Genomic DNA, 72,089 nt, shown 5'->3' on the forward strand with positions numbered 1-72,089 from the left:
TTCCTCCTTGCCCTGTCATTCCTGTGAACTGGCCAAAGCTGCACATGACAATCACACACAAGATGCTGGAGGAACTCAGCAGGTCAGGCAGCATCTTTGGAGTCGACGTCTCGGACCGAGCCCCTGTGTGTGTTGGACAAGATTTCTGGCATCTGCAGAATCCCTTGTGTTCCCCTTGTACATGTTCACCACTGGGGTCAATTAACCTTAGAACATACTGCACAACATAGAACGCTACAGCACAGTCAAGGCCTTTGACCCATGATGTTGTGCTGACCTTTTAACCTACTCTAAGATCAATCTAGCACTTCCATCCCACAGAACCTCCATTTTTCTAACACCCTTTTGCCTATCTAAGCATCTCTTAAAAGTCCCTGATATATCTGCCTCCACTACCACCACTGGCAGGGTGTTCTACACACTCATCCCCCTCTGTAAAAAAAAAAATTACCTCTGACATCCCCCCCAATCTTTCCTCCAATCACCTCAAAATTATGCCCCAATGCTGGGGAAAAGATTCCAGATGTCTACCCGCCCTATGCCCTTATACACATCTATCAAATCACCTCGCATCGTCCTCCACTCCGAAGAGAAGAGCCCCAGCTTACTTAACCTATCCTCATAAGATATGCTCCCTAATCCGGGCAGCACCCTGGTAAATCTGCTCCAAACCCTCCCTAAAACTTACACATCGTTCCTGGAGTGAGGTGACCAGGAAGAACCAGTGTGGTTTCTGTTGTGGGGTAGAACCAGGGTTTTACAGAGCTGCAACGTTAAGTTTGTGATCCTATTTCTTAATGAACCTTAATGCAATCATAACCAGGAAGCGGCAAGGAGGAGTCAAAGGAGACTACAGCAGCTGGAACCTGAGTTAACAAACTACTTGCTGGAGGAACTCTGCAGGTGGAGGCAGTATCACTGAGAGGAAAGAAACCGCATCGCCCCCCCCCCCCCCCACCCCACCATTGGACAGAAGGTACAAAAGCCTGAAAGCACCAGGCCTGAGGACAGCTTCTATCTGCTGTAATAACCTATTGAATGATTCCCTAGAACAATAAACACAAGAGGTTCTGCAGATGCTGGAAATCCAGAGTAACAGAGTGACATACTCAATGTACCGGGGGAACTCAGCAGGTCAGGCAGCATCTGTGGAAAGGAATAAAGAATTAACATTTCAGGCCTAGACATAATCAGAACACAGAAATCTACAGCACATTACAGACCCTTTGGCCCACAATGTTCACCCTATCGTATCCACCTCTACCACCATCACTGGTAGCCCATTCCACGTACTCACCACTCCCTGCGTAAAAAACTTACCCCTGACATCTCTGTACCTGCTTCCAAGCACCTTAAAACTATGCCCCCTCATGTTAGCCACTTCAGCCCTGGGAAAAAGCCTCTGACTATCTACACAATCAATCTCTCTCATCAGCTTATACACCTCTATCAGGTCACCTCTCATCCTCTGTCGCTCCAAGGAGAAAAGGCTGAGTTCACTCAACCTATTCTCATAAGGCATGCTCCCCAATCCAGGCAGCATCCTTGTAAAAATCCTCTGCACCTTTTCTGTAGTTCCCACAACCTTTCTGTAGAGAGGTGACCAGAACTGAGCACAGTACTCCAAGTCAGGACTCTAGTATGATAAGATGGACTCTTCACCTTGTTGTGACCTTGCACCTTATTGTCTACTTGTACTGCACTCTTTCCTGTAACTGTAACACTTTATTCTGCATTCTGTTATTGTTTACCCTCAATGCCCTGTTGTAATGAAATGATCTGTGTGGATGGCATGTAAATGAGATTTTCACTGTACATGTGACAATAATATATCAATTTTACCACTTATTATACTTCAGTGAGGGGACTGTTACGCCCTTTACCCGATCCAGCCCCTACCTCACTCTGATGAAGGGTCTGAGTCCTGGTGAAGAGGCTCAGCCCAAAATGTTGACCATTCATTCTTTCCCATAGATTCCACCAGCATTCTGTCTGTGTTCCTACCTTAGTCAATAGACAATAGACAATAGGTGCAGGAGTAGGCCATTCAGCCCTTCTAGCCAGCACCGCCATTCACTGTGATCATGGCTGATCATACACAATCAGTACCCCGTTCCTGCCCTCTCCCCATATCCCTTGACCCCGCTATCTATAAGAGCTCTATCTAACTCTCTCTTGAATGCATCCAGAGACTTGGCCTCCACTGCCTTCTGGGGCAGAACATTCCACATATCCACCACTCTCTGGGTGAAAAAGTTTTTCCGCATCTCTGTTCTAAATGGCATACCCCTTATTCTTAAACTGTGGCCTTTAGTTCTGGACTCACCCATCAGCGGGAACATGCTTCCTGCCTCCAGCGTGTCCAATCCCTTAATAATCTTATATGTTTCAATCAGATCCCCTCTCATCCTTCTAAATTCCAGTGTATACAAGCCCCGTCACTCCAATCTTTCAACATATGACAGTTCTGACTGCTTCCTCATTCCTGTTCTTCTCAGAACAGTAACAGCCATGTAAACATTCCATTGGGAACTTAAAATTTAGCAATTGTAGACTTGATGTCAACCTATCAAACTGCAGGCCATACCATTTGTGCTAATGCTATTTTGTGACTGTATGTGCCGGGTCGTAATTGTATGTGCTGTGTGTGACTACTGTAAACGTACTGTGTTTTACACCTTGGCCCAGAGGCACTGTCCTGATGAAAGGTCCAGGCCCAAAATGTCGACTGTTTACTCTTTTCCATGGATGCTGTCTGGCCTGCTGAGTTCCTCCAGCATTTTGTGTGTGTTGCTTTGATTTCCAGCTGCTGCCGATTTTCTCTTGTTTGAGGTTGGAAGGTTAATTGTTTACACGTGGTAATTGGGCGGTACGGGCTAGTTGGGCCAGAAGGGCCTGTTACTGTGATGTATGGGTGTCCAGGAAGGGGCAGTGCCTCTAGTGAAAGGGCTTTTCATGTCCATTCTGGGGGTTCACTCACCTTTGCTCCCCACTGGGCACTCAGCTTTCATCTGTGGCTCCAAGTTGCTTTTTGCTTGTAACGGGCCACACTCCAGTACACAGAGTCAACAGGCAGGGTAAACCAGGTGAGGGTAGGTAGCAGCCTCATACCCAGTGAGAGAGGGACGTGCCTGTCCCAGCATGCAACGTCAGCTTCAGCAGACGGGGCGGATGAGACCCACAGTGAGACCCAACAGCCAGGAAGGCGGTACTGCAACGCTGCATGGAGAGCGAAGGGCACGACAAGACACAGAAGATGACCTGGTCATTCACTGCAACCAAGGAAGACCACATCGTGTGATGCTTGTCTGTACCACTGAACCCAGACTTCTGAAGTCAAGAGTAGGGTTGCCCCTGTGCAATGGCTTTTCCACTTTAAAAGCTCTCTTGTCTGTTTTCTCTTATTGTTCGACATGATGGACAACCATCATCTCTAAATAAAATTTTTCAAAAAAAAATAAAGTCTTGTATTTGCAGAGCTGGCTCTTGGGATATTTTCCAGCATGTGAGACCTGTATTCCATCACAGTGCCAGTGAGATTATGATGCAGGAACCACCACGAGCCTAAGAAACAGATGTATAAGTGAACAAGTAGGCCAGGGAATTAGACCAGAGTGAGATGTTCCAGAGTAACCCATTATGAAGGGTTCAAGTTCAAAGCACTTATCTGGACAGGGACAGCATTTTTCAAAGTATTAGGACTATTTGCAAACATTGGCAGGAATCCACAATGCAATCCACAAGCAAGATAGTTTACATGAATTTCAGTTCAATGACTGCATTGTTGGAAGAATCTGCAAATAAGGTGATATGCAAAAAGCTCAGCGTTAATGCCATGAGTGAGGTCAGTGTGGATGGCATCGATGTGTGAGGCTGCACAGTTTCTGGGGGGAGCGGTTGATCTTTACAATAGTTCTGTTGTGGCTGAATGGCCTGAAGTGCTTGGTTTTGGGAGGACTTCACTGCAAAGCAAAGGTGATCTAGCTGCTCTGAAGGTTCCATGGGGCAAGTGTTATTATCACAGATAAAGTGGGGCAAACCAGACTGAAAACAGTATTGTGAACCTTAGAGACAATGAACCTTGGAGCCTGGAATGTCCTCTTCTCTTTAAGGACTCCCACCACCCAGGACATGCCCTCTTCTCATTGCGGCCACCAGGAAGGAGGCACACACTCAACAATTCAGAAATACCTTCTTCCCCTCTGCCATCAGATTTCTGAATGGACATCAGACCCATGTACATTGCCTCATTACTTTCTTTGCACTACTCATTTAATTTAACTTCTCGGTGCATATTTCTATATTCTTACCGTATTTCACGGATTTTATTATTCTGTATTGCAATGTACTGCTGTCGCATAACAACAATATTTCACAATGTATATTAAACCTGACTCTGATTCTGAAAACAGCTAAACATTTAAAGTTTGTAGATAAAATGCCAGGAATACGGTCAGAAAGTTCAAAATAACTTTATTATCAAAGTACATATACGTCACCCTATACCTTGAGATTCATTTTCTTGCATGCATTTACAGGCAAATAAAGAAATACAACAGAATTTATGAAAAACTGTACGTAACACAGACTGACAAACTTCCAATGAGCAAAAGAGGACAAATCGTAGCAATAATAAATGAAAAGGTAATTTTTTCAAGTTCTGTTTATTTCTGTATATGACGCAGAACAAGCTCTTCTGAATGAACCGCACTGCCCAGTAGCCCACTGATTTAGCCCCTAGCCTAATCCCAGGACAATTTACAATGATCAATTAACCTACCAACCTTTGGACTGTGGGAGGAAACTGGAGCACCCGGAGGAAACCCACACACTCTCAGGGAGAATGTACAGATTCCTTACAGAGAGTGCTGGAATTAAACTCCGAGTTCCGGAAAGCCCCCAGCTGTAGTAGCATCACACTAACCACTAGCTACTGTGGCACCCATCTGTGATTTCAGTAAATCATTCTGAAAGGAATGGTTAGGTTTCTAACTGTGCCTATATCTCCCTGCAGAAAACTATTGTACAGATTCTTTTGTCAATAATTTTATGTATTTAAATATTTGTTGATTTGCATGGGTTAGGTTTCAGAGTGCAAGCATTCTGGTGTTCTTAAAGTGTACCTTTAACAGAACAGTGTACCCTGTGCTATGACTTTAGGGTTATAGTCATAGAAAACTACAGCACAGGAACATGCCCTTCAGCCCATCTAGTCTGTGCCAAACATTTAAACTGTCTAGTCCCCTCGACCTGCACCTGGACCATAGACCACCATACTACTCCCTTCCGCGTACCTATCCAAGCTTCTCTTAAACGTTGAGATCGAGCTCACATGCTCCACTTGCACTGACAGCTTGTTCCACACTCTCACCACTCTCTGGGTGAAGAAGTTTCCCCTCACGCTCCCCTTAAACGCTTCACCTTTCACCCCAACCCATGACCTCTAGTTGTCGTGTCACCCAACCTCAGTGGAAAAAGCCTGCTTGCATTTACCCTATCTATATCCCTCATAATTTTGTATACTTCTATCAAACCTCCTCTCAATCTTCTATATTCTAGGGATGAAGTTTTAAATCTATTCAACCTTATAACTCAGGTCCCTCAGTCCTGGCAACATACTCTTTCAATCTTAGTTATGTATTTCTTGTAGGTAGTTGACGAAAACTGCACACAATACTCCAAATTAGGCCTCACCAATGTCTTGTACAACTTCAACATAACATCCCACCTTCTGTACTCAATACTTTGATTTATGAAGACTTACTTCCCTATCCTTCTGTCAGATCACCAGCAGGTGGTAAGAGTGAGCTCCCTCACCTCTGCCCCTCTGACCCTCAACACAGGTGCCCCTCAGGGCTGTGTCCTAAACCCCTCCTTTACTCTCTGTATACACATGACTGTGTTGCCCCCCACAACTCCAATCTGCTAATTAAACTTGTTGACGATACTACATTGATTGGCCTTAACTCAAATAAAAACGAGGCAGCCTACAGAGAAGAAGTCATCACCCTGACATAGTGGTGTCAAGAAAACAACCTCTCCCTGAATGTCGCATAAACAAAGGAGCTGGTTGTGGACTACAGGAGGAATGGAGACAGGCTCACCCCTATTGACATCAATGGATCTGGGGTTGAGAAGGTGAACAGCTTTAAGTTCCTCGGCATCCACATCACTGAGGATCTCACGTGGTCTGTACATACCGGTTGTGTGGTGAAGAAAACAGCGCATCTTTCACCTCTGGTATGAGTTTGGTATGGGTCCCCAAATCCTTTCTACAGGGAAACAATTGAGAGCACCCCACCCTGACTGGCTGCATCACTGCCTGGTATGGGAACTGTACCTCCCTTAATCACAGGACTCTGCAGAGAGTGGTGCGGACAGCCCAGCACATCTGTAGATGTGAACTTCCCACTATTCAGGACATTTACAAAGACAGGTGCATACAAAGGGCCTGAAGGATCATTGGGGACCCGAGTCACCCCAACCACAAACTGTTCCGGCTGCTACCATCCGGGAAACAGTACCACAGCATAAAAGCCAGGATCAACAGGCTCTGGGACAGCTTCTTCCACCAGGCCATCAGACTGATTAACTCACGCTGATACAATTGTATTTCTGTGCTATATTGACTGTCCTGTTGTACATACTATTTATTAAAAATTACTATAAATTGCACATTGCACATTTAGACAGAGATATAATGTAAGGATTTTTATTCCTCATGTATGTGAAGAATGTAAGAAATAAAGTTCAATTCACTTCAATTAAACCTGTTATGCCACTTTCAATGAATTGTGGACCTGCATTCCTATATCCCTTTGTTCTACCACACTCATCAGTGCCCCACCATTCACTGTGTAACACCTACCAGGTTGGGCTTCCCAAAGTGCACCACCTCACCCTTGTCTGCACTAAATCCTGTCAGCTATTTTTCAGCCCATTTTTCCACTGGTCCAGATCCCTCAGCAAGCTTTGATAGTCTTCCTTGTTGTCCATTACACACAGCCCCCAATCCGCAATCTGCTGATCCAGTTAACCTCACTATCATCCAGATTATTGACACAGATGACAAACAATTCCACTAATCACAGGCCTTCAGTCAGAGAAGCAACCATCTATTTCTATATCACTCTCTGGCTTCTCCCACAAAGCCAATGTCTAATCCAATGTGCTACTTCATCTTGAATGCCTAAACCTTCTTGATCAACCTCCCATGCGGGACCTTGTCAAATGCCTTGCTGAAGTCCATGTAGACAACACTCACTGCCTTGCTTTCATTAACTTTCCCGGTAACTTCCTCAAAGACACTATAAGATTGGTTAGACATGACCTAACTTTGTTCTTTGATTGCATTGTTCTGACAGACAGCAGCTTTAATTGATGTTCTTCAATTAGGCATTGGTATTGATGGAAAAAGTGAGCAGCAGTGGTCTTGTGGGCTGAATGGCCCACTTCTGGGCTCTGCTATTCATTATCTCAGTGACTCTGAATGACATTTCACTTCTGTTATTTGCTTCAATGTGCATCAATACGAATGAACAACTCTAGGAAGAATTTCAAATCTTCCTGGATGGGACACAGTGATATCAGGACTTCTTTTCCCTAGAATTTATAACACAGCAACTTTGATCCATCTGCCAGAACAGATGCGATTTCCTGGTGGCCAACCGTTTCAATTTGACTTCTCATTCTCACTCCAACATGTGGGTCCACGGCCTCCTCTACTCAGCAGGTCAAAGAGCATCTACGGAGGGGAGTAAATGATGAAGTGTCTTGACCCAAGTCGTCAACTGTTCATTCCCCTCCATAGATGGTGTCTGACTTGTTGAGTTCCTCTAGCATTTCGTGTGTCGCTGTTGATGGCATGAGCATCAATTTCTCAAACTTCGGGTAATTTTACCCCCCTCCCTTCTCTTGTTCTCCATTCCCCATTCTGACTCCCTTCCTCTTCTCCTCATCTACCCATCACCTCCCTCTGGTGCTCCTCCCTCTTCCCTTTCTTCCATGGTCCGCTTTCATCTCCGACCAGATTCCTTCTTCTTTCTGACCGTTCACCTCCGAACTTCTTACTTCATTGTCTGTCTGACCCATACACCTTGCCCCTCATCTGGTTTCAGCTATCATCTGTCAGCTTGTAGCTCTTCCCCTCCCCTCACTTTCTTATTCTGGCTCTTCCCCCTTCCTTTCCGGTCCTGATGAAGGGTGTTGGCTCACAATGCTGTCCATTTGTTCCTTCCACAGATGCTGAACAGTTCATGAGCCCATGAATAATATCTCACTATTCTGCTCTCTTATTCCACTATCTATTTACTTTTTATATTTATTACTGTAACTTTTTTCTACTATGATTAGGTAGTGTACTGTTCCACTACCACAAAAGCAACCAATTTCACAACATACTCTATGTTGGTGATAATAAACCTGACTTTGATTCTGACTTCGATTCCAATTCTGCCTGAATTGGTGAGCTCCCCCGACACTTGGTGTGTGTTGCTCAAGGCTTCGAGCAGCTGCAAAATCTCTTGTTCTTAACTCAATTTATTTTTCATAGCCAAAGCTGCTCATTGTAGAAGGATAAATACAAACTACACAAATGCAAAATTATAGATACAAGTCTGTGAGAAGGAAGGAAAAATTAGTTGATATGGCTCAGTCCATCACAGGTAAAGCCCTCCCCACCATTGAGCCCATCTCCAGAAAACGCTGTTGCAGGGAAGAAGCATCCGTCATCAGGGACCCCCACCATACAGGACACGCTCTCTTCTCACTGAAGAAGGTACAGGAGCCTCAGGACTCTCACCACCAGGTTCAGGAACAGTAATTACCCCTCAACCATCAGACTCCAGAACCAAAAGGGATAACTTCACTCACCTTCACTTGCCCCATCACTGAAATGTTCCCACAACCACATCAACTTGGGCGTTAAACCAGTGCACAAAAGGCAAGTCGTGAAAATGGAAAACAAAAGAAATAATAATTTTTTTAAAAAGCAGTAAATATCGAGAACATGAGATGAAGAGCTCTTGAAAGTGAATCCATAGCTCCACCTCTGATTCTCCAATGAGGACTGGCTCATAGACCTCTGATTGCTTTCTCCTGAAGTCAATAATCAGTTCCTTAGTCTTGCTGACATTGATAAAGAAGAACATCAGGAGTTTGAGGGGATTTGGTAAGTCATCAAAGGCTCTAACAATTTTTATAGATGTACCACGGAGAGCATTCTGACTGGTTGCATCACGTCTACTATGGAGACATCAACGTGGAAAGCGGCCAGTGAGTGAGTGGCCAGCGAAGGAGTGGAGATCTGAGGCTTTGACTTGAGAGGCTTCGATGAGAAGAGGCGGAGGACGAGCTTGTTCCCAGTTAGTCTTTACAATGCCTCCTGAGACGGTGATGTGCCTCTCCTGTGAGATGTGGCAGTCTTGGGGGAATTCCCCTCTCCCGCAGAGTCACATCTGCCAGAAGTGCTTGTGGCTGGGCGATCTGGAAGACCGTGTGAGGAATCTGGAGCAGCAGCTGGATGACCTTTGACTCATAAGGGAGAATGAGGCAGTCATAGATGAGAGCTACAGGGAGGTAGTCACACCTAGGCTGCCGGAAGCAGGTCGTTGGGTGACAGTCCGAGGGGGGAAGGCGAAGGAGAGTAGACAGGTAGTGCAGAGCAGCCCTGTAGCTATTCCCCTGAATAATAAGTTTACCGTCCTGGATGCTGTTGGCGAGGATGACCAACCAGGTGTGAGCCACGATGGCAGGGCCTCTGGCACTGAGTCTGACCCTGTGGTGCAGAAGGATGGGACAGAGAAGAGGAGAGCTGTCATCATTGGAGACTCTATAGTCAGGGGAGCAGACAGGAGATTTTGTGGACGTGAGAAGGAAACCCACATGGTTTGTTGCCTCCTGGGTGCCAGGGTCCGGGATGTCTCTGACCGGGTGCATGACATCCTGGTACGAGAGGGAAAGCAACCAGAAGTCGTGATACATGTTGGTACCAACGACATAGGCAGGAACAGGGATGAGGTCCTGAAGTGTGAGTTTCGGGAACTAGGCAGAAGGCTGAAGAACAGGACCTCAAGGGTGGCATTCTCAGGATTGCTGCCAGTACTACGTGATAGTGATGGTAAGAATTGGAGGAGGTGGCAGTTGAATGCGTGGCTGAGGAGTTGGTGCAGGGGGCAGGGTTTTAGATTTTTGGACCATTGGGATCTCTTCTGGGGAAGGTGGGACCTGTACAGATTGGATGGATTGCACCTGAACTCGAGGGGGAGCAATATCCTTGCTGGTAGGTTTGCTAGCACGGTTCGGGAGGGTTTAAACTAATTTGCAAGGGGGGTGGGACCCGGAGCGATAGAGCAGTGAAAGAAGTGCATGGAGTAAAGCCAGATCTAACATATAGAGAGGCTTTGAGGAAAGAGCATCAGAATAAAGGGTGTAAAGGTAGTAAGGTAGAAGGGCTAAAGTGTGTGTACTTCAATGCAAGAAGCATCAGGAACAAAGGTGATGAACTGGGAGCTTGGATACATAAATGGAATTATGATGTAGTGGCCATTACGGAGACTTGGCTGGCACCAGGGCAGGAATGGATTCTCAATATTCCTGGATTTCAGTGCTTTAAAAGGGATAGAGTGTGGGGAAAAGGGGAGGAGGGGTGGCATTACTGGTCAGGGATACTATTACAGCTGCAGAAAGGGTGGGTAATGTAGCAGGATCCTCTTTTGAGTCAGTATGGGTGGAAGTCAGGAACAGGAAGGGAGCAGTTACTCTACTGGGGGTATTCTATAGGCCCACTGGTAGCAGCAGAGATACCGAGGAGCAGATTGGGAGGCATTTTGGAAAGGTGCAAAAATAACAGGGTTGTTATCAAGGGTGACTTTAACTTCCCTAATATTGATTGGCACTTGATTAGTTCCAAGGGTTTAGATGGGGCAGAGTTTGTTAAGTGTGTCCAGGATGGATTCCTGTCACAGTATGTTGGCAGGCCGACTAGGGGGAATGCCATACTAGATCTAGTATTAGGTAACGAACCGGGTCAGGTCACAGATCTGTCAGTGGGTGAGCATCTGGGGGACAGTGACCACTGCTCCCTGGCCTTTAGCATTATCATGGAAAAGGATAGAATCAGAGAGGACAGGAAAATTTTTAATTGGGGAAGGGCATATTATGAGGCTATAAGGCTAGAACTTGCGGGTGTGAATTGGGATGATGTTTTTGCAGGGAAATGTACTATGGACATGTGGTCAATGTTTAAGGATCTCTTGCAGGATGTTAGGGATAAATTTGTCCCGGTGAGGAAGATAAAGAATGGTAGGGTGAAGGAACCATGGGTGACAAGTGAAGTGGAAAATCTAGTCAGATGGAAGAAGGCAGCATAAATGAGGTTTAGGAAGCAAGGATCAGATGAGTCTATTGAGGAATACAGGGTAGCAAGAAAGGAGCTTAAGAAGGGGCTGAGAAGATCAAGAAGGTGTCATGAGAAGGCCTTGGCGAGTAGGGTAAAGGAAAACCCCAAGGCATTCTTCAATTATGTGAAGAACAAAAGGATGACAGGAGTGAAGGTAGGACTGATTAGAGATAAAAGTGGGAAGATGTGCCTGGAGGCTGTGGAAGTGAGCAAGGTCCTCAATGAATACTTCTCTTCGGTATTCACCACTGAGAGGAAACTTGATGATGGTGAGGACAATATGAGTGAGGTTGATGTTCTGGAGCATGTTGATATTAAGGGAGAGGAGGTGCTGGAGTTGTTAAAATACATTAGGACGGATAAGTCCCCGGGGCCTGACAGAATATTCCCCAGGCTGCTCCACGAGGCGAGGGAAGAGATTGCTGAACCTCTGGCTAGGATCTTTATGTCCTCGTTATCCATGGGAATGGTACCGGAGGATTGGAGGGAGGCGAATGTTGTCCCCTTGTTCAAAAAAGGTAGTAGGGATAGTCCAGGTAATTATAGACCAGTGAACCTTATGTCTATGGTGGGAAAGCTGTTGGAAAAGATTCTAAGAGATAGGATCTATGGGCATTTAGAGAATCATGGTCTATTACAGCTGATCAGGGACAGTCAGCATGGCTTTGTGAAGGGCAGATCATATCTAACAAGCCTGATAGAGTCCTTTGAGGAGGTGACCAGGCATATAGATGAGGGTAGTGCAGTGGATGTGATCTACATGGATTTTAGTAAGGTATTTGACAAGGTTCCACACGGTAGGCTTATTCAGAAAGTCAGAAGGCATGGGATCCAGGGAAGTTTGGCCAGATGGATTCAGAATTGGCTTGCCTGCAGAAGGCAGAGGGTCGTGGTGGAGGGAGTACATTCAGATTGGAGGGTTGTGACTTGTGGTGTCCCAAAAGGATCTGTTCTGGGACCTCTACTTTTTGTGATTTTTATTAACGACCTGGATGTGGGGGTAGAAGGGCGGGTTGGCAGGTTTGCAGATGACACAAAGGTTGGTGGTGTTGTAGATAGTGTAGAGGATTGTTGAAGATTGCAGAGAGACAGTGATAGGATGCAGAAGTGGGCTGAGAAGTGGCAGATGGAGTTCAACCCAGAGAAGTGTGAGGTGGTACACTTTGGAAGGACAAACTCTAAGGCAGAGTACAAAGTAAATGGCAGGATACTTGGTAGTGTGGAGGAGCAGAGGGATCTGGGGGTACACGTCCACAGATCCCTGAAAGTTGCCTCACAGGTAGACATGGTAGTTAAGAAAGCTTATGGGGTGTTAGCTTTCATAAGTCGAGGGATAGAATTTAAGAGATGCGATGTAATGATGCAGCTCTATAAAACTCTAGTTAGGCCACACTTGGAGTAATGTGTCCAATTCTGGTCGCCTCAGTATAGGAAGGATGTGGAAGCATTGGAAAGGGTACAGGATGCTGCCTGGTTTAGAGAATATGGATTATGATCAGAGATTAAGGGAGCTAGGGCTTTACTCTTTGGAGAGGAGTAGGATGAGAGGAGACATGATAGAGGTGTACAAGATATTAAGAAGAATAGACAGAGTGGACAGCCAGCACCTCTTCCCCACCACTGCTCAGTACAAGAGGACATGGCTTTAAGGCAAGGGGAGGGAAGTTCAAAGGGGATATTAGAGGAAGATTTTTCACTCAGAGAGTGGTTGGTGCGTGGAATGCACTGCCTGAGTCAGTGGTGGAGGCAGATTAACTAGTGAAGTTTAAGAGACTACTAGACAAGTATAAGGAGGAATTTAAGCTAGGGGGGGTTATATGGGAGGCAGGGTTTGAGGGTTGGCATAATATTGTGGGCCGAAGGGCCTGTATTGTGCTGTACTATTCTATGTTCTATGTACAGGATTGGAAAAATCTACCAAGGTTTGTAAACTCAGTCGACTCTGACATGGGCATAAGCTTTGCCACCATCAAGGCCTTCATCAAATGACCCCAAGAAGGTGCAATCCATCATTATGTTCAAAGTAAATTTATTACCTCAGTACATTTATGACACCATGCGTCATGTGTCAATGTGTCAATGTGTCCTTTTCTTGCGGCATACTCAATAAATTCAAAACAGAATAATATGTTTGATTGATTTGCAAAAGAAACTATGCAAGTACAAAAGAGAATAGTTAATAGATAGATAAATAAATAAATAAACAAACAAACAGATAAATAAATAAATAAGCAAGCAAGCAGAAAGACTCTGTCCTGTCCAGGGCACAAGCCAGGGTGGGAACATGTAGTCTACCCCACTATACACTCTCTTTTTGCACTACTTAATTGATATTTTAATCTATATTTCTTATTGTAAGTTATAGTAATTTTTATGTATTTGCACTGTACTGCTGCTTCAAAACAACAAATTTCATGACATATGTTAATGAGATTAGACTTTATTCTGATTCTGATTCAATAACCAATGGAAAAATACAGTTTGGGGGCTTCCACTCAAAGTATTCAACAGAGAGAAGAATCTGCACTCCCCCAGGTCACTTCAACCTATAGGACAACTTTGAATGATTGTTTCTTGGGTTTAACTTGGTCAAGGCTTCACTCATGGAAAGTGGAAATTCTGTCAACATTCAGCAGGTCAGACAACATCTGTAGGAAGAGCAGCATGTTACCCCTTCAGCTCAGAATTGTCATGTTCTCTTTCCAAAATTCTCCTGAGCACTTCCAGCAATCGATATTTTTATTCCAGATTTCCAGCATCTGCAGTTTTATTTACATTTTTAAAGGCTTTTCTAATTCTGATACAGTACTTAGGAGGTTAAAGAAAAAAACTAGCTTTATCCACCTGATTATTCACCTGGTATATTTGTACCTTTTTGTTCCTTTAGGTTGTTATAGCTGGGGGTGGTAATGGGGACAAGTTCACACCGCCTATTAAATGCTCCCAGATATGCAATTCAATTACCCTCTGACAATCAAGTCCAGTTCCTGGCCTTCATGTATGGTTTAGCTACCAAGCCTGGCAGAACCATTTCTACTGACAGAAGGGGCAAACGCAGGTTGGTGGTGCCTTAACAGTAGTCACTTCAGGCAGATGGGGCTGCTGAGCTGTGGTTGGCAGCTCATCTAGGAGCAGGAAAACTCTGATCTCAAACCACCACTGCCTTGCAGCTATACCCGCTCATGGGTAAGGCTTCGGGAGTAAACCCCTGTGGGAAAAATCCGGAGCTGGAGTCCCTAAGGTAGTTCTACGTTGAGTTCAGTGCTGACAAGCAACTCCCACGACGCTGCTGGTGCCAAACTGTGTTGGTCTCCGTCGTTCCTTTGGGCGTGAAGAGCGGGAGCTTGCCGCATGGGCAACAGCTTGCTCTTCATATTGTATTGCCTTGGCTTGTGTATCTGGACAGCTAGAATGCCACATCCATGGTCAACCCTGACCAACGGAAGGCCCATATCTTAGATTTCTGTATTTTTGCACATTATTCCAGAAAGATGCAAATAAGGTTGAAAAAGTACAGAGAAAATTTAAAGGATGATGCCGGGTCTGGAGATCCTGAGTTATAAGGAAAGATTGAATAGGTTTGGATTTTATTCCTTAGAATGTAGAAGTTTGAGAGGAGATTTGATAGAGGTATGCAAAATTATGAGGGGTATAGATAGGGTAAAAACAAGCAGGATCTATCCACTGAGGTTGGGTAGGACTACAACCAGATGTCATAGGTTAAAGGTGAAAGGTGAAAAGTTTAAAGGGAACTGAGGGGAAACTTCCTCACACGAGGAGGTGTTAGTGTGGAATGAGCTGCCAGCATAAGTGGGACATGCAAGCTCGATCTCAACATTTAAGAGAAGTTTGGAAGGGTAAATGGATGGTAGGGATATGGAGCTTTTGTTGCCAGTGTGCAATGTGGGCAGTTCACCCACAACCGAAATGATGTTGGTAAACTGATCACACGTGATCGTGTGGAACTGGAGCCATTTTAGAAACATAGAAAACCTGCAGCACAATATAGGCCACAAAGTTGTGCTGAACATGTCCCTACCTTAGAAATTAGTAGGCTTACCCATAGCCCTCTATTTTTCTAAACTCCATGTACCTATCCAAAAGTCTCTTAAAAGACCCTGTTGTATCTGCCTCCACCACTGTTGCCGGCAGCCCATTCCATGCACTCACCACCCTCTGAGTAAAAACTTACCCCTGACATCTCCTCTGTACCTACTCCCCAGCACCTTAAACCTGTGTCCTCTTGTGTTAGCCATTTCAGCCCTGGGAAAAAGCCTCTGATGATCCACATGATCAATGCCACTCATCGTCTTTTACACCTCTATCAGGTCACCTCTCATCCTCCGTCGTTCCAAGGAAAAAAGGCCGACATAAATAAATGTCTGTTAGTTTTACCCACGGTGAGTTTGTCTTTTATCAAGAACAAATGTAATAGGTACTCTAGGGGTTAGCATAAGCAATTTACAGCGCCAGCGATGACCAATCAGGATTTGATTGCCCACACTGTCTGTGGTTCGTACGTTCACCACATCACCCTGCGGGTTTAATCTGGGTGCTCTGGTTTACTTCACCTTTCACATTCCAAAGATGTAATAGTTAGGGTCAGTAAATTGTAGTCACTGGAATTCAGAAGAATGAGGGGTGACTTCATTGAAACCTATCGAATGTTGAAAGGCCTCAATAGAGTGGATGTGGAGAGGATGTATCCTACGATGGGCGACTCTAGGACCAAAAGACACAGCTTCTGGATAAAGGGATGTCCATTTAGAATGGAGATGAGGAGGAATTTCTTTAGCCAGACAGTAGTGACACAGACACAGACAGCTGTGGAGGCCAAGTTATTAGGTATATTTAGGGCAAAGGTTGATAGATCCTTGATTGGTCAGGGCATGAAGGGATACAGGGAGAAGGCAGGAGATTGGGGCTGAGAGGGAAAATGGGTCAGCCGTGATGAAATGGTGGAGCAGACTCAATGGGCCAAATGGCCTAATTCTGCTCCTATATTTTATGGTTTTATGGCTTGCAATGGAATGTGTGGTGATACTTGCGGCCTGCCTCCAGCACAACTTTCGGTGTGTGTTTGTCACACAAATGATGCATTCCACTACCTGTTTTCATGTACATGGGATAAATAAGTAAATTGGAATTTGAAAAGAAAATCTGAATCTGGTGAGTGTTGTGGGCTGCCCTCAGTACATCCTCAACATAAACAGATGCCTTTCACTGCATGTTTCGATGTACATATGACAAATGAAGATAATCTTTAACCTATATAGTTATGGTGAACTACATTTGCAAACTATTAAGCACAAGGAGTTAATTAGGCTTGGCTGAATATGTGAGTATTCACTGATTTTATCATTGTCCAAGACACTCCGAGGTCACTTAATTAGACGCACCTGCTCATTAATACAAATATTTAATCAGCCAGACGTTGGTCAGCAACTCAATGCATAAAAGCATGCAGACAAGGTCAAGAGGTTGCTCAGATCAAATATCAGAATGGGGGAGAAAAGAAATGTGATTGAAGTGACTTTCACCATGGAATGATTGTTGGTGCCAGATGGGGTGGTTTGAGTATCTCAGAAATTGCTGATCTCCTGGGAATTTCACACACAAGAGTCTCTAGAATTTACAGAAAACGGTGCAAAGAACAGGAAAAAAATCCAATGAGCAGCAGTTCATAAGAACATAAGGATGTAAGAAATAGGAGTGGGAGTAGGCCATCTGGCCCATCGAGCTTGCCCCAGCCATTCATGGCTGATCTGTCCATAAACTCAGCTCCATCTATCTGCCTTTTCCCCATAACCCTTAATTCCCTTACTGTGTAAAAACCTGTCTAACTGTATCTTAAATATATTTAGTGAAGAACCCTCAACTGCTTCCCTAGGCAGAGAATTCCACAGATTCACCACTCTCTGGGAAAAACAGTTTCTCCTCATCTCCGTCCTAAATCTTCTCCCCTGAATCTTGAGGCAATGTCCCCTAGTTCTACTCTCACCTACCAATGGAAACAACTTTCCTACTTCTATCTTATCTATCCCTTTCAAAATTTTTGTATGTTTCTATAAGATCCTCTCTCATTCTTCTGAACTCCAGAGAGTATAGTCCCAGGCGACTCAATCATTCCTCACGGGTTAACCCTTTCATCCCTGGAATCAACCTGGTGAACCTGCTCTGCACTGCCTCCAAAGCCAGAATATCTCATTATGTCCTCAAAGAACTCCAGTAAGTTTGTCAAACAGGACCTGTCCTTTCTGAATCCATGCTCCGTGTGTCTAATGGAACCACTCCTTTCTAAATGTTTCACTATTTCTTCCTTAATGACAGCTTCAAGCATTTTCCCAACTGCAGATGTTAAGCTAACTGGCCTATAGTTGCCTGTCTTTTGTCTACATCCTTTTTTAAAAGTTCCGTGGGCGAAAATGCTTTGTTAATGACAGAATTCAAAGGAGAACGGCCAGACTGGTTCAAGCTGACAGAAAGGCAAGTGTATAAAGGTTTAGAGGCCATTACAGAAATGTGGTTGCAGGGTAGACAGGATTGGGAATTAAATAACCATAAGACCATAAGACATAGGAGCAGAATTAGGCCATTTGGCCCATCAAGTCTGCTCCATCATTCTATCATGGCTGATCCTTTTTTCCCCACCTTAGCCCCACTCCCTGTCCTTCTCCCTCTAACCTTTGATGCTGTGGCCAATCAAGAACCTACCAATGTCTGCCTTAAAAACCCCAACGACCTGGCCTCCACAGCTGCCTGTGGTAACAAGTTCCACAAGTTTACCACCCTCTGACTAAAGAAGTGTCTCCGCATCTCTGTTTTCTGTGGACGACCCTACATCCTAAGGTTGTGCCCCCTTGTTCTAGCTTCCCCCCCATGGGAAACATCTCATTCCACATCTACGTGGTCTTGACCTTTCAACATTCGAAAGCTTCCAATGAGATCCCCGCTCATCTTTCTAAATTCTAGTGAGTACAGACCCAGAGCCACCAAATGTTCCTCGTATGATAACTCTTTCATTACCAGAGTCATCCTCTGAACCTTCTCCAAAGCCAGCACATCTTTTCTGAGATGAGGAGGCTAAAACTGTTCACAATACTCGAGTGCAGCCTCACCAGTGCCTCATAAAGCCTCATCATCACATCCCTCCTCTTGTATTCTAGACGTCTTGAAATGAATACTAGCATTGTATCTGCTTCCTCAGCACCAACTCCACCTGCAAGTTCACCTTTAGGTTGTTCTGCGAAGGGACACCCAAGTCCTTTTGCATCTCTGATTTTTGGATTTTCTCCCCATTTAGAAAATAGTCTGCACATTTATTTCTACTACCAAAGTGCATAACAATGCATTTTCCACACTCTAATTCATTTGCCACTCTCTTGCCCATTCTCCTAATCTGTCTAGGTCCTTCTTCAGCCTACCTGTTTCCTCAACACTACCTGCCCCTCCACCAATCTTGATATCATCTGCAAACTTATCAACAAAGCCATCTATTCCATCATCTAAATCACTGATGTACAGCATAAAAAGAAACGGTCCAAACACCGACCCCTGTGGAACACCACTAGTTACTGGCAGTCAACCAGACAAGGATCCTTTTATTCCCACTCGCTGCCTCCTGCCAATCAGCAAATACTTTAACCATGCCAGTAACTTTCTTGTAATACCATTGGCTCTTAACTTGGTAAGTAGCCTCATGTGTGGCACCTTGTTAAAGGCCTTCTGAAAGTCCAAATATACAACATCCACTGCATCCCCTTTATCTATTCTATTTGTAATCTCCTCAAAGAATTCCAACATGTTCGTTAGGCAGGATTTTCCCTTCAGGAAACCATGCTGACTTAGTCCTATCTTACCGTGTCACCAAGTACTCCATTACCTCATCATTAACAATTGACCCCAACATCTTCCCAACCATGGAGGTCAGGCTAACTGGTCTATAATTTCCTTTCTGCTGCCTTCCTCCTTTCTTAAAGAATGGAGTGACATTTGCAGTTTTTCAGTCCTCTGGCACCATGCCAGAGTCCAATGATTTTTGAAAGATCATTGCTAATGCCTCCACAATCTCTAACGCTACCTCTTTCAGAACCCTAGGGTGCAGTTCATCTGGTCCAGGTGACTTATGTACCTTTAGGTCTTTCAGCTTTTTGAGCACCTTCTCCCTTGTAATAGTAACTGCACTCACTTCTCTTCCTTCACACACCTCAACATCTAGCACACTGCTGGTGTCTTCCAAGGATATCAGGAAGGATAGGCAGGAAGGTGAGGGAAGTGGGGTAACGCTCTTAGTTAAGGATGAGATCAGGGTGATAGAGATGATACAAGATCTAATGAGCAGAATGTTGAATCCATGTAGGAACAGTAATGGGAAAACAAATCAGCCTGACCTCCGTGGTTGGGAAGATGTTGGGGTCAATTGTTAATGATGAGGTAATGGAGTACTTGGTGACACGGTAAGATAGGACAAAGTCAGCATGGTTTTCTTAAGGGAAAATCTTGCCTGACAAACATGTTGGAATTCTTTGAAGAGATTCTTTGTGGGAAGTGTTTATCAGCCACCGAATAGTAATGTTACAGTGGCACAGGTAATAAAGTGAGAAATATCTGAGGCATGTAAAGATGGAACAGCAGTTATCATGGGGTACTTTAACTTGCACATAGATTGGGTGAATCAAGTTGGTCAGGGCAGTCTTGAGAAGGACCGTAGAGTGGATCCATGATAGCTTTCTTGAACAGCAAGCTACTGAACCTACAAGGGAACGTGCTATCTTGGATCTGGTCCAGTGCAATGAGACAGGTAAAATTAGTGATCTTGTATTTAGAAAGAGAAAGAGTGATCACAGCATGAATGAGTTTCTTATACAAATGGAGGGTGCAATAGTTCAATCTAAAACCAGTCTATTATGCCTAAACAAGGGATGCTACAATGGGACGAGGGAGGAGTTGGAGAGGATAGACTGGGAACACAGGCTATGTGGTGGGACAGTTGAGGAACAGTGGAAGACTTTCAAAGAGATTATTCACGGTGCTCAACAAAAGTATATTCCAGTTAAAAGTAAGGACAGTAAGGGTGGGGGGAGCCAGCCTTGGATAACTCAGGATAACTAAAACCTCCTGCATGTGAAGTTGCCAAGAGTAGCGAGAAACTGGAAGATTGGGAAATCTTCAAAAATCAACAAAGAACCACTAAGTAAACAATAAAGAAAGAGGAGATAGATTATGAAAATAAACTAGCACAAAATACAAAAACAGATAGTAAAAATTTTTATGATTATATAAAGTGGAAAAGGGTGGCTAAAATGAACATAGGTCCCTTGCAGGACGAGAAAGGGGAATTGATATTGGGTATTTAGGAAATGTCCGAGGTTCTGAATGACTCTTTTGTGTTGGTCTTCACAGTGGAGGACACATCTAACATGCCAAAGAGAGATGTTATGGATACGATGGGAGGTGAGGACCTCGATACAATAGCTATCGCTAAAGAGGTAGTGCTGAGCAAACTTGTGGGCCTGAAGATGACCAGGTCCCCTGGTCCTGATAAAATGCATCCCAGGGTACAGAAAGAAATGGCAGAGGTTATGGTAGAGGCTTTGGTGATAATTCGCCAAAATTCTCCACACACTGGGAAGGTCCCAGCAGATCAGAAAAAGGCAAATGTCATGCCACTGTTCAAAAAAGGATGTAGGCAAAAGGCAGGTAACTATAGGCAGTTAGTTTAACATCTGTAGTTGGGAAAATGGTTGAGGCTATCATTAAAGAAGAAATAGCGAGGCATCTGAAAAGAAATGAAAACCCATCAGGCAGACGCAGCGTGGATTCAGCAAAAGCAGGTCCTGTTTGACAAACTTACTGGAGTTCTTTGAGGATATAACGAGCGCAGTGGATGGGGGGAACTGATGGACGTTATTTAGTTGGATTTCCAGAAGGTGTTTGATAAGATGCCACATAAAAGACTTCTACATAAGATAAGGATGCATAGAGTTGGGGTGATGTATTACCATGAATAGAGTATTGGTTAATCAATAGAAAGCAGAGAGTTGGGATACACAAGTGTTACTCTGGTTGGCAATCACTGGTGTGTCGAGAGGTCGGTGCTGGGCCCGCAACTGTTCATGAGATATATTAATGATCTGGAAGAGAGTACTGAGTATAGTGTATCTAAGTTTCTTGATGACACTAAATTGAGCGGAAAAGCAAATTGTGCAGAAGTCTGCAGAGAGATATTGATAGGTTGGTTGAGTGGGCAAGGGTCTGGCAGATGGTAAACAATGTTGGTAAATGGGAGGTCATCCACTTTGGAAGGAAAAGTGGAAGATCAGATTATTATTTAATTGGTAAAAGATTGCAGCATGCTGCTGTGCAGAGGGACTTGGGAGTTCTTGTGCATGAATCACAAAAGGTTGGTTTACAGATTAGATTAGATTCAACTTTATTGTCATTGTGCCGAGTACAGATACAAAGCCAAATGAAATGCAGTTATCATCTAACCAGAAATTCAAAGGATAGTGTTATTTACAAAATAACTGAATAAAAAGTAAGTGCTACAGCACACAAATATGAAAGTACTGAGACAGTACAATATGGGTGCAATACTGCTTAGCGCTGTGATGTGAGGTTCAGCAGGGTCACAGCCTCAGGGAAGAAGCTCTTCCTGTGCCTGCTGGTGCGGAAGCGGAGGCTCCTGTAGCGCCTATCGGATGGGAGGAGAGTAAAAAGTCCATGTTTAGGGTGAGATGCATCCTTGATAATGCTTTTCACCCTGCCCAGGCAGCATTTATGGTAGATGTTCTCAATGCTGAGCAATTGGATGCCAATAATCCGCCGGGCAGTTTTCACCACACGCTGGAGTGCTTTGCGGTCTGATACGGGACAATTGCCATACCACACTGAGATGCAGTTGGTGAGTATGCTCTCAATGGTACAGCGGTAAAAGTCAGTCAGTATCTTGGGACAGAGGTAAGCTTTCTTGATGCTCCGCAGGAAATAAAGGCGCTGTTGCACCTTTTTGATCAGGATGGAGGAGTTCAGGGACCAGGTGAGATCCTTGGAAATGTGGACACCAAGGAATTTGAAGCTTGATACACGCTCCACTACAGCTCCACGGATGTAGATGGGGATGTGAGTGTGGTTCCTAGCATGCCTGAAGACCACAATGATCTCCTTGGTCTTCTGGGTGTTAAGGGCCAGGTTGTTGTCGGCACACCACGCGGCCAGGTGCTGGACCTCGTCCCTGTAGGCCGTCTCGTCATCCCCTCTGATCAGTCCAACCACCGTTGTGTCGTCTGCGAACTTGATTATGGAATTAGAACCATGTACAGAAACATGTACAGATGCAGCAGGCTATCAAGAAGGCAAATCGAATGTTGGCCTTCATTGCTAGAGGGGTTGAATTTAAGAGCAGGAGGTTATGCTGCAACTGTACAGGGTATCAGTGAGGCTGCATCTGGAGTACTGCGTGCAGTTCTGGGCTCCTTACTTGAGGAAGGATGTACTGGCTTTGGAGGCGGTGCAGAGGAGGTTCACCAAGTTTATTCCAGAGGTGAGAGGGTTAGATTATGAGGAGAGATTGAGTTGCCTGGGACTGTACTCACTGGAATTCAGAAGGATGAGAGGATATCTGAAAGAAACATATAAAATTATGAAAGGGATAGATAGGATAGAGGCAGAAAAGTTGTTTCCACTGGTAGGTGAGACTAGAACTAGGGGACATAGTCTCAACATTCGGGGTGTAAATTTAGGACAGAGATGATGAGGAGAGGCTGTTTCTCCCAGAGAGTGGTGAATTTGTGGAGTTCTCTGCCCAATGAAGCAGTGGAGGCTGTCTCAGTAAATAGAGATTTTTGCATAGTAGGGAAATTAAGGGCAGGTAGGTGGAGGTGAGTCCATGGCCAGGTCAGCCATGATATTGAATGGCAGAGCACACTTAATAGCCCAGATGGCCCACTATTATGGCTAGTATACTAATATGGCTCCTATTTCTTATGCCCTTATGACAGCGACTCAGATAACCACTTATCTGTACAGTGGTGTGTAGAAGAGCATCTCTGAACACACAACAGGTTGAAACTCGAAGTGGGTGGGCTATAGTAGCAGAAGACCCATGAGTATGTGCTCAGAGGCCACTTTATTAGGTACAGGAGGTACACAAAGCAGCCACTGGGTGTATTGGGTGGGTTAAATGTTGGTTAATTGGTGTTCTGTTACCTTCCAAAAACAGGACGTACCCCTGAAAACTCAACATGAGCCAAGGGCAGATGTAATTTGAAACGGGTCTTTGTGTTCATTCCCAACCCTTCTAACACGGATACCCCGAGTAGGGGAAGTTGGTGTGTTCCTCTGGTGCGGGAGACAGTAAAGGGGTTGTTTTAATTAGAATTTGACACAAACGGAGCATGGTACACCAGAACATGGCACAGTGTGTGAGTGCTCGTTGTAATAATAAACAATAATATGCACATAACGAGATAAAGGCATCGTAAATCGGGTCACCTGTCCCCGTGCCAAAGCCGTAAATAAGAAGTGCTGGTGTCAGTAACTTTTCTTTCAAAGCCGTTTTTAAATGTAACTCAGTGAGTTCCTTCGCAGACTGGTAATCCGTGTCCTGAGATGACCGCGGGACTTCAGACTGCTCAGTGATTTTCTCGCCCCGGCCTCTGACTTCCAAGCTGCATTGGCTCCTTTCTGAAGCAATTAGGTAAGGCTGTACGTTTAGTCCAACCTATTGGGGGTGGGGGTGGGGATGGGGGTTCAATGCCTGGGCTGGTGGAATTTGAATGTAAACACAATGTATAGGCTGAGTTAAGAAATGGAACGTCTGTGTGGTAAAGAGAGAGAGTTTGTTTCGGCGGCAAATCAAATATTGTCCATAACCTGGAAAAGTGCGTCTTTTTAAAAATTAATCATCGCACAAGAAGTACTCTGGGGATGTATTGCGTGTAAGCCCGAATGCTAGGTTATATGCTTGGTAAATTGTTAACCGTCGCACTACCGAGTACCAGTGCCCACATTGGCTGTGTTTTGATATATACTTGTGACTACTCGATGTCGTTTCAGGGCGATCGGCAAATGTAGCTTGAAGGTCTATTTTCGAACGAAAGTAAATAAGACGTTATAAAATAGCGGTAATTAGGAAAAGTGATTATGTAAAACAAATGTGCATTTGAACTAAATGGCGGGAGGCCACTATTGCAGCCGTTCCCCCTCAGTCAGCACCAAACTGTGCTGTCAATTGAGATACTAATTGACCACTTTACACACTGCATGTGACCAGTTAACTTGCCGAGCAGGGGTTCCCAACTTTTTTATGCTATGGACCAATACCATTAAGCGAGAAGTCCGTGGATCCCAGGATGGGAACCCCCGTTCGAGACGTTGCTGCGAGATTGGCAGATTCATACCAAGGGTTAATTTTTGGAATTGCCCGCGAAATTTAGGGCATTGAATTCGTTCATTTTAATGTGATTTTTAAAAATCGCTTGCTAGAAATAATAATGCGAAAGTGGTTGAGGTTGCCCATCTCCCCTCCTCCTGGCTTGCCTACCACCTCCCTCTGGTGCCTCCCCTCCTTCCTCTCTCCTCTCCTATCAGATTCCTCCTTCTTCAGCCCTTTACCTTTCCCACCTATCACCTCCCAGCATCTTAACTCACCCTTCCTCCCTTCTCCACCCACCTTCCCCCTTATGTGGACTCACCCATCTCCTGCCAGCTTGTCCTCCTTCCTCTCCCCTCCCCCCACTTTATTCTGGCTTCTTCCCCCTTCCTTTCCCATCCTAGTGAAGGGACTCGGCCTGGAACATCAACTGTTTTATTCACCTCCATAGATGCTGCTTGACCTGCTGCTCAGTTCCTCCAGCATCTGCAGAATCTCTTGGGTTTTCTTGACATATCTAGTAGGGTCACATCATGGCAGCAGAGGGGCGGCAAGGCAGCACAACACTTTATCAAGCAGATAAAGTGGCCATTGAGTGTACACTTGGTTCTTTCTTATGGACTGTATCATCACCATTATGTGCCGTGTCATATGACGTGGGTGATCATGGCCTTTACGTGACCATGGTTGTTCCTGGCAAATGTTTCTGCTGAAGTGGCTTGCCATTGCCTTTTTCTGGGCAGCGTCTTTACAAGACGGGTGACCCCAGCCATTATCAACACTCTTCAGAGATTGTCTGCCTGGCGTCAGTGGTCATACAACCAGGACGTGTGATATGCACGGGCTGCTCGTGCCACTATCCACCGCCTGATTCCATAGCTTCATGTGACCCTGATCAGGGGGCTAAGGAGGTGTTGTACCTTGCCCGAGGGTGACCTGCAGGCGAGCAGAGGGAAGGAGTGCCTTATACTTCATTTGGTTGAGATGTATCTTCACCCCACCACCCCTTTGGCCTTCATAAATCAAATTATTAGGTACGGGTGTTGGAGAGACCTAATTTGGAGTATTGTGTGCAGTGCTGGTCACCTACTGACAGGAAAGATATCAATATGATTGAAAGAGTCCTTTAGTATTTCAGACTACCAGAATAACTTTCATCAAGCACACACAAAAATAGCAATGCTGATTCTCCTTGGTTCTTTTGCTGACTATCCTAAATTGGTCACCTGCCTGTAGGAAATATATCAATGAGGCTGAAAGAGTATGGAGAATATTTATGAGGATATTGCTGGGGCTTGAGGACCCGAGTGGTAGGGGAAGGGTGAATGCATTAGTATTATTCCCTGGAGCAGGAGATTGGTGGGGGGGGGGGGGGGGAAGATTTGATAGATGTATACAAAATTATGAGGGGTACAGATAGGGTAAATGGAGGCAGGGTTTTTTCCACTGAGATCAGATGAGACTAGAACTAGAGGTCACGGGTTAAGGGTGAAATTTAAGAGGAACCTGACGGGGATCTTCTTCACTCAGAGGCTGGTGAGAATGTGGAATGAGCTGCCAGTGGAATTGATGGATGGGGTTTGATTTCACATTTAAGAGAAGTTTGGATAGGTACATGGATGGGAGGGGTATGGAGGGCCATGGCCCAGGTTCAGGTTGATTGGACTAGGAAAAATAAAAGTCCGACTAGATGGGGAGTGCGAAAGGCCTGCTCAGTGCTATCTTGCTCTATGACTCTAATCTTGGCAGCTACTTGTGATTTCCAGTCTTTTGTCATCTTAATGTGGAGGCTTCTTCTATCTTTCTTGTATCTTCCTTGAATTCTCTTGGAAAGACTCCTTCTGGATGCAAGACTCTTCCTGGAATTGAATTTCTTAATTTTGGGATCCCTAATCGGTCTATCAGGTTCTTAATTTTACTAACGGACAAGAAGCTTGCTATCGTTTCTAAAACCCAAAAACATTGGCTGTTGGGAAACCAACGTGAGTCCAGCCACTGGAATAGGAAGTCTAAGCTCAAGGTTTATATCAGTGGAAGTTATTTAACAGCACATCTGCTTAGACAGTTCACAATTACCTGCAGAAACTTACAGTACTGCAGAGATCAAAGGCTCATTTGATGTGGAGGAGCTTGTGGGAAATAATTGACACCCATGAGTGGGCTGATCTGACAGTTCATGAGTCATTGTGGGAATTGAGATCTGAGTTCAACTTCATCATCATTTATTCTCCTCTACTACACGTCTGGGAGGTAATTAACCTCTTAAAATTCAGAGTGATTGTTAATTACTAATGTTATTGATGTAATTTTCCAATTGCTGTAAATGAAGCATGAAAACAGTTTTGATACAGAATAAGAAAAAAAGTATATTGTGAAGCTGATGTTACCACGTGTGAAGTAAGCTATCCCTTGCTTTTCAATTGTTCAATAAAAATCAAAGTTCAAAGTAAATTTTATTATCAAAGTATATATATGTCACCACGTACAACCCTGAGATTCAATTTCCTTTGGGCATACTCGACAAATCTATAGAATAGCTACTATAACAGAATCAATGAAAGACCACACAACTGGACCGATCAACTGAAGTACAGAGAACAATAAATTGTGCAAATACAAAAAGAAATAAAGAATAATAATAAATACATAAGAAATAAATATCAAGAATATGAGATGAAGAGTACTTGAAAGTGTGTTCATTGATTGTGGGAACAGTTCAGTGATGGGGCGAGTGAAGTTATACCTCTTGGGTCAAGGACCTGATGTTAGAGGGGTGGTAACCATTCCTGAACCTGATGGCACGAGTCCTCAGTCTCCTGTATCTTCTTCCTGATGGCAGCAGCAAGAAGAGAGCATGTCCTGAGGGGGTGGGGGTCCTTGATAATGGATGCTGGTTTCCTGTGACAGTGTTTCAGCATCCATCATTGCAAAATATTAGATATCTGAATTAAGAACAGAAAGTCACACTTGCTGCCTGAGTTGATAAGGTGATTATGAAGGCATATGGTGTGTTGGTCTTTATTAGTTAGGGGACTGAGTACAAGAGTCGTGAGGTGATGTTGCAGCTCTTTAAATCTCTGGTTAAACCACACTTGGAATATTGTATTCAGTTCTGTTTGCCTCTTTATAGGAAGGATGTGGAAGCATTAGAAAGGATGTGCAGAAGAGATTTACAGGATGCTAGCTGGATTTAGAGTGCATGTCTTATGAGGATAGATTGAGTGAACTATGACTTTTCTCTCTGCAGTGAAGAAGGATAAGAGATGATTCTTTGCCCACCACTGTTGTAATGCATGGTTACTTGAGTTACTGTCGCCTTCCTGTCAGTTTGAACCAGTCTGGCCAATCTCCTCTGACCTCTCTCATTAATGAGGTGTTTTCTCCCACAGAGCTGCTGCTCGCTGGCTGTTTTTTAGTTTTTCTCACCAATCTCTGTAAACTCTAAAGACTCTTGTGCATGAAAATCCCAGGAGATCAGTAGTTTCTGAGATACTTAAACCACCCTGTCTGGCACCAGCGATCTTTCCACAGTCAAAGTCACTTAGACCACATTTCTTCCCCATTCTGATATTTGGTCTGAACAACAATTGGATCTCTTGACCACGTCTGCATGCTTTTATACATTGAGTTGCTACCACATGATTTGCTGATTAGATATTTGCATTAAGCGGACAGTGTAGAGGTATACCTAATAAAGTGGCCACTAACAGGTAATTATTCAGTGAATATTCCAGTAATTCTGGTGCAGTTACTTCTGTATTTTTCCAAAAACTTCTTTGTTTTCTGTAGCAGTTGTCACACCACTAAAATAGCCAGATTCAATAGGTTAATTATCATCACTCGAATGTCAAATATTTCTAGTCTGGTATGAGACAACCACAATCATTTTTTCCTGGTCTTTTCTTAGTTTTCTTGATGGTTCTTCTTTGCTCTTTTAACATTTAATAAAACAGCTATAAGCTACAAGGTTTATGCCTCATTCTTGACTTCCTAAGGACCTTTCGATTGCAAAAGTAGCGGGATCGATGAGTTCCTTCAATTAGAATCAGTGAGTATTGTGCAAGCATTGTCACACATCTGTGTATGAGTACCATTTTTTCTAGCTGACTAATTTCTGTCTGAGAAGATATCTGGGATCTTATCAAAATGCAAAAACCTGCACTTATTTAATCCCTCGCTTTAGTCGTGATGATTTCAAGGGTGTAACTGTCCCCAGACAGAGGTGATCCCATTTCCCATTTCCAGCTGAGTAAGGGGAACTCAGATTCACATCTACATCAAATCATACAGTGGAATGTACTGTTTGCGTTAACAACCAACACAAAGGAAGTTAAGGACTGCATAAAAGCCAAAGAAAGGGCATATAAGGTAGCAAAAGTGAGTGGGAAGCTAGATGATTGGGAAGCTTTTAAAATCCAACAAAAGGCAACTAAAAAGGCTATAAGAAGAAAAAAAATGAAATATGACTACAGACTAGCCAATAATAATAAAGCAGGATACAAAAAGTCATTTCAGTTATATAAAGAGTAAAAGGGAAATGAGAGTTGATATTGGACCTCTGGAAAATGATGCTGGTGAGGTAGTAATGGGGGACAAAGAAATGGTAGTTGAACAATGGGTTCTTTGCATCTGTCCTCACTGTGGAAGACACTAGCAGTGTGCCAGAGATTCGTGAGTGTCAGGGAGCAGGAGTGAGTGCCATTGCTATTACAAAGGGAAAAGTGCTAGGCAAACTCAAAGGTCTTAAGATGTAAGTTACCTGGGCCAGATGGACTACATTCCACAGTCCTGAGAGAAGTTGCTGAAAAGATAACAGATGCATTGGTCATGATCTTTCAAGAATCACAATTCTGGAGGACTGGAAGATTGCAAATATCACTCCACACTTTAAGAAGGGAGGAAGGCAAAAGAAATGAAATTATAGGCCAGTTAGCCTAACCTCAGTGGTTAGGAAAGGGTTGGAGTCTAACATTAAGGATGAGGTTTCAGGGTACTTGGAGACTAATGACAAAATAAGTCAAAGTCAGCATGGTGTGTGTGAAGGGAATCTTGCCTGACAAATCTGTTAGAGTTCTTCGAGGAAGGGGATGGTGTGGCTCTGCTGGTAAAGAGTGGCTTCAAATCAGTAGAAAGATGTGACATAGTATTGGAAGATGTTGAATCCTTGTGGGTTGAGTTAAGAAACTGCAAGGGGTAAAGGACACTGACAGCTGGACTCTGGCATGGCGCCAGAGGACTGGAAAATTGCAAATGTCACTCCAGTCTTTAAGAAAGGAGGAAGGCAGCTAATGGAAATTATAGACCAGTTAGCCTGACCTCAGTGGTTTGGAAATGCTGGAGTCAATTGTTAAGGATGAGGTTATGGAGCACTTGGTGACACAGGACAAGATAGGACAAAATCAGCATGGATTTCTTAATGAAAAATCTTGCCTGACGAAACTGTTGGAATTCTTTGAGGAGATTACACATAGGATAGATAAAGGGGATGCAGTGGATGTTGTATATTGAGACTTCAGGAAGGCCTTTGCCAAAGTGCCACATATGAACCTGCTTTTCAAGTTAAGAGCCCATGGTATTACAGGAAAGTTACTGGTATGGTTAGAGCTGGTTGTTAGGAGGCAGCGAGTGGGGATAAATGGATCCTTTTCTGGTTGGCTACCAGTGACTAGTGGTCTTCTGAGGGTGTTAGTATTGGGACCACATCTTTTTATGTTGTTCATCAATGACTTGGATGTTGGAACAGGTGGCTTTGTTGCCAAGTTTGCAGATGCTACCAGGATTGGTGGAGGGACAGATAGTGTTGAGGAAACAGGTAGGATGCAGAAGGACTTAGACATATTAGGGAAAGTGGCAAATGAAATACATGGTCATGCACTTTGGTAGAAAAAATAAACGTGATGATACTTTTTAAATGGGGAGAAAATCCAAAAACTTGAGATGCACTGGGACTTGGGAGTCCTTGAGCAGAACACCCTAAAGGTTACCTTGCAGACAGAGTCAGTGGTGAGGAAGGCAAATGCAATGTTAATATTCATATCACAATGTCTTGAATAGAAAACATAGAAACATAGGCCCACAAAGATGTGCTGAACATGTCACGAGTCTTTGTGGCTCATCAGGCCAGTGCTTAAGCCAGTTTCCGTGGCATGAAGCAACTGACAGTACGAGACTCCCCCCCCCCCACGCCGATAGGACGCCAGTCTATCGTGAGGTTAACCCCCAGCCTTTATTGCTGGTACCCATTTTTCAGCTGGAACATTGTGTGGTTAAGTGCCTTGCTCAAGGATACACGCTGCTTCGGCTGGGCTCGAACTCATGACCTTCAGGTCACTAGGCGAACACTCTAACCACTTGGCCACATGCCACACTGGCTTTACCCATAGCCCTCTATTTTTCTAAGATCCATGAATCTCATCCAGGAATCTCTTAAAAGACCCTATCGTTTCTGCCCCTACCACCGCGGCCAGTAGTCCATTCCATGCAATCACTACTCTCTGCTTAAAAAAACTTACCCCTGACATCTCCTCTGTACCTACTTCCAAGCACCTTAAAACTATGCCCTCTCGTGCTAGCCATTTCAGCCCTGGGAAAAAGCCTCTGACTATCCACACAATAAATTTTGTACATTTTTTCATTTTCTTGTACACCTCTATCAAGTCACCTCTCATTCACCGTTGCTCCAAGGAGAAAAGGCCAAGTTCACCTTATTCTCATAAGGCATGCTCCCTAATCCAGGCAACATCCTTGTAAATCTCCTCTTTACCCTTTCTATGGTTTCCATGTTCTTCCTACAGTGAGGCAACCAGAAATGAGCACAGTACTCCAAGTGGGGTCTGACCAGGGTCCTATATAGCTGCAACATTACCTCTCAGCTCTTAAACTCAATCCCATGATTGATGAAGGCCAATGCACCATATGCATTCTTAACCACAGAGTCAACCTGCTTAGCAGCTTTGAGTGTCCTATGGACTCAGACCCCAAGATCCCTCTGATCCTCCACACTGCCGAGAGTCTTGCCATTACTGCTATATTCTGCCATCATATTTGACCTACCAAAATGAACTATCTCACACTTATCTGGGTTGAACTCCATCTGCCACTTCTCAGCCCAGTTTTGCATTCTATCAATGTCCTTCTGTAACCTCTGACAGCTCTCCACACTATCCACAACACCCCCAACCTTTGTGTCATCAGCAAATTTACTAACCCATCCCTCCACTTCCTCATCTAGGTCATTTATAAAAATCACAAAGAGTAGGGATCCCAGAACAGATCCCTGAGGCAAACCATTGGTCACTGGCCTCCATGCAGAATATGACCCATCTGCAACTACTCTTTGCCTTATGTAGGCAAGCCAGTTCTGGATGCACAAAGCAATGTCCCCTTGGATCCCATGCCTCCTTACTTTCTCAATAAGCCTTGCATGGGGTACCTTATCAAATGCCTTGCTGAAATCCATATACACTACATCTATGGCTCTACTTTCATCAATGTGTGTGGTCACATCTCAAAAAATTCGATCAGACTCGTAAGGCACAACCTGCCTTTGAAAAAGGCACGCTGACTATTCCTAATCATATTATGCCTCTCCAAATGTTCATAAATCCTGCCTCTCAGGATCTTCTCCATCAACTGCCAACCACTGAAGTAAGACTCACTGGTCTATAATTTCCTGGGCTATCCCTACTTCCTTTTTTGAATAAAGGAACAACATCCGCAACCCTCCAATCCTCTGGAACCTCTCCCAACCTCATTGATGATGCAAAGATCATTGCCAGAGGCTCAGCAAGCTCCTCCCTCGCTTCCCACAGTAGCCTGGGGTACATCTCGTTCGGTCCTGGTGACTTATCCAACTTGATGCTTTCCAAAAGCTCCAGCATATCTTCTTACTTAATATCTAATGCTCAATGCAATATCTAATGCAAGTCATCCCTACAATCGCCAAGATCCTTTTCCGTAGTGAATACTGAAGCAAAGTATTCATTAAGTACCTCCGCCATCTCCTCCGGTTTCATATACACTTTTCCACTGTCACACTATTCTCTCACATCTTATCTTCTTACTCCTCACATACTTGTAGAATTCCTTGGGGTTTTCCTTAATCCTGTCCATCAAGGCCTTCTCATGGCCCCTTCTGGCTCTCCTAATTTCATTCTTAAGCTCCTTCCTGCTAGCCTTATAATCTTCTAGATCTCTATCACTCCACAGCTTTTTGAACCTTTTGGAAGCTTTTCTTTTTTTCTTGACTAGATTTACAACAGATTTTGTACGCCATGGTTCCCATACCCTACCATCCTTTCCCTGTCTCATTGGAACATATCAGCACAGAACCCCACGCAAATATCCCCTGAATATTTGCCACATTTCTTCCGTCTGTTTCTCTGAGAACATCTGTTTGCAATTTATGCTTCCAAGTTCCTGCTTGATAGCCTCATATTTCCCCTTACTCCAATTAAACGTTTCCCTAACTTGTTTGTTCCTATCCCTCTCCAATGCTATGGTAAAGGAGATAGAATTGTGATCACTATCTCCAAAATGGTCTCCCACTGAGAGACCTGACACCTGACCAGGTTCATTTCCCAAAACCAGAGGAGAGACGTGGTGCTGAGATTTTATAAGGCACTGGTGAGGCCTTACCTTGAGTATTCTGAACAGTTTTGGGCTTGTCATCTAAGAAAAGATGTGCTTGTATCAGAGAAGGTTCAGAGGAGGTTCACAAGGATGGTTCTGGGAATGAAAGGGTTATCATACGAGGAACGTTTGGTGGCTCTGGGTCTGTACTCACTGGAATTTAGAAGGATGAATGGGAATTTCATTGAATCCTTTCAAATGGTGGAAGTCCTCGACAGAGTAGACGTCAAAAGAATGTTTCCCATTGTGGGAGGGGTAGGACAAGAGGGCACAGCCTCAGGATAGAGTGGTGTCCATTTAAGATATAGATACAAAGAAATTCCTTTAGCAGAGGGTGGTGGGTTTGTAGAATTTGTTACCACAGGCAGCTGTGGAGGCCAGGTCGTTGGTGTATATAAGGCAGAGTTTGATAGGTTCTTGTTTGGACATGTCACCAAAGGTTATGGAGAGAAGGCTAGGGAGTGAGGCTGAGGAGGAGGATGAAAAGATCAGACATGATTGAAAGGTGGAGCAATGACTGCCAAATGGCCTAATTCTGTTCCTATCTTTTTGGTCTATAGTCTCTCCCTCTCCATCTCCATCTCCATCTCCCTTTCCCCCTCTCTCTTTCCCCACTCCTATCAGCTGCAAGTCTTTGACCATCATCAGTCTTCTCCCTCTCTCTCTCTATCCCCATCATCTGTCTCTCTCTTTCACCATATCATCTCTTTCTCTCTCTATCCCAATAATCCAACTCTCTATCCCAATCATCTGTCCCTATCCCTCTATTCCTATCATTTGTCTCTCTCTATCCCTAATATGTCACTCTCTCTATCCCTGTCATCTCTCTCTCTCTATCCCTATAATCTGCCCCTATCTTGCTAGAATTAATAATGTGAAAGTGGTTGAGGTTGGAATATGATGTGTATCCCCTCCACCCTGAAGGTGGGCTCACCTAGGTGCAAAAGCAGGCCATGGACCAACATGCTGACCTCTCATCAGCTCTCTCTGCACCCATCAGATCTCCCGCTATCCCTATCTGCCTTCCTCCTATCCCTATCCACCTTCCTCCTATCCCTATTCGCCCTCCTCCTATCCCTATCTGCCCTCCCCTATCCCTATCCGCCCTCCCCTATCCCTATCCGCCCTCCCCATCCCTATCCGCCCTCCCCAATCACTATCCTCCCTCCCCATCCCTATCCGCCCTCCCCTTCCCTATCCACCTTCCTCCTATCCCTATCCACCTTCCTCCTATCCCTATCCACCTTCCTCCTATACCTATCCGCCCTCCTCCTATCCCTATCCGCCATCCCCAATCCCTATCCGCCATCCCCAATCCCTATCCGCCCTCCCCTATCCCTATCCGCCCTCCCCTATCCCTATCCGCCCTCCCCTATCCCTATCCGCCCTCCCCAATCCCTATCCGCCCTCCCCATCCCTATCCGCCCTCCCCAATCCCTATCCGCCCTCCCACAATCCCTATCCGCCCTCCCACAATCCCTATCCGCCCTCCCACAATCCCTATCCGCCCTCCCCCAACCCTATCCGCCCTCCACAATCCCTATCCGCTCTCCCACAATCCCTATCCGCCCTCCACAATCCCTATCCGCCCTACCCAATCCCTATCCGCCCTCCCCTACCCCCATACGCTCTGCCCATCCCTATCTGCCCTCCCCTACCCCTATCCGCCCTCCCCCTATCTCTATCTGCCCTCCCCAATCCCTATCCACCCTCCACAATCACTACCCGCCCTCCAACTCTCTCTCTCTCTCTCTCTCTCTCTCTCTCTCTCTCTCTCTCTCTCTCTCTCTCAATCTCTCTATCTCTCTCTCTATCTCTCTCTCTCCCTCTCTCTCTCTCTCTCTCTCTCTCTCCACTCTTTCTCTCTGTATTATCTCTATATATAATCTCAATCTCACAAAACGCCAGAGGAACTCAGCAGAAATGGCAACATCTATGGAAATTAATAAGCAATTAACGTTTCAAGCTGAAAACTTTCCTCAGGACTGAAAGGGAGGGTGAAGGCAGCAGAATGAAGGTGGGGGGGGGGTGTAGAAAGGCAGCTGTACGGTGATAGGTGCAGCCAATCGGGTAGAAAAGGTAAAGGGCTGGGGTGAAGGTGTCTAATAGGAGTGGGCCGTAGTGAAGAGGAGGGAGGAAGCGACCCAGGGGAAATGATAGGCAGGAGGGAAGAGGTGATTGCAAAAAAGGGGAAAAGGGGAGGTGAAGGGATTATTTTTACTGGACAGAGAAATCGATATTCATGCCATCAGATTAGAGGGACCCATAAGGAATATGAGGTGTTGCAGCACCACCCTGAGGGCGGCCTCATATTGGCACCAGAGAAGTCCATGGACCAATATGTTGGGACGGGAATGGGAATTAAAATGTTTGGCCACCACAATGTTCTGCTTGTGACTGTTGGAGAGGAGGTGTTTGACAAGATGGTCCCCCAATTTACTAAATCTTACTCTCTTTATCATTTCTCACTCTACCCCTATCATTTCTCACACTTTCCCTATCATCCCTCATTCAATCCCTATCATCTTTCTCTCGCTCTCCCTATCATCCCTCACTCTCTTTATCCTCTCTCAATCTCTCTCTATCATTACACTCGCTCGTTAGCCTCCCTCTTTCATGCCCTATCATCCCTCTCCCTATCCTGTCTCACTCACTCCCTCTCATCTCTCTATCTGCACGAACACTTTCCACTATCACTTCTGTCTTTCTCCCTGACTTCTCATTTTCCTCTTCCTCACAATCTCTATCATCTTTCGCTCTCCTCCTTCTCTCGATCATCCCTCTTTCTCACTACCTCTCCCGGTCTATCCCTATCATCTCTTTCTCCTTGTAATGTTCTGCCCCAATCATTTCTCACCCTATCATCTCTCCCCATCATCTCTCCCCATCATCTCTCCCCATCATCTCTCCCCATCATCTCTCCCCTATCATCTCTCCCCTATCATCTCTCCCCTATCATCTCTCCCCTATCATATCTCCCCCATCATATCTACCCCATCATATCTCCTCCATCATATCTCCCCCATCATATCTCCCCCTATCATCTCTCCCCTATCATCTCTCCATCATCATCTCACCCCTATCATCTCTCCCCTATCATCTCTCCCCCATCATCTCTCCCCCATCATCTCTCCCCCATCATCTCTCCCCAATCATCTCTCCCCATCATCTCTCCCCATCATCTCTCGCCATCATCTCTCCCCATCATCTCTCTCCCCATCATCTCTCCCCATCATCTCTCCCCCATCATCTCTCCCCCATCATCTCTCCCCATCATCTCTCCCCATCATCTCTCCCCATCATCTCTCCCCATCATCTCTCCCCATCATCTCTCCCTCATCATCTCTCCCCCATCATCTCTCCACCATCATTTCTCCCCCATCATCTCTCCCCATCATCTCTCCCCATGATCTCTCCCCAACATCTCTCTCCGTATTATCTGTCTCCATATCATCTCCTCTCCCCATCATCTCTCCCCCTTCATCTCTCCACCATCATCTCTCTCCCCATCATCTCTCTCCCCCATCATCTCTCTCCCCCATCATCTCTCTCCCCCATCATCTCTCTCCCCATCATCTCTCTCCCCATCATCTCTCTCCCCCATCATCTCTCTCCCCCATCATCTCTCTCCCCCATCATCTCTCTCCCCCCATCATCTCTCTCCCCCCATCATCTCTCTCCCCCCATCATCTCTCTCCCCCATCATCTCTCTCCCCCATCATCTCTCTCCCCCATCATCTCTCTCCCCATCATCTCTCTCCCCATCATCTCTCTCCCCCATCATCTCTCTCCCCATCATCTCTCTCTCCCCATCATCTCTCTCTCCCCATCATCTCTCCCTCCCCATCATCTCTCCCTCCCCATCATCTCTCCCTCCCCATCATATCTCTCTCCCCTATCATCTCTCTCACCCTATCATCTCTCGCCCATCATCTCTCCCCATCATCTCTCGCCCATCATTGCTCTCTCCCCTTCATCTCTCTCTGTATCATCGCCTCTCCCCCATCATCTCTCCCCATCATCTCTCTCCCACATCGTCTCTCTCCCCCATCATCTCTCTCCCCCATCATCTCTCTCCCCCATCATCATCTCTCCCCTTTATCTCACCCCATCATCTCTCCCCATCGTCACTCTCTCCCCCTCGCCATCGTCTCTCCCTCATCAACTCAGCATCATCTCCTCCCCATCATCTCCCCTCCTATCATCTCTCTCCCCATCACCTCTCCCCATCATCTCTCCCCCATCATCTCTCCCCCATCATCTCTCCCCATGATCTCTCCCCATCATCTCTCCCCCATCATCACTCTCTCCCCATCGTCACTCTCTCCCCATCGTCACTCTCTCCCCATCGTCACTCTCTCCCCACCGTCTCTCTCCCCCATCGTCTCTCTCCCCCATCGTCTCTCTCCCCTATTATCTCTCTCCCCTATTATCTCTCTCCCCTATCATCTCTCCCCTATCATTGCTCCCCTATCATTGCTCCCCTATCATCTATCCCCTATCATCTGTCCCCATCATCTCTCCCCCATCATCTCTACCCCATCATCTCCCCATCATCTCTCTTCCCCATCATCACTCCCCATCATCTCTCTCTCCCCATCATCTCACTCCCCATCATCTCTCCCCTATCATCTCTCCCCATTGTCACTCTCTCCCCATCCTGTATCTCCCATCGTCACTCTCTCCCCATCCTCATCTTTCCCCCATCATCACACTCTCCCCATCATCTCTCCCCCATCATCACACTCTCCCCATCATCTCCATCATCTCTCCCCCATCAACTCTCACCCATCATCTCTCCCGATCATCTCTCCCACGTCATCACTCCCCCATCATCTCTCACCCATCATCTCTCTCCCCATCATCTCTCTCCCCATCATCTCTCCCCCATCAATTCTCCCCATCAACTCTCCCCATCATCTCTCCCCATCATCTCTCCCCATCATGTCTCCCCCATCATCTCTGTCTCCCCCATCATCTCTGTCTCCCCCATCATCTCTGTCTTCCCCATCATCTCTGTCACCCCCATCATCTCTCTCTCCCCATCATCTCTCTCTTCCCATCATCTCTCTCTCCCCATCATCTCTCTCTCCCCATCATCTCTCTCTCCCACATCATCTCTCTCCCCCATCTATCTCCTCTATCTCTCCCCATCATCTCCTCACCATCATCTCTCCACCATCTCCCATCCTATCGTCTCTCTCACAATCGTCCCTCTCTCCCGCATAATCTCTCTCTCCCCCATCATCACTCTATCCCCATCATCTCTCCCCATCATCTCTCCCCCGTCAACTCAACATCATCTCATCCCCATCATCTCTCCAGCATCTCCGCTCCTATCATCTCTCTCCCCATCATCTCTCCCACTATCGTCGCTCATCCCATCAGCTCTCTCCCCCCAACATCTCTCTCCGTATGATTTCTCTCCGTATCATTTCTCTGCGTATCATCTCCTCTCCCCCATCATCTCTCCACCATCATCTCTCCTCCCATCATCTCTCTCCTCCCATCAACTCTCTTCCCCATCATCTCTTCCCCATCATCACTCTCTCCCCATCATCTCTCCCCATTATCTCTCTCCCCCATCATCACACCCCATCATCTCTCTCCCCCATCATCTCTCTCCCCCATCATCTCTCTCCCCCATCATCTCTCTCCCCCATCATCTCTCTCCCCCATCATCTCTCTCCCCCATCAACTCTCTCCCCATCATCTCTCTCCCCATCATCTCTTTCCCCATCATCTCTTTCCCCCATCATCTCTTTCCCCCATCATCTCTCTCCGCATCATCTCTCTCCGCATCATCTCTCTCCGCATCATCTCTCTCCGCATCATCTCTCTCCGCATCATCTCTCTCCCCCATCATCTCTCTCCCCCATCATCGCTCCCCCTATCATCTCCCCCTATCATCTCCCCCTATCATCTCCCCCTATCATCTCCCCCTATCATCTCCCCCAATCATCTCCCCATCATCTCTCCCCCATCATCTCTACCACCATCTCTCCCCATCATCTCTTCCACATCATCACTCTCTCCCCATCATCAATCTCCCCATCAGCTTTCTCCACATCATCTCTCCACCCATCATCTCTCTCCCCCATCATCTCTCTCCCCCATCATCTCTCTCCCCCATCATCTCTCTCCCCATCATCTCTCTCCCCATCATCTCTCTCGCTATCATCTCTCTCGCTATCATCCCTCTCCCCATCATGTCTCTCCCCATCATCTCTCCCCATCATCTCTCCCCATCATCTCTCCCCATCATCTCTCCCCATCATCTCTCCCCATCATCTCTCCCCATCATCTCTCCCCCTCATCTCTCTCCCCCATCATCTCTCTCCCCATCATCTCTCTCCCCATCATCTCTCTCCCCATCATCTCTACCTCATCATCTCTCCCCATCATCTCTCTCCCTCATCATCTCTCCCCATCATCTCTCTCCCCATCATCTCTCTCCCCATCATCTCTCTCCCCATCATCTCTCCCTCATCATCTCTCCCTCATCATCTCTCCCCATCATCTCTCTCCCATCATCTCTCTCCCCATCATTCCTCTCCGTATCATCTCCTCTCCACCATCATCTCTCCTCCTATTATCTCTCTCCTCCCATTATCTCTCTCCTCCCATCATCTCTCTCCCCATCATCTCTCTCCCCCATCATCTCTCTCTGTATCATCTCCTCTCCCCCATCATCTCGCCCCCATCATCCATCGCCCATCATTGCTCTCTCCCCATCATCTCACTCCGTATAATCTCCTCTCCCCATCATCTCTCCCCCTTCATCTCTCCACCATCATTTCTCTCCTCATCATCAATCTCCCCATCATCTTTATCCAAATCATCTCTCTCCCCATCATCTCTCTCCCCATCATCTCTCTCCCCCATCATCTCTCTCCCCATCATCTCTCTCCCCCATCATCTCTCTCCCCCATCATCTCACTCCCCATCATCTCACTCCCCATCATCTCTCTCCCCATCATCTCTCTCCCCATCATCTCTCTCCCACATCATCTCTCTCCCACATCATCTCTCTCCCCCATCATCTCTCTCCCCATCATCTCTCTCCCCCATTATCTCTCTCCCCATCATCTCTCTCCCCATCATTGCTCTCTCCCCATCATCTCTCTCCCCTATCATCTCACTCCCCATCATCTCTCCCCGATCAACTGAGCATCATCTCCCCTATCATCTCTCCCCTATCATCTCTCCCCCATCATCTCTCCCCCATCATCTCTCCCCCATCATCTCTCCCCAATCATCTCTCCCCATCATCTCTCCCCATCATCTCTCCCCATCATCTCTCCCCCATCATCTCTCCCCCATCATCTCTCCCCATCATCTCTCCCCATCATCTCTCCCCATCATCTCTCCCTCATCATCTCTCCCCATCATCTCTCCCCATCATGTCTCCCCCATCATCTCTGTCTCCCCCATTATCTCTGTCTCCCCCATCATCTCTGTCTCCCCCATCATCACTCTATCCCCATCATCTCTCCCCATCATCTCTCCCCCGTCAACTCAACATCATCTCATCCCCATCATCTCTCCAGCATCTCCGCTCCTATCATCTCTCTCCCCATCATCTCTCCCACTATCGTCGCTCATCCCATCAGCTCTCTCCCCCCAACATCTCTCTCCGTATGATTTCTCTCCGTATCATTTCTCTGCGTATCATCTCCTCTCCCCCATCATCTCTCCACCATCATCTCTCCTCCCATCATCTCTCTCCTCCCATCAACTCTCTTCCCCATCATCTCTTCCCCATCATCACTCTCTCCCCATCATCTCTCCCCATTATCTCTCTCCCCCATCATCACACCCCATCATCTCTCTCCCCCATCATCTCTCTCCCCCATCATCTCTCTCCCCCATCATCTCTCTCCCCCATCATCTCTCTCCCCCATCATCTCTCTCCCCATCATCTCTCTCCCCATCATCTCTCTCCCCATCATCTCTTTCCCCATCATCTCTTTCCCCCATCATCTCTCTCCGCATCATCTCTCTCCGCATCATCTCTCTCCGCATCATCTCTCTCCGCATCATCTCTCTCCGCATCATCTCTCTCCGCATCATCTCTCTCCCCCATCATCTCTCTCCCCCATCATCTCTCTCCCCCATCATCGCTCCCCCTATCATCTCCCCCTATCATCTCCCCCTATCATCTCCCCCAATCATCTCCCCATCATCTCTCCCCCATCATCTCTACCACCATCTCTCCCCATCATCTCTTCCACATCATCACTCTCTCCCCATCATCAATCTCCCCATCAGCTTTCTCCACATCATCTCTCCACCCATCATCTCTCTCCCCCATCATCTCTCTCCCCCATCATCTCTCTCCCCCATCATCTCTCTCCCCATCATCTCTCTCGCTATCATCTCTCTCGCTATCATCCCTCTCCCCATCATGTCTCTCCCCATCATGTCTCTCCCCATCATGTCTCTCCCCATCATCTCTCCCCATCATCTCTCCCCATCATCTCTCGCCCATCATTGCTCTCTCCCCTTCATCTCTCTCTGTATCATCGCCTCTCCCCCATCATCTCTCCCCATCATCTCTCTCCCCCATCGTCTCTCTCCCCCATCATCTCTCTCCCCCATCATCTCTCTCCCCCATCATCATCTCTCCCCTTTATCTCACCCCATCATCTCTCCCCCATCGTCACTCTCTCCCCCTCGCCATCGTCTCTCCCTCATCAACTCAGCATCATCTCCTCCCCATCATCTCCCCTCCTATCATCTCTCTCCCCATCACCTCTCCCCATCATCTCTCCCCCATCATCTCTCCCCCATCATCTCTCCCCATGATCTCTCCCCATCATCTCTCCCCCATCATCACTCTCTCCCCATCGTCACTCTCTCCCCATCGTCACTCTCTCCCCATCGTCACTCTCTCCCCACCGTCTCTCTCCCCCATCGTCTCTCTCCCCCATCGTCTCTCTCCCCTATTATCTCTCTCCCCTATTATCTCTCTCCCCTATCATCTCTCCCCTATCATTGCTCCCCTATCATTGCTCCCCTATCATCTATCCCCTATCATCTGTCCCCATCATCTCTCCCCCATCATCTCTACCCCATCATCTCCCCATCATCTCTCTTCCCCATCATCACTCCCCATCATCTCTCTCTCCCCATCATCTCACTCCCCATCATCTCTCCCCTATCATCTCTCCCCATTGTCACTCTCTCCCCATCCTGTATCTCCCATCGTCACTCTCTCCCCATCCTCATCTTTCCCCCATCATCACACTCTCCCCATCATCTCTCCTCCATCATCACACTCTCCCCATCATCTCCATCATCACTCCCCCATCATCTCTCACCCATCATCTCTCTCCCCATCATCTCTCTCCCCATCATCTCTCCCCCATCAATTCTCCCCATCAATTCTCCCCATCAACTCTCCCCATCATCTCTCCCCATCATCTCTCCCCATCATGTCTCCCCCATCATCTCTGTCTCCCCCATCATCTCTGTCTCCCCCATCATCTCTGTCTCCCCCATCATCTCTGTCACCCCCATCATCTCTCTCTCCCCATCATCTCTCTCTTCCCATCATCTCTCTCTCCCCATCATCTCTCTCTCCCCATCATCTCTCTCTCCCACATCATCTCTCTCCCCCATCTATCTCCTCTATCTCTCCCCATCATCTCCTCACCATCATCTCTCCACCATCTCCCATCCTATCGTCTCTCTCACAATCGTCCCTCTCTCCCGCATAATCTCTCTCTCCCCCATCATCACTCTATCCCCATCATCTCTCCCCATCATCTCTCCCCCGTCAACTCAACATCATCTCATCCCCATCATCTCTCCAGCATCTCCGCTCCTATCATCTCTCTCCCCATCATCTCTCCCACTATCGTCGCTCATCCCATCAGCTCTCTCCCCCCAACATCTCTCTCCGTATGATTTCTCTCCGTATCATTTCTCTGCGTATCATCTCCTCTCCCCCATCATCTCTCCACCATCATCTCTCCTCCCATCATCTCTCTCCTCCCATCAACTCTCTTCCCCATCATCTCTTCCCCATCATCACTCTCTCCCCATCATCTCTCCCCATTATCTCTCTCCCCCATCATCACACCCCATCATCTCTCTCCCCCATCATCTCTCTCCCCCATCATCTCTCTCCCCCATCATCTCTCTCCCCCATCATCTCTCTCCCCCATCATCTCTCTCCCCCATCAACTCTCTCCCCATCATCTCTCTCCCCATCATCTCTTTCCCCATCATCTCTTTCCCCATCATCTCTTTCCCCCATCATCTCTTTCCCCCATCATCTCTCTCCGCATCATCTCTCTCCGCATCATCTCTCTCCGCATCATCTCTCTCCGCATCATCTCTCTCCGCATCATCTCTCTCCCCCATCATCTCTCTCCCCCATCATCGCTCCCCCTATCATCTCCCCCTATCATCTCCCCCTATCATCTCCCCCTATCATCTCCCCCTATCATCTCCCCCTATCATCTCCCCCAATCATCTCCCCATCATCTCTCCCCCATCATCTCTACCACCATCTCTCCCCATCATCTCTTCCACATCATCACTCTCTCCCCATCATCAATCTCCCCATCAGCTTTCTCCACATCATCTCTCCACCCATCATCTCTCTCCCCCATCATCTCTCTCCCCCATCATCTCTCTCCCCCATCATCTCTCTCCCCATCATCTCTCTCCCCATCATCTCTCTCGCTATCATCTCTCTCGCTATCATCCCTCTCCCCATCATGTCTCTCCCCATCATCTCTCCCCATCATCTCTCCCCATCATCTCTCCCCATCATCTCTCCCCATCATCTCTCCCCATCATCTCTCCCCATCATCTCTCCCCCTCATCTCTCTCCCCCATCATCTCTCTCCCCATCATCTCTCTCCCCATCATCTCTCTCCCCATCATCTCTACCTCATCATCTCTCCCCATCATCTCTCTCCCTCATCATCTCTCCCCATCATCTCTCTCCCCATCATCTCTCTCCCCATCATCTCTCTCCCCATCATCTCTCTCCCCATCATCTCTCTCCCCATCATCTCTCCCTCATCATCTCTCCCTCATCATCTCTCCCCATCATCTCTCTCCCATCATCTCTCTCCCCATCATTCCTCTCCGTATCATCTCCTCTCCACCATCATCTCTCCTCCTATTATCTCTCTCCTCCCATTATCTCTCTCCTCCCATCATCTCTCTCCCCATCATCTCTCTCCCCCATCATCTCTCTCTGTATCATCTCCTCTCCCCCATCATCTCGCCCCCATCATCCATCGCCCATCATTGCTCTCTCCCCATCATCTCACTCCGTATAATCTCCTCTCCCCATCATCTCTCCCCCTTCATCTCTCCACCATCATTTCTCTCCTCATCATCAATCTCCCCATCATCTTTATCCAAATCATCTCTCTCCCCATCATCTCTCTCCCCATCATCTCTCTCCCCCATCATCTCTCTCCCCATCATCTCTCTCCCCCATCATCTCTCTCCCCCATCATCTCACTCCCCATCATCTCACTCCCCATCATCTCTCTCCCCATCATCTCTCTCCCCATCATCTCTCTCCCACATCATCTCTCTCCCACATCATCTCTCTCCCCCATCATCTCTCTCCCCATCATCTCTCTCCCCCATTATCTCTCTCCCCATCATCTCTCTCCCCATCATTGCTCTCTCCCCATCATCTCTCTCCCCTATCATCTCACTCCCCATCATCTCTCCCCGATCAACTGAGCATCATCTCCCCTATCATCTCTCCCCTATCATCTCTCCCCCATCATCTCTCCCCCATCATCTCTCCCCCATCATCTCTCCCCAATCATCTCTCCCCATCATCTCTCCCCATCATCTCTCCCCATCATCTCTCCCCATCATCTCTCTCCCCATCATCTCTCCCCATCATCTCTCCCCCATCATCTCTCCCCCATCATCTCTCCCCATCATCTCTCCCCATCATCTCTCCCCATCATCTCTCCCTCATCATCTCTCCCCATCATCTCTCCCCATCATGTCTCCCCCATCATCTCTGTCTCCCCCATTATCTCTGTCTCCCCCATCATCTCTGTCTCCCCCATCATCACTCTATCCCCATCATCTCTCCCCATCATCTCTCCCCCGTCAACTCAACATCATCTCATCCCCATCATCTCTCCAGCATCTCCGCTCCTATCATCTCTCTCCCCATCATCTCTCCCACTATCGTCGCTCATCCCATCAGCTCTCTCCCCCCAACATCTCTCTCCGTATGATTTCTCTCCGTATCATTTCTCTGCGTATCATCTCCTCTCCCCCATCATCTCTCCACCATCATCTCTCCTCCCATCATCTCTCTCCTCCCATCAACTCTCTTCCCCATCATCTCTTCCCCATCATCACTCTCTCCCCATCATCTCTCCCCATTATCTCTCTCCCCCATCATCACACCCCATCATCTCTCTCCCCCATCATCTCTCTCCCCCATCATCTCTCTCCCCCATCATCTCTCTCCCCCATCATCTCTCTCCCCCATCATCTCTCTCCCCATCATCTCTCTCCCCATCATCTCTCTCCCCATCATCTCTTTCCCCCATCATCTCTTTCCCCCATCATCTCTCTCCGCATCATCTCTCTCCGCATCATCTCTCTCCGCATCATCTCTCTCCGCATCATCTCTCTCCGCATCATCTCTCTCCGCATCATCTCTCTCCGCATCATCTCTCTCCCCCATCATCTCTCTCCCCCATCATCTCTCTCCCCCATCATCGCTCCCCCTATCATCTCCCCCTATCATCTCCCCCTATCATCTCCCCCAATCATCTCCCCATCATCTCTCCCCCATCATCTCTACCACCATCTCTCCCCATCATCTCTTCCACATCATCACTCTCTCCCCATCATCAATCTCCCCATCAGCTTTCTCCACATCATCTCTCCACCCATCATCTCTCTCCCCCATCATCTCTCTCCCCCATCATCTCTCTCCCCCATCATCTCTCTCCCCATCATCTCTCTCGCTATCATCTCTCTCGCTATCATCCCTCTCCCCATCATGTCTCTCCCCATCATGTCTCTCCCCATCATGTCTCTCCCCATCATCTCTCCCCATCATCTCTCCCCATCATCTCTCGCCCATCATTGCTCTCTCCCCTTCATCTCTCTCTGTATCATCGCCTCTCCCCCATCATCTCTCCCCATCATCTCTCTCCCCCATCGTCTCTCTCCCCCATCATCTCTCTCCCCCATCATCTCTCTCCCCCATCATCATCTCTCCCCTTTATCTCACCCCATCATCTCTCCCCCATCGTCACTCTCTCCCCCTCGCCATCGTCTCTCCCTCATCAACTCAGCATCATCTCCTCCCCATCATCTCCCCTCCTATCATCTCTCTCCCCATCACCTCTCCCCATCATCTCTCCCCCATCATCTCTCCCCCATCATCTCTCCCCATGATCTCTCCCCATCATCTCTCCCCCATCATCACTCTCTCCCCATCGTCACTCTCTCCCCATCGTCACTCTCTCCCCATCGTCACTCTCTCCCCACCGTCTCTCTCCCCCATCGTCTCTCTCCCCCATCGTCTCTCTCCCCTATTATCTCTCTCCCCTATTATCTCTCTCCCCTATCATCTCTCCCCTATCATTGCTCCCCTATCATTGCTCCCCTATCATCTATCCCCTATCATCTGTCCCCATCATCTCTCCCCCATCATCTCTACCCCATCATCTCCCCATCATCTCTCTTCCCCATCATCACTCCCCATCATCTCTCTCTCCCCATCATCTCACTCCCCATCATCTCTCCCCTATCATCTCTCCCCATTGTCACTCTCTCCCCATCCTGTATCTCCCATCGTCACTCTCTCCCCATCCTCATCTTTCCCCCATCATCACACTCTCCCCATCATCTCTCCCCCATCATCACACTCTCCCCATCATCTCCATCATCACTCCCCCATCATCTCTCACCCATCATCTCTCTCCCCATCATCTCTCTCCCCATCATCTCTCCCCCATCAATTCTCCCCATCAATTCTCCCCATCAACTCTCCCCATCATCTCTCCCCATCATCTCTCCCCATCATGTCTCCCCCATCATCTCTGTCTCCCCCATCATCTCTGTCTCCCCCATCATCTCTGTCTCCCCCATCATCTCTGTCTCCCCCATCATCTCTGTCACCCCCATCATCTCTCTCTCCCCATCATCTCTCTCTTCCCATCATCTCTCTCTCCCCATCATCTCTCTCTCCCCATCATCTCTCTCTCCCACATCATCTCTCTCCCCCATCTATCTCCTCTATCTCTCCCCATCATCTCCTCACCATCATCTCTCCACCATCTCCCATCCTATCGTCTCTCTCACAATCGTCCCTCTCTCCCGCATAATCTCTCTCTCCCCCATCATCACTCTATCCCCATCATCTCTCCCCATCATCTCTCCCCCGTCAACTCAACATCATCTCATCCCCATCATCTCTCCAGCATCTCCGCTCCTATCATCTCTCTCCCCATCATCTCTCCCACTATCGTCGCTCATCCCATCAGCTCTCTCCCCCCAACATCTCTCTCCGTATGATTTCTCTCCGTATCATTTCTCTGCGTATCATCTCCTCTCCCCCATCATCTCTCCACCATCATCTCTCCTCCCATCATCTCTCTCCTCCCATCAACTCTCTTCCCCATCATCTCTTCCCCATCATCACTCTCTCCCCATCATCTCTCCCCATTATCTCTCTCCCCCATCATCACACCCCATCATCTCTCTCCCCCATCATCTCTCTCCCCCATCATCTCTCTCCCCCATCAACTCTCTCCCCATCATCTCTCTCCCCATCATCTCTTTCCCCATCATCTCTTTCCCCCATCATCTCTTTCCCCCATCATCTCTCTCCGCATCATCTCTCTCCGCATCATCTCTCTCCGCATCATCTCTCTCCGCATCATCTCTCTCCCCCATCATCTCTCTCCCCCATCATCTCTCTCCCCCATCATCGCTCCCCCTATCATCTCCCCCTATCATCTCCCCCTATCATCTCCCCCAATCATCTCCCCATCATCTCTCCCCCATCATCTCTACCACCATCTCTCCCCATCATCTCTTCCACATCATCACTCTCTCCCCATCATCAATCTCCCCATCAGCTTTCTCCCCATCATCTCTCCACCCATCATCTCTCTCCCCCATCATCTCTCCCCATCATCTCTCCCCCGTCAACTCAACATCATCTCATCCCCATCATCTCTCCAGCATCTCCGCTCCTATCATCTCTCTCCCCATCATCTCTCCCACTATCGTCGCTCATCCCATCAGCTCTCTCCCCCCAACATCTCTCTCCGTATGATTTCTCTCCGTATCATTTCTCTGCGTATCATCTCCTCTCCCCCATCATCTCTCCACCATCATCTCTCCTCCCATCATCTCTCTCCTCCCATCAACTCTCTTCCCCATCATCTCTTCCCCATCATCACTCTCTCCCCATCATCTCTCCCCATTATCTCTCTCCCCCATCATCACACCCCATCATCTCTCTCCCCCATCATCTCTCTCCCCCATCATCTCTCTCCCCCATCATCTCTCTCCCCCATCATCTCTCTCCCCCATCAACTCTCTCCCCATCATCTCTCTCCCCATCATCTCTTTCCCCATCATCTCTTTCCCCCATCATCTCTTTCCCCCATCATCTCTCTCCGCATCATCTCTCTCCGCATCATCTCTCTCCGCATCATCTCTCTCCGCATCATCTCTCTCCGCATCATCTCTCTCCCCCATCATCTCTCTCCCCCATCATCGCTCCCCCTATCATCTCCCCCTATCATCTCCCCCTATCATCTCCCCCTATCATCTCCCCCTATCATCTCCCCCTATCATCTCCCCCAATCATCTCCCCATCATCTCTCCCCCATCATCTCTACCACCATCTCTCCCCATCATCTCTTCCACATCATCACTCTCTCCCCATCATCAATCTCCCCATCAGCTTTCTCCACATCATCTCTCCACCCATCATCTCTCTCCCCCATCATCTCTCTCCCCCATCATCTCTCTCCCCCATCATCTCTCTCCCCATCATCTCTCTCCCCATCATCTCTCTCGCTATCATCTCTCTCGCTATCATCCCTCTCCCCATCATGTCTCTCCCCATCATCTCTCCCCATCATCTCTCCCCATCATCTCTCCCCATCATCTCTCCCCATCATCTCTCCCCATCATCTCTCCCCATCATCTCTCCCCCTCATCTCTCTCCCCCATCATCTCTCTCCCCATCATCTCTCTCCCCATCATCTCTCTCCCCATCATCTCTACCTCATCATCTCTCCCCATCATCTCTCTCCCTCATCATCTCTCCCCATCATCTCTCTCCCCATCATCTCTCTCCCCATCATCTCTCTCCCCATCATCTCTCCCTCATCATCTCTCCCTCATCATCTCTCCCCATCATCTCTCTCCCATCATCTCTCTCCCCATCATTCCTCTCCGTATCATCTCCTCTCCACCATCATCTCTCCTCCTATTATCTCTCTCCTCCCATTATCTCTCTCCTCCCATCATCTCTCTCCCCATCATCTCTCTCCCCCATCATCTCTCTCTGTATCATCTCCTCTCCCCCATCATCTCGCCCCCATCATCCATCGCCCATCATTGCTCTCTCCCCATCATCTCACTCCGTATAATCTCCTCTCCCCATCATCTCTCCCCCTTCATCTCTCCACCATCATTTCTCTCCTCATCATCAATCTCCCCATCATCTTTATCCAAATCATCTCTCTCCCCATCATCTCTCTCCCCATCATCTCTCTCCCCCATCATCTCTCTCCCCATCATCTCTCTCCCCCATCATCTCTCTCCCCCATCATCTCACTCCCCATCATCTCACTCCCCATCATCTCTCTCCCCATCATCTCTCTCCCCATCATCTCTCTCCCACATCATCTCTCTCCCACATCATCTCTCTCCCCCATCATCTCTCTCCCCATCATCTCTCTCCCCCATTATCTCTCTCCCCATCATCTCTCTCCCCATCATTGCTCTCTCCCCATCATCTCTCTCCCCTATCATCTCACTCCCCATCATCTCTCCCCGATCAACTGAGCATCATCTCCCCTATCATCTCTCCCCTATCATCTCTCCCCCATCATCTCTCCCCCATCATCTCTCCCCAATCATCTCTCCCCATCATCTCTCCCCATCATCTCTCCCCATCATCTCTCCCCATCATCTCTCTCCCCATCATCTCTCCCCATCATCTCTCCCCCATCATCTCTCCCCCATCATCTCTCCCCATCATCTCTCCCCATCATCTCTCCCCATCATCTCTCCCTCATCATCTCTCCCCATCATCTCTCCCCATCATGTCTCCCCCATCATCTCTGTCTCCCCCATTATCTCTGTCTCCCCCATCATCTCTGTCTCCCCCATCATCACTCTATCCCCATCATCTCTCCCCATCATCTCTCCCCCGTCAACTCAACATCATCTCATCCCCATCATCTCTCCAGCATCTCCGCTCCTATCATCTCTCTCCCCATCATCTCTCCCACTATCGTCGCTCATCCCATCAGCTCTCTCCCCCCAACATCTCTCTCCGTATGATTTCTCTCCGTATCATTTCTCTGCGTATCATCTCCTCTCCCCCATCATCTCTCCACCATCATCTCTCCTCCCATCATCTCTCTCCTCCCATCAACTCTCTTCCCCATCATCTCTTCCCCATCATCACTCTCTCCCCATCATCTCTCCCCATTATCTCTCTCCCCCATCATCACACCCCATCATCTCTCTCCCCCATCATCTCTCTCCCCCATCATCTCTCTCCCCCATCATCTCTCTCCCCCATCATCTCTCTCCCCCATCATCTCTCTCCCCCATCATCTCTCTCCCCATCATCTCTCTCCCCATCATCTCTCTCCCCATCATCTCTTTCCCCCATCATCTCTTTCCCCCATCATCTCTCTCCGCATCATCTCTCTCCGCATCATCTCTCTCCGCATCATCTCTCTCCGCATCATCTCTCTCCGCATCATCTCTCTCCGCATCATCTCTCTCCCCCATCATCTCTCTCCCCCATCATCTCTCTCCCCCATCATCGCTCCCCCTATCATCTCCCCCTATCATCTCCCCCTATCATCTCCCCCAATCATCTCCCCATCATCTCTCCCCCATCATCTCTACCACCATCTCTCCCCATCATCTCTTCCACATCATCACTCTCTCCCCATCATCAATCTCCCCATCAGCTTTCTCCACATCATCTCTCCACCCATCATCTCTCTCCCCCATCATCTCTCTCCCCCATCATCTCTCTCCCCCATCATCTCTCTCCCCATCATCTCTCTCGCTATCATCTCTCTCGCTATCATCCCTCTCCCCATCATGTCTCTCCCCATCATGTCTCTCCCCATCATGTCTCTCCCCATCATCTCTCCCCATCATCTCTCCCCATCATCTCTCGCCCATCATTGCTCTCTCCCCTTCATCTCTCTCTGTATCATCGCCTCTCCCCCATCATCTCTCCCCATCATCTCTCTCCCCCATCGTCTCTCTCCCCCATCATCTCTCTCCCCCATCATCTCTCTCCCCCATCATCATCTCTCCCCTTTATCTCACCCCATCATCTCTCCCCCATCGTCACTCTCTCCCCCTCGCCATCGTCTCTCCCTCATCAACTCAGCATCATCTCCTCCCCATCATCTCCCCTCCTATCATCTCTCTCCCCATCACCTCTCCCCATCATCTCTCCCCCATCATCTCTCCCCCATCATCTCTCCCCATGATCTCTCCCCATCATCTCTCCCCCATCATCACTCTCTCCCCATCGTCACTCTCTCCCCATCGTCACTCTCTCCCCATCGTCACTCTCTCCCCACCGTCTCTCTCCCCCATCGTCTCTCTCCCCCATCGTCTCTCTCCCCTATTATCTCTCTCCCCTATTATCTCTCTCCCCTATCATCTCTCCCCTATCATTGCTCCCCTATCATTGCTCCCCTATCATCTATCCCCTATCATCTGTCCCCATCATCTCTCCCCCATCATCTCTACCCCATCATCTCCCCATCATCTCTCTTCCCCATCATCACTCCCCATCATCTCTCTCTCCCCATCATCTCACTCCCCATCATCTCTCCCCTATCATCTCTCCCCATTGTCACTCTCTCCCCATCCTGTATCTCCCATCGTCACTCTCTCCCCATCCTCATCTTTCCCCCATCATCACACTCTCCCCATCATCTCTCCCCCATCATCACACTCTCCCCATCATCTCCATCATCACTCCCCCATCATCTCTCACCCATCATCTCTCTCCCCATCATCTCTCTCCCCATCATCTCTCCCCCATCAATTCTCCCCATCAATTCTCCCCATCAACTCTCCCCATCATCTCTCCCCATCATCTCTCCCCATCATGTCTCCCCCATCATCTCTGTCTCCCCCATCATCTCTGTCTCCCCCATCATCTCTGTCTCCCCCATCATCTCTGTCACCCCCATCATCTCTCTCTCCCCATCATCTCTCTCTTCCCATCATCTCTCTCTCCCCATCATCTCTCTCTCCCCATCATCTCTCTCTCCCACATCATCTCTCTCCCCCATCTATCTCCTCTATCTCTCCCCATCATCTCCTCACCATCATCTCTCCACCATCTCCCATCCTATCGTCTCTCTCACAATCGTCCCTCTCTCCCGCATAATCTCTCTCTCCCCCATCATCACTCTATCCCCATCATCTCTCCCCATCATCTCTCCCCCGTCAACTCAACATCATCTCATCCCCATCATCTCTCCAGCATCTCCGCTCCTATCATCTCTCTCCCCATCATCTCTCCCACTATCGTCGCTCATCCCATCAGCTCTCTCCCCCCAACATCTCTCTCCGTATGATTTCTCTCCGTATCATTTCTCTGCGTATCATCTCCTCTCCCCCATCATCTCTCCACCATCATCTCTCCTCCCATCATCTCTCTCCTCCCATCAACTCTCTTCCCCATCATCTCTTCCCCATCATCACTCTCTCCCCATCATCTCTCCCCATTATCTCTCTCCCCCATCATCACACCCCATCATCTCTCTCCCCCATCATCTCTCTCCCCCATCATCTCTCTCCCCCATCAACTCTCTCCCCATCATCTCTCTCCCCATCATCTCTTTCCCCATCATCTCTTTCCCCCATCATCTCTTTCCCCCATCATCTCTCTCCGCATCATCTCTCTCCGCATCATCTCTCTCCGCATCATCTCTCTCCGCATCATCTCTCTCCCCCATCATCTCTCTCCCCCATCATCTCTCTCCCCCATCATCGCTCCCCCTATCATCTCCCCCTATCATCTCCCCCTATCATCTCCCCCAATCATCTCCCCATCATCTCTCCCCCATCATCTCTACCACCATCTCTCCCCATCATCTCTTCCACATCATCACTCTCTCCCCATCATCAATCTCCCCATCAGCTTTCTCCCCATCATCTCTCCACCCATCATCTCTCTCCCCCATCATCTCTCTCCCCCATCATCTCTCTCCCCCATCATCTCTCTCCCCCATCATCTCTCTCCCCATCATCTCTCTCCCCATCATCTCTCTCCCCATCATCTCTCTCGCTATCATCCCTCTCCCCATCATGTCTCTCCCCATCATCTCTCCCCATCATCTCTCCCCATCATCTCTCCCCATCATCTCTCCCCATCATCTCTCCCCATCATCTCTCCCCATCATCTCTCCCCATCATCTCTCCCCCTCATCTCTCTCCCCCATCATCTCTCTCCCCATCATCTCTCTCCCCATCATCTCTACCTCATCATCTCTCCCCATCATCTCTCTCCCTCATCATCTCTCCCCATCATCTCTCTCCCCATCATCTCTCTCCCCATCATCTCTCCCTCATCATCTCTCCCTCATCATCTCTCCCCATCATCTCTCTCCCATCATCTCTCTCCCCATCATTCCTCTCCGTATCATCTCCTCTCCACCATCATCTCTCCTCCTATTATCTCTCTCCTCCCATTATCTCTCTCCTCCCATCATCTCTCTCCCCATCATCTCTCTCCCCCATCATCTGTCTCTGTATCATCTCCTCTCCCCCATCATCTCGCCCCCATCATCCATCGCCCATCATTGCTCTCTCCCCATCATCTCTCTCCGTATAATCTCCTCTCCCCATCATCTCTCCCCCTTCATCTCTCCACCATCATTTCTCTCCCCATCATCAATCTCCCCATCATCTTTATCCAAATCATCTCTCTCCCCATCATCTCTCTCCCCATCATCTCTCTCCCCCATCATCTCTCTCCCCCATCATCTCTCTCCCCCATCATCTCTCTCCCCCATCATCTCACTCCCCATCATCTCACTCCCCATCATCTCTCTCCCCATCATCTCTCTCCCCATCATCTCTCTCCCACATCATCTCTCTCTCCCATCATCTCTCTCCCCATCATCTCTCTCCCCCATCATCTCTCTCCCCATCATCTCTCTCTCCCCATCATCTCTCCCTCCCCATCATCTCTCCCTCCCCATCATCTCTCCCTCCCCATCATATCTCTCTCCCCATCATATCTCTCTCCCCTATCATCTCTCTCACCCTATCATCTCTCGCCCATCATCTCTCCCCATCATCTCTCGCCCATCATTGCTCTCTCCCCTTCATCTCTCTCTGTATCATCGCCTCTCCCCCATCATCTCTCCCCATCATCTCTCTCCCACATCGTCTCTCTCCCCCATCATCTCTCTCCCCCATCATCTCTCTCCCCCATCATCTCTCTCCCCCATCATCATCTCTCCCCTTTATCTCGCCCCATCATCTCTCCCCATCGTCACTCTCTCCCCCTCGCCATCGTCTCTCCCTCATCAACTCAGCATCATCTCCTCCCCATCATCTCCCCTCCTATCATCTCTCTCCCCATCACCTCTCCCCATCATCTCTCCCCCATCATCTCTCCCCCATCATCTCTCCCCATGATCTCTCCCCATCATCTCTCCCCCATCATCACTCTCTCCCCATCGTCACTCTCTCCCCATCGTCACTCTCTCCCCATCGTCACTCTCTCCCCACCGTCTCTCTCCCCCATCGTCTCTCTCCCCCATCGTCTCTCTCCCCTATTATCTCTCTCCCCTATTATCTCTCTCCCCTATCATCTCTCCCCTATCATTGCTCCCCTATCATTGCTCCCCTATCATCTATCCCCTATCATCTGTCCCCATCATCTCTCCCCCATCATCTCTACCCCATCATCTCCCCATCATCTCTCTTCCCCATCATCACTCCCCATCATCTCTCTCTCCCCATCATCTCACTCCCCATCATCTCTCCCCTATCATCTCTCCCCATTGTCACTCTCTCCCCATCCTGTATCTCCCATCGTCACTCTCTCCCCATCCTCATCTTTCCCCCATCATCACACTCTCCCCATCATCTCTCCCCCATCATCACACTCTCCCCATCATCTCCATCATCTCTCCCCCATCAACTCTCACCCATCATCTCTCCCGATCATCTCTCCCACGTCATCACTCCCCCATCATCTCTCACCCATCATCTCTCTCCCCATCATCTCTCTCCCCATCATCTCTCCCCCATCAATTCTCCCCATCAACTCTCCCCATCATCTCTCCCCATCATCTCTCCCCATCATGTCTCCCCCATCATCTCTGTCTCCCCCATCATCTCTGTCTCCCCCATCATCTCTGTCTCCCCCATCATCTCTGTCACCCCCATCATCTCTCTCTCCCCATCATCTCTCTCTTCCCATCATCTCTCTCTCCCCATCATCTCTCTCTCCCCATCATCTCTCTCTCCCACATCATCTCTCTCCCCCATCTATCTCCTCTATCTCTCCCCATCATCTCCTCACCATCATCTCTCCACCATCTCCCATCCTATCGTCTCTCTCACAATCGTCCCTCTCTCCCGCATAATCTCTCTCTCCCCCATCATCACTCTATCCCCATCATCTCTCCCCATCATCTCTCCCCCGTCAACTCAACATCATCTCATCCCCATCATCTCTCCAGCATCTCCGCTCCTATCATCTCTCTCCCCATCATCTCTCCCACTATCGTCGCTCATCCCATCAGCTCTCTCCCCCCAACATCTCTCTCCGTATGATTTCTCTCCGTATCATTTCTCTGCGTATCATCTCCTCTCCCCCATCATCTCTCCACCATCATCTCTCCTCCCATCATCTCTCTCCTCCCATCAACTCTCTTCCCATCATCTCTTCCCCATCATCACTCTCTCCCCATCATCTCTCCCCATTATCTCTCTCCCCCATCATCACACCCCATCATCTCTCTCCCCCATCATCTCTCTCCCCCATCATCTCTCTCCCCCATCAACTCTCTCCCCATCATCTCTCTCCCCATCATCTCTTTCCCCATCATCTCTTTCCCCCATCATCTCTTTCCCCCATCATCTCTCTCCGCATCATCTCTCTCCGCATCATCTCTCTCCGCATCATCTCTCTCCGCATCATCTCTCTCCGCATCATCTCTCTCCGCATCATCTCTCTCCCCCATCATCGCTCCCCCTATCATCTCCCCCTATCATCTCCCCCTATCATCTCCCCCTATCATCTCTCCCCCATCATCTCTACCACCATCTCTCCCCATCATCTCTTCCACATCATCACTCTCTCCCCATCATCAATCTCCCCATCAGCTTTCTCCACATCATCTCTCCACCCATCATCTCTCTCCCCCATCATCTCTCTCCCCCATCATCTCTCTCCCCCATCATCTCTCTCCCCATCATCTCTCTCCCCATCATCTCTCTCGCTATCATCTCTCTCGCTATCATCCCTCTCCCCATCATGTCTCTCCCCATCATCTCTCCCCATCATCTCTCCCCATCATCTCTCCCCATCATCTCTCCCCATCATCTCTCCCCATCATCTCTCCCCCTCATCTCTCTCCCCCATCATCTCTCTCCCCCATCATCTCTCTCCCCATCATCTCTCTCCCCATCATCTCTCTCCCCATCATCTCTCTCCCCATCATCTCTACCTCATCATCTCTCCCCATCATCTCTCTCCCTCATCATCTCTCCCCATCATCTCTCTCCCCATCATCTCTCTCCCCATCATCTCTCTCCCCATCATCTCTCCCTCATCATCTCTCCCTCATCATCTCTCCCCATCATCTCTCTCCCATCATCTCTCTCCCCATCATTCCTCTCCGTATCATCTCCTCTCCACCATCATCTCTCCTCCTATTATCTCTCTCCTCCCATTATCTCTCTCCTCCCATCATCTCTCTCCCCATCATCTCTCTCCCCCATCATCTCTCTCTGTATCATCTCCTCTCCCCCATCATCTCGCCCCCATCATCCATCGCCCATCATTGCTCTCTCCCCATCATCTCACTCCGTATAATCTCCTCTCCCCATCATCTCTCCCCCTTCATCTCTCCACCATCATTTCTCTCCTCATCATCAATCTCCCCATCATCTTTATCCAAATCATCTCTCTCCCCATCATCTCTCTCCCCATCATCTCTCTCCCCCATCATCTCTCTCCCCCATCATCTCTCTCCCCCATCATCTCTCTCCCCCATCATCTCACTCCCCATCATCTCACTCCCCATCATCTCTCTCCCCATCATCTCTCTCCCCATCATCTCTCTCCCACATCATCTCTCTCCCACATCATCTCTCTCCCCCATCATCTCTCTCCCCATCATCTCTCTCCCCCATTATCTCTCTCCCCATCATCTCTCTCCCCATCATTGCTCTCTCCCCATCATCTCTCTCCCCTATCATCTCACTCCCCATCATCTCTCCCCGATCAACTGAGCATCATCTCCCCTATCATCTCTCCCCTATCATCTCTCCCCCATCATCTCTCCCCCATCATCTCTCCCCCATCATCTCTCCCCAATCATCTCTCCCCATCATCTCTCCCCATCATCTCTCCCCATCATCTCTCTCCCCATCATCTCTCCCCATCATCTCTCCCCCATCATCTCTCCCCCATCATCTCTCCCCATCATCTCTCCCCATCATCTCTCCCCATCATCTCTCCCTCATCATCTCTCCCCATCATCTCTCCCCATCATGTCTCCCCCATCATCTCTGTCTCCCCCATCATCTCTGTCTCCCCCATCATCTCTGTCTCCCCCATCATCACTCTATCCCCATCATCTCTCCCCATCATCTCTCCCCCGTCAACTCAACATCATCTCATCCCCATCATCTCTCCAGCATCTCCGCTCCTATCATCTCTCTCCCCATCATCTCTCCCACTATCGTCGCTCATCCCATCAGCTCTCTCCCCCCAACATCTCTCTCCGTATGATTTCTCTCCGTATCATTTCTCTGCGTATCATCTCCTCTCCCCCATCATCTCTCCACCATCATCTCTCCTCCCATCATCTCTCTCCTCCCATCAACTCTCTTCCCCATCATCTCTTCCCCATCATCACTCTCTCCCCATCATCTCTCCCCATTATCTCTCTCCCCCATCATCACACCCCATCATCTCTCCCCCGTCAACTCAACATCATCTCATCCCCATCATCTCTCCAGCATCTCCGCTCCTATCATCTCTCTCCCCATCATCTCTCCCACTATCGTCGCTCATCCCATCAGCTCTCTCCCCCCAACATCTCTCTCCGTATGATTTCTCTCCGTATCATTTCTCTGCGTATCATCTCCTCTCCCCCATCATCTCTCCACCATCATCTCTCCTCCCATCATCTCTCTCCTCCCATCAACTCTCTTCCCCATCATCTCTTCCCCATCATCACTCTCTCCCCATCATCTCTCCCCATTATCTCTCTCCCCCATCATCACACCCCATCATCTCTCTCCCCCATCATCTCTCTCCCCATCATCTCTCTCCCCCATCATCTCTCTCCCCCATCATCTCTCTCCCCATCATCTCTCTCCCCATCATCTCTCTCCCCATCATCTCTTTCCCCCATCATCTCTTTCCCCCATCATCTCTCTCCGCATCATCTCTCTCCACATCATCTCTCTCCGCATCATCTCTCTCCGCATCATCTCTCTCCGCATCATCTCTCTCCCCCATCATCTCTCTCCCCCATCATCTCTCTCCCCCATCATCGCTCCCCCTATCATCTCCCCCTATCATCTCCCCCTATCATCTCCCCCAATCATCTCCCCATCATCTCTCCCCCATCATCTCTACCACCATCTCTCCCCATCATCTCTTCCACATCATCACTCTCTCCCCATCATCAATCTCCCCATCAGCTTTCTCCACATCATCTCTCCACCCATCATCTCTCTCCCCCATCATCTCTCTCCCCCATCATCTCTCTCCCCCATCATCTCTCTCCCCATCATCTCTCTCGCTATCATCTCTCTCGCTATCATCCCTCTCCCCATCATGTCTCTCCCCATCATGTCTCTCCCCATCATGTCTCTCCCCATCATCTCTCCCCATCATCTCTCCCCATCATCTCTCGCCCATCATTGCTCTCTCCCCTTCATCTCTCTCTGTATCATCGCCTCTCCCCCATCATCTCTCCCCATCATCTCTCTCCCCCATCGTCTCTCTCCCCCATCATCTCTCTCCCCCATCATCTCTCTCCCCCATCATCATCTCTCCCCTTTATCTCACCCCATCATCTCTCCCCCATCGTCACTCTCTCCCCCTCGCCATCGTCTCTCCCTCATCAACTCAGCATCATCTCCTCCCCATCATCTCCCCTCCTATCATCTCTCTCCCCATCACCTCTCCCCATCATCTCTCCCCCATCATCTCTCCCCCATCATCTCTCCCCATGATCTCTCCCCATCATCTCTCCCCCATCATCACTCTCTCCCCATCGTCACTCTCTCCCCATCGTCACTCTCTCCCCATCGTCACTCTCTCCCCACCGTCTCTCTCCCCCATCGTCTCTCTCCCCCATCGTCTCTCTCCCCTATTATCTCTCTCCCCTATTATCTCTCTCCCCTATCATCTCTCCCCTATCATTGCTCCCCTATCATTGCTCCCCTATCATCTATCCCCTATCATCTGTCCCCATCATCTCTCCCCCATCATCTCTACCCCATCATCTCCCCATCATCTCTCTTCCCCATCATCACTCCCCATCATCTCTCTCTCCCCATCATCTCACTCCCCATCATCTCTCCCCTATCATCTCTCCCCATTGTCACTCTCTCCCCATCCTGTATCTCCCATCGTCACTCTCTCCCCATCCTCATCTTTCCCCCATCATCACACTCTCCCCATCATCTCTCCCCCATCATCACACTCTCCCCATCATCTCCATCATCACTCCCCCATCATCTCTCACCCATCATCTCTCTCCCCATCATCTCTCTCCCCATCATCTCTCCCCCATCAATTCTCCCCATCAATTCTCCCCATCAACTCTCCCCATCATCTCTCCCCATCATCTCTCCCCATCATGTCTCCCCCATCATCTCTGTCTCCCCCATCATCTCTGTCTCCCCCATCATCTCTGTCTCCCCCATCATCTCTGTCACCCCCATCATCTCTCTCTCCCCATCATCTCTCTCTCCCCATCATCTCTCTCTCCCCATCATCTCTCTCTCCCCATCATCTCTCTCTCCCACATCATCTCTCTCCCCCATCTATCTCCTCTATCTCTCCCCATCATCTCCTCACCATCATCTCTCCACCATCTCCCATCCTATCGTCTCTCTCACAATCGTCCCTCTCTCCCGCATAATCTCTCTCTCCCCCATCATCACTCTATCCCCATCATCTCTCCCCATCATCTCTCCCCCGTCAACTCAACATCATCTCATCCCCATCATCTCTCCAGCATCTCCGCTCCTATCATCTCTCTCCCCATCATCTCTCCCACTATCGTCGCTCATCCCATCAGCTCTCTCCCCCCAACATCTCTCTCCGTATGATTTCTCTCCGTATCATTTCTCTGCGTATCATCTCCTCTCCCCCATCATCTCTCCACCATCATCTCTCCTCCCATCATCTCTCTCCTCCCATCAACTCTCTTCCCCATCATCTCTTCCCCATCATCACTCTCTCCCCATCATCTCTCCCCATTATCTCTCTCCCCCATCATCACACCCCATCATCTCTCTCCCCCATCATCTCTCTCCCCCATCAACTCTCTCCCCATCATCTCTCTCCCCATCATCTCTTTCCCCATCATCTCTTTCCCCCATCATCTCTTTCCCCCATCATCTCTCTCCGCATCATCTCTCTCCGCATCATCTCTCTCCGCATCATCTCTCTCCCCCATCATCTCTCTCCCCCATCATCGCTCCCCCTATCATCTCCCCCTATCATCTCCCCCTATCATCTCCCCCAATCATCTCCCCATCATCTCTCCCCCATCATCTCTACCACCATCTCTCCTCATCATCTCTTCCACATCATCACTCTCTCCCCATCATCAATCTCCCCATCAGCTTTCTCCCCATCATCTCTCCACCCATCATCTCTCTCCCCCATCATCTCTCTCCCCCATCATCTCTCTCCCCCATCATCTCTCTCCCCATCATCTCTCTCCCCATCATCTCTCTCGCTATCATCCCTCTCCCCATCATGTCTCTCCCCATCATCTCTCCCCATCATGTCTCTCCCCATCATCTCTCCCCATCATCTCTCCCCATCATCTCTCCCCATCATCTCTCCCCATCATCTCTCCCCATCATCTCTCCCCATCATCTCTCCCCCTCATCTCTCTCCCCCATCATCTCTCTCCCCATCATCTCTCTCCCCATCATCTCTACCTCATCATCTCTCCCCATCATCTCTCTCCCTCATCATCTCTCCCCATCATCTCTCTCCCCATCATCTCTCTCCCCATCATCTCTCCCTCATCATCTCTCCCTCATCATCTCTCCCCATCATCTCTCTCCCATCATCTCTCTCCCCATCATTCCTCTCCGTATCATCTCCTCTCCACCATCATCTCTCCTCCCATTATCTCTCTCCTCCCATTATCTCTCTCCTCCCATCATCTCTCTCCCCATCATCTCTCTCCCCCATCATCTGTCTCTGTATCATCTCCTCTCCCCCATCATCTCGCCCCCATCATCCATCGCCCATCATTGCTCTCTCCCCATCATCTCTCTCCGTATAATCTCCTCTCCCCATCATCTCTCCCCCTTCATCTCTCCACCATCATTTCTCTCCCCATCATCAATCTCCCCATCATCTTTATCCAAATCATCTCTCTCCCCATCATCTCTCTCCCCATCATCTCTCTCCCCCATCATCTCTCTCCCCCATCATCTCTCTCCCCCATCATCTCTCTCCCCCATCATCTCACTCCCCATCATCTCACTCCCCATCATCTCTCTCCCCATCATCTCTCTCCCCATCATCTCTCTCCCACATCATCTCTCTCTCCCATCATCTCTCTCCCCATCATCTCTCTCCCCATCATCTCTCTCCCCCATTATCTCTCTCCCCATCATCTCTCTCCCCATCATTGCTCTCTCCCCATCATCTCTCTCCCCTATCATCTCACTCCCCATCATCTCTCCCCGATCAACTGAGCATCATCTCCCCTATCATCTCTCCCCTATCATCTCTCCCCCATCATCTCTCCCCCATCATCTCTCCCCCATCATCTCTCCCCAATCATCTCTCCCCATCATCTCTCCCCATCATCTCTCCCCATCATCTCTCTCCCCATCATCTCTCCCCATCATCTCTCCCCCATCATCTCTCCCCCATCATCTCTCCCCATCATCTCTCCCCATCATCTCTCCCCATCATCTCTCCCCATCATCTCTCCCCATCATCTCTCCCTCATCATCTCTCCCCATCATCTCGCCCCATCATGTCTCCCCCATCATCTCTGTCTCCCCCATCATCTCTGTCTCCCCCATCATCACTCTATCCCCATCATCTCTCCCCATCATCTCTCCCCCGTCAACTCAACATCATCTCATCCCCATCATCTCTCCAGCATCTCCGCTCCTATCATCTCTCTCCCCATCATCTCTCCCACTATCGTCGCTCATCCCATCAGCTCTCTCCCCCCAACATCTCTCTCCGTATGATTTCTCTCCGTATCATTTCTCTGCGTATCATCTCCTCTCCCCCATCATCTCTCCACCATCATCTCTCCTCCCATCATCTCTCTCCTCCCATCAACTCTCTTCCCCATCATCTCTTCCCCATCATCACTCTCTCCCCATCATCTCTCCCCATTATCTCTCTCCCGCATCATCACACCCCATCATCTCTCTCCCCATCATCTCTCTCCCCATCATCTCTCTCCCCATCATCTCTTTCCCCCATCATCTCTTTCCCCCATCATCTCTCTCCGCATCATCTCTCTCCGCATCATCTCTCTCCGCATCATCTCTCTCCGCATCATCTCTCTCCCCCATCATCTCTCTCCCCCATCATCTCTCTCCCCCATCATCGCTCCCCCTATCATCTCCCCCTATCATCTCCCCCAATCATCTCTTCCACCATCTCTCCCCATCATCTCTTCCACATCATCACTCTCTCCCCATCATCAATCTCCCCATCAGCTTTCTCCACATCATCTCTCCACCCATCATCTCTCTCCCCATCATCTCTCTCCCCCATCATCTCTCTCCCCCATCATCTCTCTCCCCATCATCTCTCTCCCCATCATCTCTCTCCCCATCATCTCTCTCGCTATCATCTCTCTCGCTATCATCCCTCTCCCCATCATGTCTCTCCCCATCATGTCTCTCCCCATCATGTCTCTCCCCATCATCTCTCCCCATCATCTCTCTCCCCCATCGTCTCTCTCCCCCATCATCTCTCTCCCCCATCATCTCTCTCCCCCATCATCATCTCTCCCCTTTATCTCACCCCATCATCTCTCCCCCATCGTCACTCTCTCCCCCTCGCCATCGTCTCTCCCTCATCAACTCAGCATCATCTCCTCCCCATCATCTCCCCTCCTATCATCTCTCTCCCCATCATCTCTCCCCCATCATCTCTCCCCCATCATCTCTCCCCATGATCTCTCCCCATCATCTCTCCTCCATCATCACTCTCTCCCCATCGTCACTCTCTCCCCATCGTCACTCTCTCCCCATCGTCACTCTCTCCCCACCGTCTCTCTCCCCCATCGTCTCTCTCCCCCATCGTCTCTCTCCCCTATTATCTCTCTCCCCTATTATCTCTCTCCCCTATCATCTCTCCCCTATCATTGCTCCCCTATCATTGCTCCCCTATCATCTATCCCCTATCATCTGTCCCCATCATCTCTCCCCCATCATCTCTACCCCATCATCTCCCCATCATCTCTCTTCCCCATCATCACTCCCCATCATCTCTCTCTCCCCATCATCTCACTCCCCATCATCTCTCCCCTATCATCTCTCCCCATTGTCACTCTCTCCCCATCCTGTATCTCCCATCGTCACTCTCTCCCCATCCTCATCTTTCCCCCATCATCACACTCTCCCCATCATCTCTCCCCCATCATCACACTCTCCCCATCATCTCCATCATCTCTCCCCCATCAACTCTCACCCATCATCTCTCCCGATCATCTCTCCCACGTCATCACTCCCCCATCATCTCTCACCCATCATCTCTCTCCCCATCATCTCTCTACCCATCATCTCTCCCCCATCAATTCTCCCCATCAACTCTCCCCATCATCTCTCCCCATCATCTCTCCCCATCATGTCTCCCCCATCATCTCTGTCTCCCCCATCATCTCTGTCTCCCCCATCATCTCTGTCACCCCCATCATCTCTCTCTCCCCATCATCTCTCTCTCCCCATCATCTCTCTCTCCCACATCATCTCTCTCCCCCATCTATCTCCTCTATCTCTCCCCATCATCTCCTCACCATCATCTCTCCACCATCTCCCATCCTATCGTCTCTCTCACAATCGTCCCTCTCTCCCGCATAATCTCTCTCTCCCCCATCATCACTCTATCCCCATCATCTCTCCCCATCATCTCTCCCCCGTCAACTCAACATCATCTCATCCCCATCATCTCTCCAGCATCTCCGCTCCTATCATCTCTCTCCCCATCATCTCTCCCACTATCGTCGCTCATCCCATCAGCTCTCTCCCCCCAACATCTCTCTCCGTATGATTTCTCTCCGTATCATTTCTCTGCGTATCATCTCCTCTCCCCCATCATCTCTCCACCATCATCTCTCTCCTCCCATCAACTCTCTTCCCCATCATCTCTTCCCCATCATCACTCTCTCCCCATCATCTCTCCCCATTATCTCTCTCCCCCATCATCACACCCCATCATCTCTCTCCCCCATCATCTCTCTCCCCCATCATCTCTCTCCCCCATCAACTCTCTCCCCATCATCTCTCTCCCCATCATCTCTTTCCCCATCATCTCTTTCCCCCATCATCTCTTTCCCCCATCATCTCTCTCCGCATCATCTCTCTCCGCATCATCTCTCTCCGCATCATCTCTCTCCGCATCATCTCTCTCCCCCATCATCTCTCTCCCCCATCATCTCTCTCCCCCATCATCGCTCCCCCTATCATCTCCCCCTATCATCTCCCCCTATCATCTCCCCCAATCATCTCCCCATCATCTCTCCCCCATCATCTCTACCACCATCTCTCCCCATCATCTCTTCCACATCATCACTCTCTCCCCATCATCAATCTCCCCATCAGCTTTCTCCACATCATCTCTCCACCCATCATCTCTCTCCCCCATCATCTCTCTCCCCCATCATCTCTCTCCCCCATCATCTCTCTCCCCATCATCTCTCTCCCCATCATCTCTCTCCCCATCATCTCTCTCGCTATCATCTCTCTCGCTATCATCCCTCTCCCCATCATGTCTCTCCCCATCATCTCTCCCCATCATCTCTCCCCATCATCTCTCCCCATCATCTCTCCCCATCATCTCTCCCCATCATCTCTCCCCATCATCTCTCCCCATCATCTCTCCCCCTCATCTCTCTCCCCCATCATCTCTCTCCCCATCATCTCTCTCCCCATCATCTCTCTCCCCATCATCTCTACCTCATCATCTCTCCCCATCATCTCTCTCCCTCATCATCTCTCCCCATCATCTCTCTCCCCATCATCTCTCTCCCCATCATCTCTCCCTCATCATCTCTCCCTCATCATCTCTCCCCATCATCTCTCTCCCATCATCTCTCTCCCCATCATTCCTCTCCGTATCATCTCCTCTCCCCATCATCTCTCTCCCCATCATCTCTCTCCCCCATCATCTCTCTCCCCCATCATCTCTCTCCCCCATCATCTCTCTCCCCCATCATCTCACTCCCCATCATCTCACTCCCCATCATCTCTCTCCCCATCATCTCTCTCCCCATCATCTCTCTCCCACATCATCTCTCTCTCCCATCATCTCTCTCCCCATCATCTCTCTCCCCATCATCTCTCTCCCCCATTATCTCTCTCCCCATCATCTCTCTCCCCATCATTGCTCTCTCCCCATCATCTCTCTCCCCTATCATCTCACTCCCCATCATCTCTCCCCGATCAACTGAGCATCATCTCCCCTATCATCTCTCCCCTATCATCTCTCCCCCATCATCTCTCCCCCATCATCTCTCCCCCATCATCTCTCCCCAATCATCTCTCCCCATCATCTCTCCCCATCATCTCTCCCCATCATCTCTCTCCCCATCATCTCTCCCCATCATCTCTCCCCCATCATCTCTCCCCCATCATCTCTCCCCATCATCTCTCCCCATCATCTCTCCCCATCATCTCTCCCCATCATCTCTCCCCATCATCTCTCCCTCATCATCTCTCCCCATCATCTCGCCCCATCATGTCTCCCCCATCATCTCTGTCTCCCCCATCATCTCTGTCTCCCCCATCATCACTCTATCCCCATCATCTCTCCCCATCATCTCTCCCCCGTCAACTCAACATCATCTCATCCCCATCATCTCTCCAGCATCTCCGCTCCTATCATCTCTCTCCCCATCATCTCTCCCACTATCGTCGCTCATCCCATCAGCTCTCTCCCCCCAACATCTCTCTCCGTATGATTTCTCTCCGTATCATTTCTCTGCGTATCATCTCCTCTCCCCCATCATCTCTCCACCATCATCTCTCCTCCCATCATCTCTCTCCTCCCATCAACTCTCTTCCCCATCATCTCTTCCCCATCATCACTCTCTCCCCATCATCTCTCCCCATTATCTCTCTCCCGCATCATCACACCCCATCATCTCTCTCCCCATCATCTCTCTCCCCATCATCTCTCTCCCCATCATCTCTTTCCCCCATCATCTCTTTCCCCCATCATCTCTCTCCGCATCATCTCTCTCCGCATCATCTCTCTCCGCATCATCTCTCTCCGCATCATCTCTCTCCCCCATCATCTCTCTCCCCCATCATCTCTCTCCCCCATCATCGCTCCCCCTATCATCTCCCCCTATCATCTCCCCCAATCATCTCTACCACCATCTCTCCCCATCATCTCTTCCACATCATCACTCTCTCCCCATCATCAATCTCCCCATCAGCTTTCTCCACATCATCTCTCCACCCATCATCTCTCTCCCCATCATCTCTCTCCCCCATCATCTCTCTCCCCCATCATCTCTCTCCCCATCATCTCTCTCCCCATCATCTCTCTCCCCATCATCTCTCTCGCTATCATCTCTCTCGCTATCATCCCTCTCCCCATCATGTCTCTCCCCATCATGTCTCTCCCCATCATGTCTCTCCCCATCATCTCTCCCCATCATCTCTCTCCCCCATCGTCTCTCTCCCCCATCATCTCTCTCCCCCATCATCTCTCTCCCCCATCATCATCTCTCCCCTTTATCTCACCCCATCATCTCTCCCCCATCGTCACTCTCTCCCCCTCGCCATCGTCTCTCCCTCATCAACTCAGCATCATCTCCTCCCCATCATCTCCCCTCCTATCATCTCTCTCCCCATCATCTCTCCCCCATCATCTCTCCCCCATCATCTCTCCCCATGATCTCTCCCCATCATCTCTCCTCCATCATCACTCTCTCCCCATCGTCACTCTCTCCCCATCGTCACTCTCTCCCCATCGTCACTCTCTCCCCACCGTCTCTCTCCCCCATCGTCTCTCTCCCCCATCGTCTCTCTCCCCTATTATCTCTCTCCCCTATTATCTCTCTCCCCTATCATCTCTCCCCTATCATTGCTCCCCTATCATTGCTCCCCTATCATCTATCCCCTATCATCTGTCCCCATCATCTCTCCCCCATCATCTCTACCCCATCATCTCCCCATCATCTCTCTTCCCCATCATCACTCCCCATCATCTCTCTCTCCCCATCATCTCACTCCCCATCATCTCTCCCCTATCATCTCTCCCCATTGTCACTCTCTCCCCATCCTGTATCTCCCATCGTCACTCTCTCCCCATCCTCATCTTTCCCCCATCATCACACTCTCCCCATCATCTCTCCCCCATCATCACACTCTCCCCATCATCTCCATCATCTCTCCCCCATCAACTCTCACCCATCATCTCTCCCGATCATCTCTCCCACGTCATCACTCCCCCATCATCTCTCACCCATCATCTCTCTCCCCATCATCTCTCTACCCATCATCTCTCCCCCATCAATTCTCCCCATCAACTCTCCCCATCATCTCTCCCCATCATCTCTCCCCATCATGTCTCCCCCATCATCTCTGTCTCCCCCATCATCTCTGTCTCCCCCATCATCTCTGTCACCCCCATCATCTCTCTCTCCCCATCATCTCTCTCTCCCCATCATCTCTCTCTCCCACATCATCTCTCTCCCCCATCTATCTCCTCTATCTCTCCCCATCATCTCCTCACCATCATCTCTCCACCATCTCCCATCCTATCGTCTCTCTCACAATCGTCCCTCTCTCCCGCATAATCTCTCTCTCCCCCATCATCACTCTATCCCCATCATCTCTCCCCATCATCTCTCCCCCGTCAACTCAACATCATCTCATCCCCATCATCTCTCCAGCATCTCCGCTCCTATCATCTCTCTCCCCATCATCTCTCCCACTATCGTCGCTCATCCCATCAGCTCTCTCCCCCCAACATCTCTCTCCGTATGATTTCTCTCCGTATCATTTCTCTGCGTATCATCTCCTCTCCCCCATCATCTCTCCACCATCATCTCTCTCCTCCCATCAACTCTCTTCCCCATCATCTCTTCCCCATCATCACTCTCTCCCCATCATCTCTCCCCATTATCTCTCTCCCCCATCATCACACCCCATCATCTCTCTCCCCCATCATCTCTCTCCCCCATCATCTCTCTCCCCCATCAACTCTCTCCCCATCATCTCTCTCCCCATCATCTCTTTCCCCATCATCTCTTTCCCCCATCATCTCTTTCCCCCATCATCTCTCTCCGCATCATCTCTCTCCGCATCATCTCTCTCCGCATCATCTCTCTCCGCATCATCTCTCTCCCCCATCATCTCTCTCCCCCATCATCTCTCTCCCCCATCATCGCTCCCCCTATCATCTCCCCCTATCATCTCCCCCTATCATCTCCCCCAATCATCTCCCCATCATCTCTCCCCCATCATCTCTACCACCATCTCTCCCCATCATCTCTTCCACATCATCACTCTCTCCCCATCATCAATCTCCCCATCAGCTTTCTCCACATCATCTCTCCACCCATCATCTCTCTCCCCCATCATCTCTCTCCCCCATCATCTCTCTCCCCCATCATCTCTCTCCCCATCATCTCTCTCCCCATCATCTCTCTCCCCATCATCTCTCTCGCTATCATCTCTCTCGCTATCATCCCTCTCCCCATCATGTCTCTCCCCATCATCTCTCCCCATCATCTCTCCCCATCATCTCTCCCCATCATCTCTCCCCATCATCTCTCCCCATCATCTCTCCCCATCATCTCTCCCCATCATCTCTCCCCCTCATCTCTCTCCCCCATCATCTCTCTCCCCATCATCTCTCTCCCCATCATCTCTCTCCCCATCATCTCTACCTCATCATCTCTCCCCATCATCTCTCTCCCTCATCATCTCTCCCCATCATCTCTCTCCCCATCATCTCTCTCCCCATCATCTCTCCCTCATCATCTCTCCCTCATCATCTCTCCCCATCATCTCTCTCCCATCATCTCTCTCCCCATCATTCCTCTCCGTATCATCTCCTCTCCACCATCATCTCTCCTCCTATTATCTCTCTCCTCCCATTTTCTCTCTCCTCCCATCATCTCTCTCCCCATCATCTCTCTCCCCCATCATCTCTCTCTGTATCATCTCCTCTCCCCCATCATCTCGCCCCCATCATCCATCGCCCATCATTGCTCTCTCCCCATCATCTCTCTCCGTATAATCTCCTCTCCCCATCATCTCTCCCCCTTCATCTCTCCACCATCATTTCTCTCCCCATCATCAATCTCCCCATCATCTTTATCCAAATCATCTCTCTCCCCATCATCTCTCTCCCCATCATCTCTCTCCCCCATCATCTCTCTCCCCCATCATCTCTCTCCCCCATCATCTCTCTCCCCCATCATCTCACTCCCCATCATCTCACTCCCCATCATCTCTCTCCCCATCATCTCTCTCCCCATCATCTCTCTCCCACATCATCTCTCTCCCACATCATCTCTCTCCCCCATCATCTCTCTCCCCATCATCTCTCTCCCCCATTATCTCTCTCCCCATCATCTCTCTCCCCATCATCTCTCTCCCCTATCATCTCACTCCCCATCATCTCTCCCCGATCAACTGAGCATCATCTCCCCTATCATCTCTCCCCTATCATCTCTCCCCCATCATCTCTCCCCCATCATCTCTCCCCCATCATCTCTCCCCAATCATCTCTCCCCATCATCTCTCCCCATCATCTCTCCCCATCATCTCTCTCCCCATCATCTCTCCCCATCATCTCTCCCCCATCATCTCTCCCCCATCATCTCTCCCCATCATCTCTCCCCATCATCTCTCCCCATCATCTCTCCCTCATCATCTCTCCCCATCATCTCTCCCCATCATGTCTCCCCCATCATCTCTGTCTCCCCCATCATCTCTGTCTCCCCCATCATCACTCTATCCCCATCATCTCTCCCCATCATCTCTCCCCCGTCAACTCAACATCATCTCATCCCCATCATCTCTCCAGCATCTCCGCTCCTATCATCTCTCTCCGCATCATCTGTCCCACTATCGTCGCTCATCCCATCAGCTCTCTCCCCCCAACATCTCTCTCCGTATGATTTCTCTCCGTATCATTTCTCTGCGTATCATCTCCTCTCCCCCATCATCTCTCCACCATCATCTCTCCTCCCATCATCTCTCTCCTCCCATCAACTCTCTTCCCCATCATCTCTTCCCCATCATCACTCTCTCCCCATCATCTCTCCCCATTATCTCTCTCCCCCATCATCACACCCCATCATCTCTCTCCCCCATCATCTCTCTCCCCCATCATCTCTCTCCCCCATCATCTCTCTCCCCCATCATCTCTCTCCCCATCATCTCTCTCCCCATCATCTCTTTCCCCCATCATCTCTTTCCCCCATCATCTCTCTCCGCATCATCTCTCTCCGCATCATCTCTCTCCACATCATCTCTCTCCGCATCATCTCTCTCCGCATCATCTCTCTCCGCATCATCTCTCTCCCCCATCATCTCTCTCCCCCATCATCGCTCCCCCTATCATCTCCCCCTATCATCTCCCCCTATCAACACCCCCAATCATCTCCCCCATCATCTCTCCCCCATCATCTCTACCACCATCTCTCCCCATCATCTCTTCCACATCATCACTCTCTCCCCATCATCAATCTCCCCATCAGCTTTCTCCACATCATCTCTCCACCCATCATCTCTCTCCCCCATCATCTCTCT

The sequence above is a fragment of the Hemitrygon akajei genome, chromosome 1, assembly GCF_048418815.1.
Source record: "Hemitrygon akajei chromosome 1, sHemAka1.3, whole genome shotgun sequence".
NCBI lineage: Eukaryota > Metazoa > Chordata > Chondrichthyes > Myliobatiformes > Dasyatidae > Hemitrygon > Hemitrygon akajei.